The sequence below is a fragment of the Peromyscus eremicus genome, chromosome 15, assembly GCF_949786415.1.
Source record: "Peromyscus eremicus chromosome 15, PerEre_H2_v1, whole genome shotgun sequence".
NCBI classification, from domain to species: Eukaryota; Metazoa; Chordata; class Mammalia; order Rodentia; family Cricetidae; genus Peromyscus; species Peromyscus eremicus.
In genome coordinates, this window is record NC_081431.1 from 56,928,482 (window position 1) to 56,992,275 (window position 63,794).

General features: G+C 50.8%; 1 protein-coding gene and 1 long non-coding RNA gene across 3 annotated transcripts in view; both read left to right on the top strand.

The window, feature by feature from the left end:
- LOC131925283 (uncharacterized) overlaps positions 1 to 6,835 on the top strand; it is a 10,669-nt gene extending 3,834 nt beyond the window's left edge. For both annotated transcript variants that reach the window (XR_009383207.1, XR_009383208.1), the window contains 3 exons: positions 2,270 to 2,432; positions 2,646 to 2,758; positions 5,158 to 6,835. This is a non-coding gene — a long non-coding RNA (uncharacterized LOC131925283). The remainder of the gene's footprint in view (positions 1 to 2,269; positions 2,433 to 2,645; positions 2,759 to 5,157) is intronic.
- Positions 6,836 to 15,530: 8,695 nt separating this feature from the next.
- On the top strand, positions 15,531 to 59,015 carry Pkp1 (plakophilin 1). The gene is made up of 14 exons (XM_059280195.1): positions 15,531 to 15,732; positions 25,523 to 25,629; positions 43,694 to 44,091; positions 46,594 to 46,738; positions 48,331 to 48,538; positions 49,342 to 49,519; positions 50,844 to 50,958; positions 52,539 to 52,694; positions 53,421 to 53,597; positions 54,711 to 54,864; positions 55,174 to 55,360; positions 55,862 to 55,946; positions 57,367 to 57,473; positions 58,736 to 59,015. Exons 1-13 carry the CDS (start codon positions 15,531 to 15,533, stop codon positions 57,439 to 57,441), a joined length of 2,187 nt encoding a protein of 728 aa, XP_059136178.1. The 3' UTR covers positions 57,442 to 57,473; positions 58,736 to 59,015.
- Positions 59,016 to 63,794: the final 4,779 nt, after the last annotated feature.

Below are 63,794 nucleotides of genomic sequence, written 5' to 3' on the forward strand. Positions count from 1 at the left end.
GCCTCCCTAGTTTTCTCTGCTGTAGCCCTGTACCCCTTTCTCTGCACCCTCAGTTCTTTATTTACGGGGAGGTTTTCCTGAATTACACCTTGACTATATTTTCTGATTCATTTGCACACCTTTAGGGATATTAATTGTTTGTGTATTACCTGGTCTTCATTTGTTTTTTGTCTTCCAAGAGCCTACCATGTTTCGCCAGTTGCTTTTAGCCTCGGCCCCCTTTTCTCCACATCGATGATAATGGCCTCAAGCCTTTCTGTTACACCGTTCTATCCGAGGCCTCGTATGTCATTTCTAAGTCTTAGTGGACACAGAACTTATCTAATTATTAGAGGCGTATTTGTATTTGGTTCTCCATTTGCTTCCCTACACCTGTAACCTGCCTTTGTCTCCTCCAGTTTTACAGTGATCTAGTCTTTAAAGTCAGGCCCCGCTTTGAAACATGAGAAGCCGGTGAAGAACCAGTCCCGGCCTTTGCGTGGGTCCTCTTCCCTGGTGGGTTCTTCGCCTTGCTCTTCATGCTGTGGTCCTTCCTGGCTCCCTCCCCCGCCCCTCCGTGTGTTTTCACAGTTGACGCGCCATTTCTTTTCATATTGCTTATGCTAACATGAGCGGCTCTGTCCACACCCTCTGTTTGCTTTGATATAAAGCGGATGAATCACATCTGTCTTGTATTGTTCCCTGGATTGCCTCATGCCTGTAAATCTTGCCTCATGCCCGAGGCCTCCTCAGAAACAAGGCCGTGCTTCACTCTTGCCTAGCCTGAGTGCCTCTCCCTGGCACATGCCGGGCACAGGCACAGAAGACTGATGTCTGAGCTTGGATGGAGACGAGTGGAAATTGGAGTTGTGCTACCACCTTCTCAAGCCTAAAAGGCTTTCTTTTCTTCTTCTTTTTTTTAAAAAAATGTAAATACAGAGAACTCTGAATAGTTCTGAGAGTTTACAGAAGAAAAAATAAATCTATTCAGAAAACATAACTTTGTCAAGGATGGTGTCTAGCACAGAAGAGGCCTAACCCTGTGTGGTGGAATGGCTTGGAAAACATTCTCCTGCAGACAGTAGTAGTATGAGGTGCAGGGCTCTGCAGAGCAAGCTGCATCCAGAAAAGATGAATGATGCAGATTCCGATGTCCCCCCCCCCGCCCCCCATGGCAGCATTAGTCTTAGTGAACGGCAGGCAGACTCTTGCAATTTGCCAAGTCATCAGACTTAGAAAATAGAAATTGAGAAAGCCTTGCTGGTAACATAGGGGGAAGCGTGAAATTGCAGAGTGATGAGTGCCAAAGGGATAAGGGGATATGCCCAAAGGAGTGGGAATCAGGAACTTGACCAGGTATCTGTGTACCCAAGTTGACGCATAATTCTTAGGAATAGCCAGGAGATGGGAACAATTCAAGTGTCAGTGACAGATGAATGGATAGACACAATGTGGTATGTCCACACCGTGGAATATTACTCAGCTTCAAAATGGATGGAGATCCTGGTACATGATATAACATGAGTGGCGTTTGATAGCATTTATGGTAAATGAACTAAGCCACGCCAATAGGACAGATGCTCTGTGGGTCCACTTTCGCAGGTTCCCAAAGTATTCAAATAACAGTAGCAGAAAGTAGAGTGTATTGGGACCAGACAGATGGCTCAGCAGTTAAGAGCACTTACTGCTCTTGCAGAGGACTGGGGTTTGATTTTCAGCATCCACTTGGTGGCTCAAAACCACCTAAAACTCCAGTTCCAAGAGATTAGTGCCCTCTTCTGACTTCTGTGGGCTCCTGCACTCACACAGTGCATACACACACACACACACACACACACACACACACACACACACACAAACATAAAATAAATGAATGAATAAAATTTAAACTTAAAAAAAAGAGAATTTAGAATGTAGTTGCCAGGAGCTGAGGGAGGGGATATGGGTGTTCCGGGATGGGATGGTCCAACAGTTCTGGAGACATATCGTAGGGATGGCTCGTGCAGTTACGAAAGCATTAGTGGTACTCTTCAAAATGGCTTGGGTGGAATACTTTGCCAAGGCACGAAAATACACAAAACGCTAATTGGACTTAAAATTTATATTCTTGAGCCCCAGAGCAGACCTGGGCAGACTCCTGAATTGTGTCCCTGTTCAGGAGTGGGCTGTTGGGGATGGGATGTAGAGCCTTAAGCTTCTTCATTGAGTACTCTCGCCCTGAGCTGTAGCTGAGGCTCCTGAAATGTGCCTCTGGGAAAAGCCTTAAGAGATATTTTCTTATGCTATCTAGCCTGGAACCCATGGAGAGATAAAGACGCCTGCAAAGTTACAAGCAACTGGGCCAGAGGCATCTGTGTAAATGATGAGACTACACCCAAGAGCCTTCTGGAAACCTTTAGCATTACCATCTGTGTGCTGGTCCCGGCCATCAGCTCAGCAACTCGCCCTTTCTGGTAACTACATGGCTGCCCCAGCAGCAGACAAAGGGAGATGGGTAGATAAAGGGTCCCTCAGCTCACCTTGCCCCTCTCCAGAGCTGTTCCCAGGGTTAGACAATCTCACAGTGGGAAAGGCCAAGGCAGCCTCCGACTCCTCTCCACACTGTAAGAATCTGTCATGCCATGGGCCTCCCACGTCTGGGGCTCAACATGACTCATTGTCCACAGAGATTTCGACCACAAGGAAGTGTCCATGGGAGGCACTGGGAAGAGGGTGGACACTGGCTGGTGGCCAGGGGGACCATGCACCATCCTGAGAGCTAGGGAGATGGAGTCATCTGGTGAGTGGGGGTGCTGTCGTCATTGTTTTTATTCCTTGTGGACCAGGCTCCTCCTCTGCTAGAAAGAGTCCGCTTAGTTAACTACCGTGGGTCCTAAGCAGGAGGATGCTGCAAGGTCACCTGAGTGGCTGGCCCTGAATGGGACTAGAAGTCTGGGAAACTCATTTCATCTTTCTACTTACCTCTCTCTCTCCTTCTCTCTTTGCAATGGGTTCCTGCATCCTCCATGCACGTCAACATGGCGAATGGGCTGCCATGTATAGGTGAATTAGAAGGGGACATCCTCGTCCCCAAGAGCCAGGGGAGCTAGAAACCTACAGAGCTCAGGGCACTTTTGTGGCCTCGATACTAGTGCCCATGTTCCTCTGCACAGCCCCTTGCACACTCTGCCCACAAGTCACCTCAAATCGCCCCCGTATCTCTGCCCTTGCACCTACTCTTTCTGTCTAGAAAAGGCAGAACTAGAAATCAGCACTGTTGGGAACAAGAACTAGTTCTTCTGATTCCAAGTCCCAGCGTGCCTCTCCCCAAGCTCGCTTCTGAGTTTTCTGTGCAATACGTTTAATGGCTTTTAAATATCTGCTGTGTCATCCAGAACCTTTTCATTCCTTTTCCCAAAGCTCTTCCAGGATTAGACGAAGCAGGGAGGCTTGTGGTCCAGGAAAGGGTGCTGTAGAGGGAGAGGAAAGAGACTTCAAGCTGACGGAAAGAGTTAGCTATGCTGCGAGCATTCTGCAACCTAGAAACAAGCCAGGAAGGGTGGAGGGATGAAGCTCACCCTCCTTCACTGTCAGGTTCAAAACCAGGAGAGAATCTCCTTTAAAGGAGGCCAGAGAGATTTGGTGGGAGACCTCAGTATAAGAGCCCTGCTCTTCACCTCTCAGGGCACATATCCAGAAAAACAAAAACCCCTACAAAGGAGGGGAGGTGGTCACAGTCTCTGGGGACCACCATATCCGCCAGCAAAACACTCTGAAAATAGGGCAGAGGACAGAACGCCCTAATACCACTTCCCAATGAGTGTTCATTTGGGCAGGGGGTCTCTCAGCAGGGCAGGACCAGCCCTGAACTGACTCCTCACCCAGTGACTTTGAATGGTTCCAAACAAGACTATTTGTTACACATAATCCCTCACTTACTTTAAACAGGAAAGTTTAGTTTTCTTCCCAGCGTCATCGTCCACAGAACTATGAACAATATGGCAATTTGCCCTTCTCTGCACATTTAAGTATATTATATAAAATTTGCACATTAGCAAACCCAGACCTTCATATCTGGAAACTAAGGCATGCTAATCACTGCCAAAGGCCTGCTGTGGGGCATGGTGGATCTGGAGACTGTCTACACCGGGGTCTGCACTCTGCCTCTACCTCTCTGGAGGCTTGGGTCCTACAGCAGGCTGCTGTTCCACGGCCATGTGGGTGAGTAATGCCATCCTACTGTCTGACCAATGCTGACAGTATAATTAGCACAAACAGCAATTAGGGTAATTGTTCTGTTTAGACATAACCAGACTTCACTGCTGCAGGTTGGGAGAGAGGCAGAACCTGAGTCCTTTGCGCGGGGCTGTGCACTGCTGCTCTTGGCTGTCCTGGCAAACTGCTCAAGCTGGGGCGGACAGTTCAGAAGGGAGAAGCCACCGCTTGGAAAAGGAGGCCCCTCAGATGCACCTCCCAAGCCAACAGAGGTGGGAGGCCAGACCATGTGGGGAATCCCACAAGCTTATCATCACCATGGAAACTGCCTGTCATCTGTGCTAAGCCTCAAACACTTAAGACAGCACGTGGTTTCCCAGGGGAAAAGAAGAAGTGTAGATCCCCCTGACTCCTTGCCAGCCACATTCCCAACTAGGTGTTGTCGGCTGAGGCTACAGACACTCTAGCTGCAGTACAGTCAAGGGGGTCAGACAGAGGAGCCGGAGGTCTAGTCTCCAGGACAGTAGAAAGGTGGAGGATCCTGGAGCCCCAGGGGAGGTCTTAGGGGCCAAGGGGTTGTTATAGATGAAGTCCAGTTGGGAGAGCAAGGGAAGGTGCAGGTGGGAGCTCCAGGTTCCCACAACTGTTCCGTCCTACAGCGTGGATAGCAGTTATAGGGGGACCGATGACTGTCATCACACACGGGATCTTCTGTGTCTGGCTGTTCAATGGTCCTATCTCATTTTTACCAACCCCCCCAAAGCCTGTGAGGTTGATATTCTCCCCCTGCTCCACAAGCATGTGAAGTGTTTACTGAGGAGTCCTCAGCTGGTGAGGAGTCTTGATCTCGAGCCAAGTCTTTTGGTTTCGAGCATCAGGTCTTAATCATATTATTGGCGGTCTTTTGTGTTTGTACAGGGCTCTACAGCAAATAAAGTCCTCTTACACATACATCTTAGCCTATTTGTTTGGTTTGTTTTTCAGATAGCACCCTGGGGACGGTGGTGACAAGGAGCTGATGGCGCTTTACAGACTGTGACTAGCTGACTTGCTCTAAGCGCGCTACCTACAGCATGGCATTCACCTGGGAGCGTGCAGGAAATGCAGAGCCTCAGGCCCCGCCCCATGCCTGCTGCACCACAAACTGTGTTTTAACAAGATTCCTCAGTGATTAGATGCACCTGAAGATCCAAGAACTCCTGACTTAGAGCATCTGTTCCCACCTGCTCCTTTCATAAGCAAGCAAACCGAAACTCAGACAAGGCCAATGACTTGTCCAAAGTCACACAGCAAGTTGGCAGCCAAGCCAGGCCCAGAACTCTGCTTTGTTTGTATAAAGTCTAACAAAGAGCAAAGGACTTTTGCCGCTTCTGCTCACCAGCCCTTCATACCTCATTGAGCTGGACAGGCTATTTGCACTCTATTCTGGTCATCTCTTAAGAAGATATCAATCCAGAAAAAAAAAAAAAAAAGCTTCCTTCTATACCCTGGTAGGCCTTCAAAACCACGTGCACTGATGGGTAACTGGATCAGACCCTATGCTGGCTCTATTCTTGGACAAGACCTCAGTCTCCCCATTATTACAAAGTAACAAGTGGCCTCCGCAGAGCCTGACTGCTGTCTGAGCTCCCCGATGAAAGGCCCATAGAAAGACAAAGTCCTATTATGTTTCCTTGTGTTTAATTGTGGCTGCCTTGCTTTGCCTGCCTGCAGACATCCCATTAAGTAGGAAAGTATGAAAATGACGGGCCGCCAGGCTGAGAGACTGGCAGTTATTAGAGGCTGGGCTCCTCTGACTTCCTGGCAGAGAGGCGTAACTGGCTTCATAAATTCCTCCTGGCAGAGCGGTGACGTCTCTGTGGCCGCTGCTTCACTTTGCTGAGAGCGCCACTGGGGGCTTCGTCCTTCGCTCAGCTCGGAGTGGAAACCAAGTATCAACACAGGTGCAGGAGGGGAGGGCAGGGAGTAAGTGGTTGGCTCCCCGGTGCTGGGCGAGAGCTGGCCCCTACACTCTGCCATTGTGAGGGGATGGTGTCGTTCTGGCACCTTCCCTCCTGAGTCATGGGTCCCTATCCCCACCAAGATGCATGCCCAGTGACTCTGTTGCTGAGAAAGGCTAATAGCTCATGCTATCCACTGGGGAGTTGTAGGGCCAATATCAACATCACGTTCTTGTGCTCAAGCTCCCGTGATCTCGTATCTTAGAATAGTAAGAAATTATTCTCCCTCATTCCGGATGCCATAAACCCAGAATCGTTGGCCTGGTTGGCTCTATCTTTTCATACATATTTCTTACAGTTTTCACTGGCTTTCCGATCCCTTACATGGGGCAGCAGAGGTCTTATTATTACCTCCGTCTCCACGCAGTCTCTTCTGTGGCTCAGATCTCCATCCACCTTTCTCTTAGGAATATATTTGATGTGGGCTGTGGTTCAGGAAGACCTCTCTCCCAAATGCACCATACTCACAAACTCTAGTGGTAAGGATATTGATATTTGGCAGGGATACTACTCAACCCACTAAAAATGTCCCCCGAAGACTATGCCCTTTGGCAGCTTCTTCCTCCCAGAGATGTCTTAAGGCGTGTATGGTGTGGCCTGGAGGAAAGCCGTTTGTCTCAGGACCATAGCAAGCACCTCAAGATCCAGCCTTGCCACTAAGTGGTGGTCCTTTGGGTAAGTCATATTCCTTCTCCAAGACGTAATTTCTCGTCCCTCCAGTGGGAAGAGGTGTGATGAGGAGGTGACCATACTTCTCAAGGAATTGAAGGGCAGACCACAAGAGATATAGGACAAGAAACCTAGTCCATAAAACACTAGGCAGCTTTAAACGTTATCAAAATAGATGGATAGGCAAATTTACCTGAACCAGCAAGTGGTCCAGAAAACATTCATTCTTTGTGAGAAGGCAAATGATCACCCTTTGTAACAATAAAGACAAAACCTTTTGCCCTGAACTTCAAACCTCCTTTCCCTGTTTCTGTGGTCTCCAGAAGTCTCTGGATGCTATGGGCCCTCCAAATCCTGTTCCCACGTCCATTCCCAGCATTCTCCTTGCCCTTAGCCTGATTTCTCCAGCCATGGACCTGGGATATCTGCCTAAGCTGAGTTTCAGGAACGAACAGGAGAATCCTGGGGTCATACCTCATGCCAACTCGGCTCCATTTTATTGACCAGCTTCCAAGAGAGTAGGAGTGTGGATAAAAAATCCTCCGTGATAAAGGCTACTCGGTCTTTCTTGGCATAGCAAAGGCTCTCTCGGAGCATGCCAGCCAAGGACAGGGTAGTATTGTGGAGAGCACACCCAGATGCTGCTTTGGAAAGGAGTGAGACGTGCCTTCCTCAGATCTTCTGCCCCTCCTCCCTCCTCCCTTAGCAGCTGTGAGGACAGTGGAGTCCCAAGTTTGGGGATGATTAGAAGAACAAGCTATCAATGGATTCCCTCAAACCCTCGAGGGCTTTTTGTCCAAATAGGCCCAAGCCCTGCCCGTACCCCAGCAGTATCTAAAGTTAAGGCCACGTGGGTGTTTTTCGACACGAGATCTGGTGACAGGGATGTCATAACAAAACGTGAATGGAATGCTGGTTGCCCAGATAGGCAGTTATCAAGCATTTCAATATTCAGAGCATAGTAGTGGGTGTGCTGGTGAAGCAAAGAGCTTGGAGTGCACAGAGGGACAGCATGGTGCACCAAAGTGGGCACAGGGGTTGGCCATTTGCTGCAAGACGTGAGAGAGGGGGAGAGGGGCCGCTCCAAGGTGAAGGCATCTTGAAGGTTATTGGGGGAGCTTGAGATGGGTTCCAACGGACAGGCCTGATTCCGGTGGGCTCTGGTGCAATAGCAGCTTTGTCCGGCAGAGAGGACCAGAGTGACTAGGCATGGCTCCCACTCAGGACCAGTGGGTGGGAGACTCTAGACCCTTTGTTGCAGCCCACAGCTTGGGTTTTATTGAGCACAGGTGGGGGAGCTGCTGTGGCTTGTTCTTGGTGATGTTAACAAGAAGGTGCCTGGCTTTCCATGGGAGGCTCTGGCCGGACCGATGGGGCAATACAGATGGGAGGCATTGACACTCAGCAGATTCTTAGCCTGGCTGAAGGCCCTGGAGTGTCTTGGCTCCCACCGATGCCCATCCACGAGCTGGCAGGCTGCCTGCCCAGCAGCTCAGAGCAGAAGCAATGCAGGGTGCCAGCTGCGTTGGGTGTGGCTGCCGTCTGCAGGCAAGGGCAGGTGACTCACCACATCATCAGCAGGCTGTGCAGGCCTGGGGTTGGGACTGGGCAGGTGATGTGAGACGAAAAGGAAGAACACAGGGCCCTTCTGGGCTCTCAGGCACACACCCCAAGCAACTCCCACCAGATGCAACTCCCACCACGGCCTTTCCCTGGGCTGTGGCTCCACCTCCTGAATACTAGCAATTCTCGCAGCATAAGACATTACAAGAACATTATAAGAGCGGTACTTCCAAGTTCAGGTCTGTTCCAGGCACTTTGCTCTCTCCTCTGCCTCTAAAGCATCAAGCTTGTATCCCACACCCACCCCACCATCTACCCAACAGGGGGAAGACTGGTGCCCCTGAGGTGGGAGGAGGCAGGGCCAGACACCAAGGATGTCCATCACAAGCCTACCTCTCCAGGCCTCCCGCTATCAACTTACCAATTTCAATAAGTCAAGGGATTCACTAGGTCTCCGAGAGCCCCTCTACCTCCCAAGTATCCATGGGGAATGACAGGCCACCATTGAAACAAAAAGAATTAATTCAAAGAGGGGAGGGAGGGGCAGGAACAGAGAGGGGGTATTTAAGTTGACCCTGGAAGGGGTATGACCCTGCTCCAGAGAGGGAGGGAACATCTGAGGGACCTACCCCATTAAGAAGCCAGGGCCTGAGTAGAGTATATGGCCCTGGGTAGTGTGGAAGACTGGCAGCTAGACAGGAGGTGGATGCTGCTGGAGGAAGAAGCAAGTCCTCATGAAGCCCTTATCATGCTTCTTATTAAGCACCTACAGTATTCCATGTACTGTGCAGTGTGTGTGTGTGTGTGTGTGTGTGTGTGTGTGTGTGTGTGTATGTGTGGTGTCTATAATGTCTTATGGCTATAAGAATCCCATGAGTAAAGTTTTGATGTTACCAATGAAGAAACTGAGGTACGGAAAGGCTAAGTGGCTTACTGAAGGTCCCACAGCTAGCAGTGGCGAAGTCATGGTTGCACCCCTTGTTCTGTGGACTCTAGAACGCCATTCTTGTTTTCCCAGGGTCCTTCTTGGAGTCTATTCTTGAAGTGAACTTTGGTGTCTGGGTAAATTGGGGACTGACAGAACCCTGAGGTCCACCGGGGGATCACAGGGCAAGACTACTAGCTGTAGGCTGAGGCCAGAGGCAAGGCAGGGCCTCAGGAAGGCAGACCGTGCTAGGAGGGCAGAGTGAAATCTGGGTTGGCAGAAGGGCAGGGCACAGTGCAAGTCTGGTGCTGACAGCAGCTGTCAGCCAGCACTGGGCTGAATCCCTGCTACTATTCATCGCCCTCCCTCCCTGCTGGCAACCGCCCCACCCACCCCACCCAGAGAGACCAGAAGGGCAGCTCTGAAGACAGTCCTGGTGGCCCAGGAGCCTTCGGTGCACACCCAGGCCTCACCCCTCGGCTGGCTAGCCCAGCACGTCCTAGATTCACCCAGGACCTCCTACCCAGCCCCTTGATGTCCGTCTCCTCCCTCTGTCAGCCCTGCCCGCCCCCAGCTCTTCCAGGACAGAGCTGGGCTATGTCTCTGCCCACAGGTACACAGCCAGTTCCTAGCCTTGGCCAGATGCTCGAGACCTCCAATTGGAGTGCTTGCCAAAGGGATGTGAGCCTGGCCGCTGCTGTTTCTAGGCTTCTTCCATTCCCCCATCTCCTGGACCATGGCTGAGAGCTTCTGTATGCCCCCTGTAACTTCTAGGACCAGTGGTCTTGCAGCCTGGGGAAAGGGGGCATGTGGTCTCATCATGAGTCAAGGTGGAGTCTGGTCCGTTTCTGGTGTGGTACCCTGAGAGAAGGCAAGGTTCAGGATTTCTGAAAGGACTCACCATAGGGTCTCTGTGAGGTATCCTGGTCAACGCAGCGTTAAATAAATTCTGGGTTCCTGGAGTAAATTTACCCCGGGAACTGAGAGAGACCGGCTCCTTGCGTTCTCATGGACACCCAGGGATATGGGCTAGGAGGTGAGCGTGCGTTGCTGAGATCCCTGCTAGCAGGTGGAGCTCTTAGGAGAAAACAGGCTTTAGAGACTAAGGCTTGTGGTGACCTGAGCCCAGCTGACTCAAGAGTCTGGGAAGGGTCTGTATCCAGGCTTCTTTGTGCACAAGATGAAAAGTCAAACAAATGTTTATGAAGCCCATGGACACAGGAAGCTGCAATGAACGACAGCGTCTTCCCCTCACACTGCTCAGACTCACAGAGGCTCCCGGGTCTCATGAAGGAGGCAAGGGGTCCGGACAGGGGGCCACAATGGGCTCCAGGAGGGAGACTGAATCTGGCTTGGGGATTGTCCTTCAGGAATAACAGGGATGAACATGGACAGTTTGTCACCGCCTTTAGTAACGCCCTGGAATGGCTTCTCGTTACTCTTAGAAACTTCAACTAGACAGAAGTCACAGAGTGAGTCCTGCACTGCCCAGTGTAGTGGCCACGGCAACGTGTGGCTACCGGGTGCTTGACGTGTGGCAGGGTTTTAAACTGCGTGTGGTTTTAACTGAGTGAAGCAGCCATCACAGACATTTCCCTCACTGCAGGAAGCTGGTCAGAATGGTGCTGCCTGTCTACCCACCTGTGCCTACCGCCTCCTTGTCACTGACCTACGGGTTCCAAGGGTATGCCAGCCTCGCTCGGCAGACCGCCGCCTCAGTGGTCCAGGTCTCAGCCTGCTGGCATTCTCTGTCCCGGTGGCTCCAGTCGCCTCTCTGGATTCTCTCTCCCCACTCATGTTTCCCACACGGTACCTAATATAATTTGCAGTAATTTTGCTAGCTCATTTAATAGTTTGTCCTTGTGCATCCTTTAGGAGGCAAGCCCTGTGGGACACAGGTTGGGAGTTTCTTATTGTGTAAGTTCCAAGGACTGATGTGGCCTCGAGCTCACGTCGGACTCAATCCACTTAAGTGGCTGACTGAGGATGCTCTGTGCGGAGGGAACATGTGTAGGCATGGGAGCGGGCATCAGCACAGGGGTGGGGAAGCCACGGAGGGCTTAGAAGAGAAATGAGGGGTAAGGAAGGGCACACATGTAGACTGGGAGGAGGGGATGTGGATGTCTCAGGGAAGCTGAGTCCTGAGTCAGGCAGCCTTTGAGAAGCCGGCTATATGGCTGAAAAGGCTTGACAACAGAGCCAGCCCCATGTCCACTGTCCTGGAACATGGGACACATGCAGAGAGGTGGGCTAAATAAGGAGGGACCATCCTGACAAACACAGAAGCCAAGAAAGCAAGAGTATCCCATCTTTCATACCCCTGGGGATTCTATATCAGCTTGAAGTACAGGTGGAAATGGTCCACTCATCTAGTAGGGCTGAATCTAAGCAAGAAGAATCTGCAGCCCTATTGGAAGTAACAAGAGCCCAAGAGACCTCTGAGCCTTCTCTGGGCCTTCCTCCATTGCCGGGGCTTCCCCACCACGCAGTAAGTAGTTGCTCAGTAAATAATGGTTGAATAAACAAATCCACCTTCCACCAAGACCACAAGATATTCTCTTCTCATGAAGACTGGGAGGGAGTCTTGAGTGTTGAGTGAAATCTGGGTCAGTTAAACGCTGTAGGCAAGCGGCGGACAAAATTAGAGGTCCATTCTTACTCATTCCTTTCAGTGACTTTGAGGATGCGATGCTGCTTGCATTGTTTCATAATTAGGTCAAAATAAATTTCTTCTAGGAAGCTTTCCCCAGACCATTCCTTTAGCTTCCAAACTCAAACCAACCCATCAAAATTCTCCCCCTGTCTAATTGCATGTTCAACAGTCTCCGGAAAGTATGGCCATAGAGCTCTGCTTGGGCGGCAGCACCTCCGCCACATTCTGCACCTGAGAAGGACTCCCTTCTTTTCCGACTAATTTCTGAGATAGGATCCTCCATGGAGTGGGACAGGAGGGAGAGAGACGGTGGAAACACAGGATTAGTCCCCTTCATCTGGTCCTGTAGGGGTGACTTCACTGTTCCTTCTCTCCTTCTCATAGCTCACAGGTTCTTGGCTCTGCCATTGGCTTAGCTTCAAAGTGTGTTTTCTCACGTGAAGAATAACACCTCTCGGGATGGTTTGGGAGGTGGGGGGCCAGATAAAGAATACACACGATGTAGACCTTCTGCCATGCACAGCGGTGGCTGAGAGAGGCTAGTCAGCACTCCTGTGGGCCCTGACAGGTTCTGGTTCACTCTGGTGTCGGGAGCGTTGGGGACAAATGAAACACCATGCAGAGGACCTGACTCGAGAGTCTCCTTTTCTATAAACATCGCAATGATATCGCAAATGATACAGCGTTAGGATCAGGGTGAATACCAAGACCTGGCAGATACGTCCCGTCGACTTTACAGGTGTGGTGCAGGAGACAGAGGACATCACAGAAACGTTAAGGGACACCATGAGGGAAGTTAGGGATATAACCCAGCGTGCCTGACTTCCATGTGCTGGAAATCAATGTTTTTAAAATTGGAAGAGTTTGGAGCCTGACACTTGATAAAGAAACGACAAGAAGACAGCCGAGTGTTGCCACACTCTGGATCCAGCTGTTTGTGCTTGGCCTCACCTCTGCCAATTACTAACCAGATAACCTTACAGTGCCTCAGTTTCTTCATCCAAAAAAAGAGAAGTGATGGTGCGTGCACCAAGTTCACAGGACTGTTCTCAGGATGGCGAGGGCTTGATCGGTAGGCAGTGCCTGGAGCAGCATAGTAAATGCTGCCCATCGCTATCAGCATAGTAAAAATGATGTCAGGATCCAAATCATACCTCCGTAGCGAGACAAATTGAACTTTACACCTGGAAAAAAGTTTTAAAGATCGTCAGTTTGGACGTCCATGGACTTGATTTTCATAAGAATATTCCAATCACCCACTTCAAGGTCCTGTGCATTGTAGAAGATAGCAAAATTATCACTATTTAAAGTCTCAAGGTTTAGTATAGCTAACACATTTGGTCTCAGATAGTCGAATGGATGATATAATGGAGCTGCATTTTTATAAGCTGTCCCTGTGTACTTTGTTGTATACTTGGGCCCTTAGGTAACCAATGTGTGCAGCATTAAATGCCCATTTTATAGGGCTTTTCTAAGAGAGGCTGGTAGTGTGAAGGAACAAGCAATGGGCCAGAAGCCACCAGGCCTGGGTAGAAGAAAGGCTTTGTCGCTTACTCACTGGGCCACTAGGAGCAGGCTGCCTCTCTTCCTATCATTACAGTATGGAGGCCGTCGGGGTGATGTACACAGCTGTCTGTGCTGGATGGAAAATTAACCAAGGGAGTGATGGCGAAGGATTGAGATGTTTAACTTTAATATCTAATGATGGCATGTTTGGGGGCTCGTCTCTTAAGGTTTCTTTTCTTTTTTTTTTTTTTTTAAACACAACCCTCGTTGGGGAGTGGTGGTGCACACCTTTAATCCCAGCACTTGGGAGGCAGAGGCAGGCGGATCTCTGTGAGTTCAAGGGCAGCCTGGTCTACAGAGCGAGATCCAGGACAGGCACCAAAGCTACACAGAGGAACCCTGTCTTGAAAAACCAACCAACCAAACAAAAACAAAAACAGAAAACCCCACAACCCTCAAATAGAAAACTGTTTCCAGAGGAAGCCATAATCTGCTTCATAATAATCTTCTGTGCAGGTGGCTCCCATGAGTGCCCTCTGGGGAACAGCTGAGCCGCCTGTATATAACACCCACTTCTCTGGAAGAGAGGTGATGACCTGCACGGTCACAGTCAGCCTCCTTGGCCATTCCTTGCTGCCTAAGTAGCAAGCAGTCTTACTTTGTGATTGCCCCTTCCTCTGCAGATTAAAGGAGTGAACTACAAGGGACTTTTGTGGGCTAGGAGCCACAGCTACACTCGAAAGCAAGCCCCAAAGCAGTCACAGCTACGGAGACCCCTAAACCTAAGCTGACCAGATTGCACGGCTACATTCTTCAGCGGTGGATGTCCAGAACCAGAAACCTGAGTCATCAAGAAGAGCGTAAAATACTTCCAGTATCGCTTGCTTCCGTGGGGAAGGCTGGGTGTGAAGCCTTTTAGGAAGATTGTCATCAAAGGGCTTTTACGCGTACTCAGCTGCTGTTGCACACCAAAGTCACTGCCGTCGGCTCCCTCCATAGGATGCCGCCACATGCTTGAAACATCCCACGAACGTTCCAAGGTTGTTCGTACGCAGAGGAGAGCACACACAGTCCCTGGGTAGCAGGCACATAGTAGGGAGTTTTAGCGATGAGGCGGCTTCCAGTTTTTCAGTAAGGGTCTGAGTAGGCTTCAAGTTAGAGTTTATCTTTGCTTGAGTGCCTATTGGATGCCAGGCATTGCTGTAGGGGTGGTCTATGGCATTCCAGAGGAGATCCGCTGTCGACACGATTTCTCTGGTGGGTAGATCCACAAGTGACAGCAGTGATGCTTTGCGGGTTTTGTTTTGTTTGTTTTTTTTTCCCCCCCTAAGTCTCGCCTTCCTCCTGCCCAGACTTCACTCCCTTCCAAGCTGAAGGCTTCCTCAGTGTGGAAGGGGTTTGTTCCTGTAAGACTGAGCGGGCCAGGGGCTGTGTTTCTACCATCAGCCTGGGCGCCCCCATGAGGCAGGGCTGGTCTCTGCCTTGACCTCAGTGCTGGAGGCGCACGTCGCTTTAGGGGGCGAGAAGGGGAGCTGAGCCAAAGTTCCCTTTTCCTCGACAGAGGTCCCCCTGGGTCCTGAGCTGAGCACGCACTTTCTCCAGGAGCCAGCAGGAGCAGGGCCGAGGGGCGTCTCCCCTGGACCTCAAGGGAGGGGGAGAGGAAGGACGAGGCTGAGAGCTTTGCACACCGGGCACTCCCCCTCCCCGCACCCCCTCCCTCCAACACACACCCCAGCGCCCTCCCCGCAGAGGCAGTGCCCTGCAGCTTGCGTCTGAGCGGCGGGCCGGCGGAGTGGGTGGCGCAGGGCAGGGGTGGTATATCCTGTCTGACGGAGGGCGGGCCCCGCCAGTGCCTGCCGAGGGACGAGCCGGGGCGGAGGCGCCAGGAGCAGCAGCCGGGAGCCTCACGCGGACCAGCGCTCTATGGCCATAGGGAGCCGCTGAGAGGAGAACACGCGCCCGCACCCCGCTGCACCGCACCCCGCGCCTCTCAGTTCCCCAGGCCCGCGCCCCCCCCCCCCCGCCCCACCCCACTGCCACCATGAACCACTCGCCACTCAAGACCGCGCTGGCGTACGAATGCTTCCAGGACCAGGACAACTCCACGCTGGCTTTGCCCTCCGACCAAAAGATGAAGACCGGCACGTCGGGCAGGCAGCGTGTGCAGGAGCAGGTGATGATGACGGTCAAAAGGCAGAAGTCCAAGTCTTCGCAATCGTCCACCCTGAGCCACTCCAACCGAGGTAAAGGCGCGCGCGGCGGCGCCCGTGGGACGTGCGTCCCTCCCGACGACGCGCTCCTGTCTGCCGGTGGGGACTGAGCGTCAGTCCGCCCCGACGGGGTGTGCCAGGAGTGACCACAGCCCAGCTCTCAGGCCATCGCCACAGGGTGGACTCGCTCGCCTCGGGCTAGCCTGCGGCTGGAGGTCGAGTTCGCTGTGGGGTCAGGATGGGTAGCTCACTGGGGGACGCGGCTGGGGGTACTTTCGAGTGAGATCTGAATCCGGAGGGCTCTCTTTTCCTAATCCTGCTCCGGGGGTACCAGCCTCCCATTATCTTGAAGTGTCTGTCCTGAAGTCCCAGACCCAGCGCTCTCACCTACCTCGCGCCCACCTCCCCGCCCCCATCTACCTTTCCCCGGCTTTTTTAGCTTCCAGCTTGCACCCAGGCTCAGAGGGATAACATCCCTGGTGGAGGTGATCTGTGGAGCGGGGAAGAGAGTGACTGAATTATTGTGATCGAGTCTGGGTTCAGGAGAGGCATTGTGGGGTGGGGAGGTAGTCAGGAATCCATCTTCCCCCACCCCTAACTAGTCCCCGCCACTTTACCTGGAGTCTCAAACCAAACTGGGAAGATGCAATGTGACTAGAAGGCCATCAGGGAAGGAGGGCCAGGTGCCTGCCTTCACTCTCTAATAGCTAACACTGAGCCCCCTTCTCCTGACCCAGCTTAAGTAGAAAACAGTGTCAAAGCAGAGATGTGTGTGTGTGTGTGTGTGTGTGTTTGTGTGTGTGCGTTTGTGTGTGTGTGTGTGTGTGTGTGTGTGTGTGTGTTGTGTGTGTGTGGGGGGGGGGGTGAGTCCACTTCTCTAGTTTGGGCTTCCAGTCCTGTCCTCATCCCAGGGCCTGCAGGTGACAAGGCCCTAGATTGGGGAGGGGAGGGGGTCCCTGAAGCTGAAAGTGGAGACAAGTTGTTAAAGTAGAAATTTTAGAGTAAAATGTCCATGCGAAGGATTCCCAGTGAGAAATACACCAACCTTTGGTTATCAAACATCATCAGAAAAACTCGAACGTGTTGCTTTATTTTTATTATTTAGCCAAATTGAGCAAAATGCTAACGAGAGGGCACACTGTGAGCCAGTCCAGGTCAAGCAGGGCATGCTTATTAGAGACCGAGGAGACAGAGGTGGGGGGGGCGAGGGGAAGACTAAGGAAATAGACCTGCCAGCTCTCCAGAGTGCCCAAGGCCCATGCTCTCTGCCCGGGGCATGTGTTCTCCTTCCCCTCTGCTCCCCAGTGACCCCTGGGCAGCGCTAAGGGAGAGAAAATGGCTGTCGGCTGACTCTGCCACTTCCCACACCGAAAGGCTTTGCTGTTGGCTGTGCCCTTTGCCCTCGTCTGGGCTCCTGGCTCCTCTCCTACCAGAGGTGGCTCCTCGCCTTTTATGTAGTGTCTTTGTCACTGCTTACTAGCTTCATTTGAAAGCAGGTTTGGAAGGACAAAGGGCCTCGCCACAGCCCAGGGCACAGCTTAAGGCCACCCACTCTTCTCTGGTGCGCGCTTGACCTTGTCCCTTTCCACCCTTATCCTACCAGCCTCAGCTCCTGGCTCACAGGGCCAGAAAAATCTCAAACTGGGTCCATGGGCCCCCCTCGTCCCTTCTCCCTGCCTATCAGGATGTTTCCTGACATCCGTCATCTCAGAAGGCTGCTTCTATCTAGCTTGGTCTTTGTGGGTAACCATCTGAGGGTGTCTCTACCAAAGGTCCCCGAAGGGGATTCAGCCAGGTGAGGGCTTAGGGCTGACCCTGATGCCTCCTGCTGCATACTTGTCCAGAAACTCTCCTGAGACTGGCCCTGTAGGTGTGTCTCCCTAACCTCAGCCTCTGGGGAGGTTCCCAAAGGGGGCCAGTTTTCCCAGCTGGAATAGGCGGTCCGGGCACTCGGATCTGGTGTGTCTGGTTTATCTGGCTTTGTTTTCGTCAGATTTCTCCGTGCTCTTCATCCGAAAACGCCCAAGCATTCTGTATTCACTTCAAGGCCACGCTGCCCTCTCTTTCTCCTGGTGATTTCCATGCCAGGAGACTGCTTTGCATCCTGGCAGAGACCAGTTGGCAGCTATGGAAGTCATCTGCCCCTGGACACTTGACTTCTCACACGGTCTTCTCCTGGCACAAAGCCATTGGTTTCCGTGGGTCTTGAGCTCCTGGCCTCAAATCCAGGGCCTCTCTGGTTAGAACCCAGCTCTAAAGAAGGCTGGCCCCACCCAAAGGGTTGCTTGGCAGAATAGTCACTGCTCCTAGTGCCCCTGGTGAACAGTCAGAACATTCACCCATGACCCTGGCAGTTATAAAAGGCTTTTCCTTTTTCCTCAGTCCCTTGTCCACCAGGTCTATCCTTGTCACCTCGCTCTTTTTAGGATGGGGCATTGAGCTGTTGGGGGGCTGGAGAAGGGATCTGGCATCATTTAAAGGCACATCTCTACCTATTCCCTCCTTATTCACGGTAGACCAGATTCTTCAGCTTGGTCATGAAGTCCCCAAGAGGGTTGAAGACCATGCAGAGGAAGGTGGCTGTCTACCAGTTGGAACTGGCCATGAAGTTGCTCCCCTGTGTTCTCAGGGTGTCTCTTTGTGTGTCAGGGTGTTAGGTATTTTTCTTCCTGACTGTGTGGCACATGGTGGTGGGGGGTGGAGTTGTCAAATTTGCTCAGCAAGAGATCTTTGCTAGGGACTGTTGATGTCCCTAAGGATGGGGAAGGCCCTCTGGTTGTTGTTGATCTGTCCTATGAGGGTGAGGGGCTGACAATGAGTTACACCTTTCAGACTTGTACAACTCATTTGAAATCTTTTCCAATAGCTTATCCATGATCTCATTTGATTCAAACACAACACCCGCCACCAAGACATACAGGTCACACACAAAGTTCCATAAAAGGGGCTCCCTTCTTTCTACTGCTTCTTCCAAGGAATCCAGCATGACCAGCATTTGAACTGCACGATGTTGCCTACTTAACTACCTGTGATTCTAAATTCCCAACTCGGGCCAGAAGTTCTCCCTTCTCGAAAGTGGCGCTTCCCACTAAAACACACAGTCTTTATTCTCCTGTGCTCTGGAGTTTGCCTAGACTGGTGGAGGTGTCTGCTCACCTTCCAAGTTTCCCGCCTGTTGAGGCTCTGCAGCCTCATGCCAGCTCCTCCATGCTATGAAAGGGCAGCCTAGGGCGGCCCTGCCTTTGGTGACTTACGTGTTTGCATTTGTCTGTGTCTCGGCATGAACCCCTGCCGAGGAAGGTTCTTTTCATTCCACTCTTGAGAGTTGCCCTTTCCTGGCCACGGACCGTGGGTAGACAGCACTGTGGGGTTGTTTTCTTGGGCGCCAAGCAGAGATGAGCGATGGTAAAGGGCTTTTGTGTTTAAGCTTGTTCCAGAGGCAAAACATACTAATTAAACTTCAAATGAACTAATTCTGTTTCTTTACCATTCTTGGCTTGAAGTTGGGAGTTTTAGCCAGTATTTCTGTTGACCTGTTACAACACATGCAAAAATGTGGAGTATCCCGGGGTGTTTTGAAGCAAACACTGTTTGTTTTCCTGGATCCCATCCTCTGCTAAGCTGTCGAGAGAGTTTGTCAAAATGCATTGGAGGGTAGAATGGGAGAGCAGTGATCACAGTGCTGGGTAACCTGTGTGGTGGGCTGCCCTCCCAAATGGTAAATACTAGTATGTCATTCAGTCTAGGTTTAAAAATCTGAAAAGTGTTTCTGTGATGGGATATAACTTCTAGAAAGTATATGATGTTTGACCATAATAAAGTGGAAGGATGTCAGATATCCTTATTTGACATTTTTTGTAGGTTTGTGTTATATTCATATACATACATTCTTCACATGGATATACATGTTGTAGACATACAGTTACTCTATGCACATGGATATATACAATTACATATATACACATGCTCCAATATACATGAATGTACACACATATGCACACATATATGTACAGTGACACACATACACAATGCACATATACGTATGCATACACATACAAACAACACACATGGACATACATTTGCACACATACATTTAGTGCATGCATCTATGTATACATGGATAGATTTTATATCATGAATATATTCCCACACATGAACGCACACATTTACCATATACATCTATTCACAGAGGCACACACAACACATGTACAGATACACGCAGTGCACATAGCCTAGGCATGCACACACACCACACCTTGCAGCTTGTACTGTGGCAGGAATCCAGCTTGGCTATTACTAGTCTCTACCGAGCCCTCTTGGGCAAGTCACTGCCTTTCTCTGGGTCTCTGCAGCTGTTGGGAATTGGGTAAGATCATATCAAAAGTGCTTTGTGCCCTTTGGAACTAGATTTACAAGTCCCTCCCTCGGTCAAGGCTTTGCCCAAACTGTCTGCAGCCATGCTCTTCTCCGGGCTTCCCTCTTGGTGCATCTCTAAGTAAATACCCCAGCCAGCATACAAAAGTGAAGTTCCCATCAGCTCATCTCAAACTTGGCCGCAGGTTGGGATGACCTGGGAATTTTTAAAAACAAATCCTTAGGTCCTGCTGTCTGAGGCTCTGATTTAGTCCGTATAGAGGGTGGCATAGGAAGTGGTAACTCTAAAACGCTCAGCTGGTTCTACTATGTAGCGAAGTTCAGACCAGCACAAGGAGTCCCAGTACCTGACATACCACTCTCTCTCTCTTGTTCCCCTGGTGGAGTGGTTGCTAGTGATGGGTTTTACTCCCGACCACAGCTCAGTTCCCTTGCCTACTTTAACCCACCATTCTGCCCATGCCAGATCTGCTTCCATAGAAAGCTCCACGCTCCACCCATGCTGTGGGTTCTGTTGTCACCATACAGGTTCCATGAGAAAGAACAGGCTCTGTCAGAGCTGGCCTTAACCGTTGCTCAGCAGAGCCTGCCGGAACCTTACGAGGCTGAGGAGAGGGTGCCTAATGAAGGCAGCATAGTGTGTTTTGTCCTTTGTGTTGTGTGCATACACCCAGGAAAGGCCAAGAACCACAACGGAGTGCTGGATGAGGTTGCATTGAACTGTTTGCTCTTCCTAGGAGCCTCAGCACTCCAGAGAAGGAGAAGCAGTTGGCAGTGTTTCCCGTGGCCAGGCAGATGCTTAGGGAACAGGCTAGCCCAAGTCCTGCTGGGATACTTGACCATCCGTTCTCACAGTCCATTTCTCCCCGACTCTTAAACATCTTGTGAGGGGATAGTGTCACACTTATGCAGAGACATTATTGCCTCATTTAAATTCCTCTTGCTGTGGCCCTCGCTGTGGGCACCATAGTTGAAGAGAGTTCAGGGGTGGAGGGGTAAGGACTTTTTAAATCTGAAAGACTATGGGCTTCTTTTTCAAGATCTTTATATTGAGGAATAGGTGAGCTTGATTCAGGTATAGAAGAAACAAAATGCAAAAAAAAAAAAAACAAACAAACAAAAAACAAAACAAACAAAAAAACACATCAGCCTTATGGGAGAGAGATGTAAACTTCCAAAGAAGTTTCCCTCTGAAAAGTCCAGCTCATCAAAGTAGAGAGATTTAGGAGAGAAGGGAAGCAGAGGAGTTTCAGATGCTCTCTGCCCCCAAGGGCTGCCTGTTGTTCAAGAGGGATGTGTCCTGAGGTCCTTTTTGATGTAGAAGCTAGACCCGGGCTGGAGGTGAGGTGAGTCTGGTTCAGTACAAGGTCCCATCCTTAGGGACCTCTCAGTTTTCTAGAAGAAGGGTATGCATAGGTGCACGGACACACACACACACACACACACACACACACACACACACACACTCCAGGAAGCACACCAGCCAGCACAGCTAGAGTAAGGGCAGCCACTGGACCCAGGGCTAACGCAATTGTGATGACGGTCTGAAGTACCAAAAGATGGGTGAGATCACTGATAGCTGAGTTTCGAACAGGGAATTGATTGCAGAGAGGGGCGTTGCTTAAGAATGCTTCAAGCGCAGTGTGTGTAACCTGTTTGAAAGCTTGGAAGTGGAAAAGAATGATTTGCCCCTCCTATGTGAACCTGCCTTTCAAAGATTTTTGTAGCTGAGAAAGCTTGGGTTGCCCACACGACACAGGAATGCCAGCCAGTCTCATCTAAGGCACAGAAGAGAAGACGAACACAGTCTACTGTCCTCAGTACAGCAGACTGACATGGTTTCACACAGTGAAATTCTACATTGACGCAGGCTGAGACAAGCCACTCACACTGATTGTAGAACAGGGAAATTCATCGATGTTCTAAGGTGTTGGGGTTCTGTGTGGAGGCAGATGTGTGTCCCGATGGTGATGTCCAGGTTGAGATGGCTGCCAGCATCACTGAGAAGTCACCATCATTTTTGCTCATGGCAAATGCCCCTCCGTAGGGACCAGTGGGAAGGCAGAAACTCATCAGGAAGGGCAATAGGATTCTGAGGGGTGAGCTGGATGTTCAGATCGTCTCCCTTTACCCTCACTCCCAGGATGAAGAATCCTTCTCAAGGAGGTGGACTTGAGCCTCTGTAACTCCATACATCCCCCTCTCTTATTCCAATTAACACTACACTCCAAGAACCTTTGGGGTAGAGAAGGCCCTGGCTGATAGAATTCTAAGACTCTATTTGGCATTAAATGGAGGTGTTGAGCCCCTACGGACCAGAGTGCCTTCCCCACAGGACTGGACAGGAAGGAAAAGTGGTACCAAAATGTCCAGCTCAGGCCAATTAGGCTTCCTAGGAGTAAGTTTTGTAGAAGTGGAGAGACCAGGTGGAGAGTGAGCTCTCAGGGTTACACTTATTGAGAAGCTCATGTGCTTGCTGTTGAACTTAGTTTTTAGAGGACATGGCTAACCATCCGGACACCCTGGGGTCAGGAGAGAGGAAGTGGTTTCTGTGTGAGAACAGCTCACCTTCTCTCCCTGACTACGGCTAGGCGTGATTCGGAATGTGTCACACCTCTGGATTCCTCCCCACCTTCCCCATCCCTCCAGCCGTGCGTCCACCTTCTGCCAGAAAAGCTGTGCTGGCTGGCGTAATGGCCGCCCCACTCTCACAGGGAGCCAAGCGGCTCCCTAATTGCAGATAGGTTTTGGAGGATGCCTTCAGAAGTTGCCTGGAAGGAACCGACCCAGTGAGAATTACAGCTCGGTTTTCACCTGAGTCACCGTGAGACACGGGGACTAGCTCTGGGAATTACAGAGTATCTCATCCCCTGCTTCCATCTGTTCATATGTCCGTGTGTCTGTCCACGTCTGCCTCCATGGCACAGTTCCTACTTCACCTGGAGAATGTGTAGGAGAGCAGCCAGCGGACTGCGGTGGCACATGCCTTTAATCCCAGCACACGGGAGGCAGAGCCAGGCAGATCTCTGTGAGTTCGAGGCCAGCCTGGTCTACAGAAGGAGATCCAGGACAGACACCAAAACTACACAGAGAAACCCTGTCTCGGGGGGGGGGGGGAGAGAGAGAGAGAGAGAGAGAGAGAGCGAGCAGCCAGGCTGGTGAAGGGCATGGAAAGGGGAGATGCTTTATATGACCTGTGGGGTGTCAGGTCATGATGGTAGATTCCCTCTCACGGGGGTGGAGGCCTGAGTGGGAGCCTCCAGGAGATGATTCTTAAAGTAGGAGGCCTCCCTGGGGCTTTGTTGAAGTATCTGTCACCACCCCAGAGTTTCCATCTGGAAGTAGCTGGCTGACCCATACCTGCCCTTTGCTAAGAAATGCCTGCTCAAGAGATGTGAGCCAAGCAGACACTGGCCTGCCAAGCTTTGGAAGAGATGACGGACATGGGCAGGGTCAAGGTGGGTGAGACCTGGAGGACAGCTCCTGGGAGTCCCGATGGTGTCTGTGCCTGGCTGTGGCCCTTTCTCTGGTAACCGAGTCCACAGGATTCTCCCTGTTCCTTATGAAAACACAAGTCTGTCCAGAGGAGCAGCTGCAGTTTGGACAGACAGGAGCAAACTTACTGCACCTGCAGAGGGCTGGGAGTAAGTCAGAGGCTCTGTGGACCAGGCAGAATCCTAGGACTTCACTTTTAGGGGAAGGCCTGCACCTGGGCCCTATCGGGTGGGATTCTGGGGCTCTATGGATGGAAAAGCCCCTGGAACGACCCTGAGGCAGGAGGCAGAGAAGGTGGGGTCAGTCTCAGTTGTCTGCCCATCTTCCTTGAAAGCTGAACCTTATCTTAGAGAAGCTTCCCGGGATGCCATCAGGCACATGTCACTATAGCCACAGAGCTCTGGGAGTGTATGGACCATTTAGGATGCAGAGAAACTGCTTTTTACAGAAAAAGAATCTGAGTCCCAGGGAGAGCTTGTGGGCCAGGCCAAGACCAATTCCAACCCTTAGGCTTCTGGAGAAAACTACGACTGTCACAGCTAATATCCCGAAGTCCCACTCACCCTTCAGGATCAGGAATGGGAATCAAGGGAAATGCCCTTTGCCGTGGGTCTGGCGCTGGACAGAGGAGATGGCCCTAAGCAGGATGCCAGCCTGGTTCTGAAGTGCCAGTCTTGTTCCTGTTCCCAATTCAGACAATTTGGTTCCTAGGAAATGACCTAGAGCTGGTGGGTGTGGCAGAAGTGTAAGGGCTAATGGATTCAAGGGAGATCAAGGTCCAGCCCCCCTCCTCCTTAGACAGGATTTCTGATGGGGATTCCAAGCATCACTTTAGAGGAAAGGCGTGCACATCCCTTAGAGGACATGTTTGATGAGAGTAAGGAAGACTTGCTGTGGACATGCAGGCCAGAGAACCTTGGCTTATCTTTCACAGAGTTCTCAATGTAGCCGAGGAAATATGGACACCCGGTGGCACATGACTTGGGGTACAAGAGCAGGGTACAGCAGAGACTAGAGAGACTGCCTTGAGCGGGGGCTGGTTAGTAAGGGGTTCCTGAAGGAGATGAAGTCTTGAGCCTCGCTTTGAAAGATGGATGGAATGTGATGGCTATAGCCCGGGAGAGAACATGGATTCAGCGCGGGGGGACTAGGTCACGGAGAGCCATGTTTCCTGACATTAGGACCTCCAACAGACCAGCTTGCTCAAAGTTGGGGCTGTATGGAAGGCCTCCCGACTCCCTGCCATCCTGTGAAAGGAAGAAGGAAGCCCGTGGGTCCTGCCACGAACCTCAAATCCAGCCTGCTTTTTGTGATTCAAAGCCACTTTGCCGCTAATAACCCTAATGACACTGTGTCCTCCCCTATAGCCTGTCATTTGTGGGTCTCGAAGCACTGTGAAGGCATTAATTAATCCTCACTGGGCCTTTGAGGTTGGTTATTGCTCCCCCTTTACCAGCGGGAGGACCTCAGAGAAGGAAGGGGCAGGTTACCTGATCACCCGTAGGGGCTGGGCTCAGGCTGGCATTCACAGTCCGGGCAGAAGCGGACTCTAAGCAGTGTGCACTGCTGTGTGGCTCTGACTTTGAACCTCTGGACTTGGAATGTCGAGATCCTGCCTTCCTTCCCCATGCATCTTTGTAGAGCATGGACTCATGATTCCCTGTGTCGGAAGTGCCGTTCTCCAAGGCTCTCCAGGCCAGCTCCTGACCTGTAGGTGTCCATTTCTCCCAAGGGGTCTAAGAGCTGTCCTTGTGGCAGTCTGGTGGCCCTTTGCTGGGCCCTGGCTATGGAGGATGTGAGGATGGGCATGGCTGGTAGATGGCACCCTTCCTCAGGAACTCGGACTGCTTCCCTCCGTGGAGGTGGTGGACCTGGATGTGGATGATACAGCGGGAGCAGGGATGGGTGAAGATGATGGTCATCCCTGCCCTAACCTCCTTGCTCTTCCCTCCAGGTTCCATGTATGATGGGCTGGCCGACAATTACAATAACTACGGTACCACGAGCAGAAGCAGCTACTTCTCCAAGTTCCAGGCAGGGAACGGCTCCTGGGGCTATCCGGTAAGGAACTGCTTCCGTTCGGAAAGATCTAGAACGTCTGTGGACGTGGTCTGAGATTCCTGATGCAGAAAGTTTTCACTGGTTGCTCAGAAAGAGAGATGCAGACTTCAGCCAGTAAATGAGGACTTCAGGTCGATGAGGGCTGTTCGCTGGGCCATTGCCTTCCAGGGAACTCTGTGCAGTCTCCTTCAGTGCTGATTGGGGATTTCTGGGTCTCTCACGTGAGAACGTTTTAGAAAAAGCATTTTACAAGTCTGTTTCCCAATTTTTCTGATTTTGACCAAGGGAATGTGAGAAGTCTGAATTCTGGATGTCCTTTGTAGACAGGTTTTTAGGGAAGTCCTGAAGTAGTCTCTCTCTTCGTGTGTACTGTTGGTCAAAGAAGGACCCAGAAGGTACCTCTGAGACCAGGAGATCTTGTCCATTGCAGCAACGTCTGCAAAGGCTGTCTTGGCTTGGAGAAGAGCTTTGCTTGAGTTTACTAGTCAGAGAAGTATGAGTTCAGATTCAAGCCCTGCCACTCACTGAGCCTGTGTCTTTGGGTTTCAACTTCCGGGCCTCAAGTTCCTCACAAGTAAAGTGGCTATAACAAAGTCTTCTTGGGTTATTATCAAGAGTAAATGAACTAATACATATAAAAAGCAGATACAATTTGTAAGGTTTTAAAAAAAATGAATGTGGGTAGAGATAATTCTAGATCCTTCATTCCGGGTTCTGGCTCCGTCTTTCTCGAAGCCCTCTACCCACCTGCCCATTTCCTGAACAGAGACCTATGGAGCTGAGCTTTCTATGAAGCACCGTGGCGGGTGCTCTGGATAAATCATATGAATCGGTGCGTGTTTCGTCCTATTCTAGAACTGGGAATACTGGGCTACATGGCACTCAGGGTTTCCCAGATTCCTCAAATTCCATGAGTTCTGTTTATTTTTGCTAATTCCAGCATTAACCTGCATTGTTCTTGGAAATTCTTACATGAGGCTCAGGGATAAAAGATGTGCCTCCATGCAAAGCTGAGGCTGTGTCTTCTTGGGGTCCCAGGATCAGCAGCATTTTATTTTGAACAAATGATCACAGATGTCACTCCAAGTTGCTGAAGATCCTGGAGTCCTGTGTAAAGAAGAGTGGGGGCAGGTTTGTGAATTCAATGTTCCTTCACTGTGGCTTGATTTCCTTTCTCCATCAGTTTTGTTGGGGCTGACTTTGGAGGATGTATCTTCCACAGATGTTACACTCTGGAGACTAAAGAAAAGAAAGAACTCAGTCTGCTACAAATTCATTTCTCATTCCTTCTTTGTGTGGAGGGGGGCATTTATATCCGTTGTCACTCTCAGTACAACCTAAATTTAGTTGATCAAACCACATAAGCTTGCAGAGCACTCATAGATGTGAGATGGCTTTAATACAAAAGATGATGTCCACATAGATTCAGAAAACACTTTAGTAATGCAGAGTAAAGGGATTAGCTAAAAAAAAACCCAAAAAGCTAATAACTGGACCTACTGATCCAAGCTAATAATGCTGACATGGTCATGGTCATGCTAACAATATACATGTTCCGTGTTACCAGGCTGAGCTTAGAGTTTCTGAACTGTTTCTACTCTCCTCTGTGACTCTAGATAAACCACTCTGGGCATCAGTTTTCTCCTCCATAAAATGAGACTGATGGTACCAGTTTTTCTGCTTCGTTCACATGTTGCTATCATGCTACATTAACTATGTTATCAAATGGAGAGCGTAACCATAGAAATGTGGGAGGAGGTGTTTCTAAAATACCTCCTATGGCCTGTGCCTTTCTGACGTTTTCTTCTAGATAATTAATCCTTAGTTGTCTCATTTGCCTTTTAATGCTCCCAAACACCCCCCACACCTCCCTGTGCCCATTTTCTGACAACCACTGAAAATCCTTTTCCTTCCCCGCGCCCTAAGGCCCATCCCTCTTCACTCCTTTGCTGGCAACCCTGCAGACATGACTCATGACAGGGCAGCTGCCGAGGCTTGTCCCGTCTCCTCTCAGTTCAGGAGAGGCTATGGGAACAGGGAAGAGCTGAGCACACACGAGGATTTGGCGGAGGGAGGGAGGAAGGGAGGGGGGCTGAGGAGAGAGGAAGTAGAATAATGGATATTGAAGCCAGACATATAATCAGCTGAGCACTGAGAAAGACCAAGTGGGGTCCAGATTTGGAGAGGGAGAGAGTGGGAGAAACCGTAACAATGATCTGTGGTGTGAGATAACCCCACGCCTGTGGGATTTTCCCAGGGTTGGTACAACTAGCATGGAATGTTGTACTTCCCACCCTCCGGTGAAACCAATATGGCAGCCCAAGGCAGGGAATACAGGGAGGAGGGTGTGGTTCATCGGCACAGGCACCGTCAGGAGGTTTCTGAGAGCTGGTGAAGGACCATTTCCTACAGACACATTCTGTTCGTTCAATCAGTCAGCCGGCTGGCATTGAGCACATGCTGGGCTCAGCATCACGTGATGCACACTGTGGATGAAACTGCAAAGACTCCCTTTGTCCTCAGTGAACTGCTAGTCCAGTTGGGAGAAGCAATGATCAACAGAAACAGAATAGATAATCATTTCTGTCCTGGAGAACTACACCAATGCCCTGCTCAAATGTTTCTAGAACCTGTAAGCGTTTTTTAGAAGGAGCTATTTCCAGCGTGTTTTAGAAGCCAGGTAGGTACCAGTGACTTCTTTATTAAGATGATCTCCGTCAGATTAGAAGCAGTACAGCCTACTTGGAGCACTTCATTCCTCGGGTTTGGTTCCGATTCCAAATATCACACCATTCTCAAATTCCAAAGCTTTATCACTAGTGAGTAAACATTTTCTTTAAATGTAGAGGGATTCTATAGGCAATCCCTAAAAGAAAAAGCCTAACGATATTTTAAAATCAGTAGTGTTACTTCATATTCTGAATCATCGACAGCCTTCTAATTTAAAAAAATCTTTTGTATTTCATCTATGGCCAAATATATTACAAATTTTAGAAAACTGAATAAAAAGAGTCCTATAACGAAGCTTAAAATGAAGTGATTCTGACCTACGAGAAGCATCCTACAAGGGGCTTAAAGAAAAGACTGGTCCAAAGAAAACCATTTGCCTCAGCGTTCTCCTCATGACTGTGGGTCGCTGCAGTCTCCTTCTTTAGAGACAGGAATTTGCCCAAGAGTCCCCCAGGCCTCCGGAAGAGGGAGGAATCTGTGCGATGAGGCAGAGTGTCCCCACACTGGACACCTCAGGTGGGCTGATGCTGTCCCAGTTCTCAAGTCAGAGCAGTGGGCTTTGCATTTTACAGATGAGGAAATAACTCAGGCCCAGAGACAATAAATGACTCAGTGGAGGCCACACAGATGTTTACTAGTATGGCAGCCTAGATCCCTGACCTTCTACCTGCTAACCTGGGAGCTCCGCTTTCCCTATTCTGGGTGCTTACACTTTGTGTGGTGATCATTGTATCGGTCTCCATAAACCTCTGTGTGTCGACATGGCAGCTGCGTTTGAGGGACTCACTAGAGATCCACAAATCCAAATCTTCTCATTCCTCTCTTTCCCTGCCCTCCAGCCAAGCTGTCTCTCCTTGAGAGAGTCTAATGCTAACAGAAGAAGGAAGGGAATGGTCATATTTTCTCTTCCTAGACTCAAACTCTGTTCATTTAGCAATAATTATTAATAGGAGTGGTCATAGTAAACTTGTAGGGTAAAATACAACAAATAAATGGTTTGGTACATAATTATAATGAAACAAATTATATCAGAGATTCAAACACAGCTATGAGTGTCCTGTGTTCTCAGTTTGGTACACTAAGTCATTCCTGACATTAAAACAAGTGTCCATAAGAGCTCCTCTACTGGGCTATGGACCCAAGGAGAATGACGTCAGATGCAGCTGTTTCTAGTTGGGCAATGGAGGCCTTTTCGTCCCTTTTTGTTAGACAGCTAATATAATGGGTCACTTGAATACCCTTGTCTGGGTCAGGTAGACCAGGGTGAAGGGAACAGAGAACCGAGGCCATTTGGAAAGCATGGCTATTGTATTCAAAAGCTGTAAAAAGTCACTATCATATGGGTCTGTCCCAGATGCAGCTGGAGTTTCCCTATTTTTAAAGCAAGAAACACATCATGAGCATTGAGTCATTTTGAGAGTGTTCTTTAGATGTGGATTGAACTTGACCATCCTTCCCGGGATCTGATCTATAGAGGAGAGAAGTCATGTGGATAATACCAGCCAGGAGTTCTGTAAGCAAGGTGAACCATGGTGTCTGCCATATTGAACCACACACATCCAGCTTGGCAGTCCTGAGGTGAGAATCTCTAGGAACATAAGGAGAGAGAATCCTGTCTTTGTCCTGGATCTTTCTCTTGGCTGCTTACCTAATACATCAGTGTTTGATGTTCCCTTCATGACAGAATCTTGTGGATTATGCACTAGAGACCCTTTGCGCTGAAGAGAACCAAGCCTGTTCATTCTGGACCCAAAGCAACCTGTGGGAGCCCCTGGTACAGCTGGAAGGATGGCAGTTGTGTCCAGCTGCAGTGGGAAATAGAAAACCCCAGCACCGTGCTGTCTGGGTTGAGGGTTCATCTTCTGTCAGAGTTAGACTGTTGATTATGCAAAGGGCTGGGTTGTGGACCGCACACTGCAGAGAGGTTGCCAGAGACACGTGGCAAGGTCCTTTGTCCTGGGAGCAGTAAAAGGAGACTGCCCTTGCTAATCCATAGTTAACAGAGGCTGTGACCCAAGATAGCATGATGTAGGGGAACAAGCCCCAGGCTTGGCTCAGGACCTTCAGCCCACATTCTGGCTCTCCCCCTTCATTATTTGTGTGACTCCAGGCATGTCCTTAATCTACCCGAGCCTCAGTCTCTGAAATGGGGAAAATCTCTTTCTCAGTGTAGTAGGAGGACTGTGTACACAGCATACCTATATAGCAGTGTGATGCTTGGATTCTAGTCTCCAAGAGACTGCTACAAGGTGAGGGACCTGAAGTGGCATTTGTTTTTCAACACGGAATAAGAATCTGTGATTAGCTCTTTGCCAAGGGCTAACATGGGGCTCCATGGGGCTCCATTGGGCTCCATGGGGCTTGAGAGCTCACTAGTGACTCCTGAGCTACAGGGCTGAAGCCAAATCTGGGTGGCCCCTGGTTGGAGTTGGTGCAGATCCTCTAGCCCAGGGGCCCTGCTTCAACCCTCCAGCTGACTGAAGGCTCTGTACTTCCTGCTCTCATGTGACCATCTCTTCCCACCAGGAAAACGGACGTTAGTGAGCTCTTGCAATAGCTACATGAGTAACTACTCTACCTTAAAGTTCAGACTCTCCCCCCTCCCCCCCCCTCTCCCCAGCCCTGAGTACCACTTTCCAGGTGTGCAAGCTGGGACCTTTGGCAGTGCCTGCTGGCTGGCCTCTGCCTTTTCCTGCAAAGTCCAGGTGAGGGAAGATAGAGTAGACTCCGGCTCTTGCTCCCAAGGAGGCATGGGTCCTGCTCTGTGAGGGAGCGATTGATGTGTCTGCCAACTCAGTGTCCCTGCTGCCAGCTCGTGACTCACTCCCACCCAGCCTTGCGAGATAGGAGGGTCCCACAAAGGCCCCAGGCTATCACCCAACAAGAAGAGGCAATGATCCTGCTTGCCAAAGGACAGAATGTGCCTCAGAGAGAAAAAGGAGGTAAATGAGAGAGTCGGCGGGCGACTTGGGAGGTGACCCTTCCCTGTAAATGTGGCATGTCTCTGCCAACTAATTGCTGCTTCGGGGATGCTCCTGGCACTTCAGCTGTGGGACTTCACCTGTGACGAATGTCCACATCCAAAGAGTCCCTGCACGGGCACTCCTTGACAAGCCATAGTCCATCAGAGTGGCTCTCCTTGTACCTGAGACATTTCCAGGTTGGGTAGCTTCCTTTTTATGCTTCTCCCTTCATAGCTGACTTAGCTTTCCTGAGTAGCTTGAGGCTATACTTCCCAGCTAAGGACCTCTGAAGTCTAACATCCATAGCCTGAATCCTTCTTTGGGGAGGAGAAGTGGAGGATGCTCGCTATGCAGGCCCCATGGTCCTACAGAGGTAGGAGGACATGGTCATGGTATATAAATGTGAATGGCATCCCTGAGTACGAGCTTCAGGTGGGGGACCCGAGAGGCCTCTAGGAGATGTGAAATGTTGAATTGTGTGAAAAGAGAGGAGAGAGGGTGGAGAACACCGCAAGGCCCTGGGGCTAGGTAGGACTGGGGAATGAGATTACTGCTCTGGCTATCCCAAAAGAATGGACATCACCACACCAGGTAGCAGCTTGTGTGTGGCCAGCCCCAGAGGTCTTACAAACCGCCCCCTCGCCCCGCCCCCCTCCCCGCTTTCTGTAGCCAATCCCCGAGGACCAGAACTCACACTGCCTCTCAAAGTGAATTGAACATGTCAACCTACCTCCTCCTGGATCCTCTGGTCCCCATGAGGGGCTGCAGGAGAGGTGAGTGATGCGTTATTAGGGACCGAGAGGGAAGGCTGGGTGTAGAGCTAGCCCAGGACATGGCCAGCAGCAGGCCCTTCTTAGAAAGTCCCCAGAAGAGAATGTTACTGTCTCCTGGGACAGCAAAGCCAGGTTCAGCTTGAAGGATCTGCTGTAGCTTCCACACAGTTCACGCAGAGCTCCAAGGCTAGTGGCCAAACGCTAAGAACCAAGGCTTAGACTGATTCACCAGGCTCGAGTCCTTCCTTCCTGACTAGGGATTAGGAGGCACTTCAGAAAGCTCTAGTCCCTGAGGATGGGATAAGGAGGAAGCTTCCAGAAGAGGTAGCCTTTGCCCTCTTCCCCACCCTCACATCTTCTAAGTACAGTCTCTGAAACTTTAGAGGGAAGACGTGAAGACTCCAGAGGAATTGGAAATATCTCTAGTTTTCTCCAGCAGTGACTAAAGGAGCTGTGTTTGGGACCCTTTGGGGAGGGGGAGGGGAGCTGACAAAAAGCCATCTACTTAACCAGTGAGTCTTAAAGTCCTTACACTGTGGTTAAAGACAAAGAACAGACGAAAGAACAGCCTGAGAAGGGACATAATTAAAAGCTAAATTCTACAGCACACGCTGACTTCAACCTCCCTAGGCCTCAGTTTCCTGGTCTGTAAAGGAAAGCTGGGAGGGGTGGGGGGACTGGGCAGGGCAGGTGATTGCCAAGCCTTCTCAGCTGGAGTCATAGGGTTTGGGGATGTGGTCCTCAGGTTCTGGATTAAAACAAGCAGGAACATGTAGGGCTACCTCTCCCCTCCACATTCTCCGTCAACTCAGATCATGTGATAATCCCTGGGATTAGGGCTGGGGTTTTTTTTTTTTGTTGTTTTTTTTTTTTTTGAATTCACACAGAACATTCGTTCATGTTTTCATTCCCTGACTTGATTCCTTGGGTGTCCGTGAGATGGGCGGATACTCAAGCACTTTTATTCTGATTTGATTTACAGGGGAATTAAGTTGCAGAAAGGTGCAGGGGCTTGCTCATGACCTCACAGGTGGAGTTGGCAGAACTGAGTCTGGAGCCCAGTGGCCATGAAGGGGTGTGAAGAGTGAGGAGAGAGAGGAGCCAGGAGGGGCAGGAAAAGATGGGTGGGTATATCTCCCCTGCCAGGCAGCCCTAAGCCGGGAAGTGGGGACCAGAAGAAGGGCCATAGACGTGTGAAGTGGTAGAGGCATTTTCTGGTGCCTCTATTGGTGAGAATTTTCCTTTTGTCACTGAGCCCAGAGAGACAAATGCAGTAGCCTTTCCCAGGTGGGTGGAAGAGCTATCCCCACCCTTCGCTAGGGTGAGGCTCAGCTTTCTCCCCCAGGGCCCTGGCAAGTCTCTGCGAGGCCTGCCTGCCTACCTACCTGCCCCAAGAGCGCAAACTCAGCTGAAAAACAAAATCAAATCTGGTTGTGGAGGGGCAGGGCGGGGAGGGGATGAGAAGAGACACAGGTGGGGAAAGAAGCAGCTTGGGGGCCCGCCCCTAAACCCCCACCCTATGTCCCGGGGAGTGGCCTTGAAGGGGAGGAAGACTGGGCTGAGCCAGGTTGGCCAGAAGGCTACGACTTCAGCAAGGGCTGACTCGTCTGCCGAACACCAAGAGCCTTCTGGAGCGGTCTGTGATTGGAGAAACTGAGGCTGAGGAAAGGAAGCTGATTGCCCAAGCCTGCACACCTAGGCAGGGGTGGGAGTGGGGGGTGGGGGTGAGGGTGGGGGAGTGGGTTAGGACTGAATCCAGGTCTCCCGATCTTGTGCTCAGAGTTCTCGGCCCCTGGGTGTCTTAAGCTTCTTTTTAGCCACTGTAACATTCCCAAAACCTAGGTCATGAGCACTTGAGTATCACAGTTTTACAAAATCATCATACCAACTGTTACTTACTGTTCAAGGAATAACTTTTCAATTTCAGTGCATTTCCTTCGCAAAGAAACCACATATCACTAAGTCAGATGACACAAACAGTATTCTTTGCTACTAAAGGAGGGCCCGCCATGACCTCGATAACCCAAATCAACAATGTGAAACAGAACAGTGCTTAATACTTGTGAGGTCCATTTGTTCCCCTGGAAAGGTTGAGCTGTTTTGCATTGAAAGAAGTGTTGGTGAGTAATGAAGACGCACAGGGAGCCATACTTGGGCTCAGGGCCATCAGACTGGAAATACAAGCGTTTCTATGTGCTTCAATGATGGCCACTGCCTGTGACCTAAAGTCCTCTCACAGCCACCAATGGTGCATGGCAAAAATATGTGAGGATTCTGAGTCATAAGACAGTCATGTGGGATGGTTGTCCCACGCTGACTCCCACCCAGGTCATGCAGAGAGCTCTGTGGGACAAGGAGAAAAGCACCTTGTGGAGCTCCTGCCCCTCAATAAGGCCAGCAGCCCCATGCCTAGCCAAACACTTTTTGCGAGTGGAGTATGTATGTAAAGAAGAAGTCTCTGACTTTAGTGTCTGCCAAGGGCCAGGCTCTGTGGAATGGAACCCCCCTTTGGGGTTCAGGGACAACCCCCAACTTCTTCCACCTTCACCCTCAAATTCTAATCACCTTTTTGGAGGTCCCACAGTGCTGGAGATATAGTGGGAGTACTCAGGGAGAAGCCAATGACCCATACTTTCCTCTTAACCATCCTAGAGTCTTGGAGCAGGGTGGCCCAAGCCACTCAAATCCAAAGAAGTCCAGCAATAGTTGGTTAACTCCAAAGGACTCCCACTGCCAACCTTAGCACAAGCTCCTGTGTCCCCCACACAACTTATGTGACCCAGAAGTGCATTGGGAGCAAGATATGGCTTGAGGGAACCAGCTCCTCCCCTCCATCATTCCACTTATGTCCCTATACAGAACATACCAGCTCTAACAATCACAAGGTTTCCGTTGTCCTGGTGTCCTTTGGCCCAGAGGGTCTTTTCAGCCCTGGCTTTGGGCAGTAGACTTGTGTGACACCAATGATCAGCTAAGTCCCTTGCTTCTTTCCCTTTTCTCCCCCACCCCACAGCGCTGAAGATAGAATCCAAGGCCATGCACGTGCCAGGCAAGCATTCTACCCCTGAGTTTGCCGCTCCACAAGCTCTATTCTCTTCTTAAATATATTCATGATCTCTCAGGACCCATAAAAAGAGAAGAGGCAGGTACCTTCTAGGCCTGGGCTCTCTCAGAACCAGGCTCACCCATAGCTAGAGAAACCTTTGACGTTTCGGCAGGGGGCCACCTAGGATAGAAGCGCTTTGCCTTTAGCTCTTGTTGTTTCGTTTTGTTTTGTTGAGATAGATTCTCACTAGGAAGCCTAGAATGGCCTGGAATTCATGGTTCTCTTGGTTCAGCATCTGGAGTGCTAGGATTATAGGCATGTGCCACCATATCCAGTACTCTTAGCCCCTTATGCCTTGTTCCGTCATTACCAGACTCTGTTAGTTGGTGGCTGGTGGCTGGAGGACAAACTTTGAGAGGAGACCAAAGATCTGGTTCACTATCTACCACATCTTAGCCAATGACCTCAGACAAGATCAAGGAACTTCTCAAAGATTTTCCTTACATAAGACTACCTCTGGAAAAATGTGTGTTCCTCAAGTGAGTAGGTAGGACGTGTATAGGATGGGTATGTGCTTGGGCACATGTGGATATAAATAAATATGTGTGCACACATACGTAGATGCTTGCATGTACATATGTGCATATACATACATATGTTCGTCTTCCAAAGAGGTGATCTTCTACCCAAACATCAGGGAGGGGATAAGGGGTGGCCACATGCATTCATATGAGGTTCTTGATCCTCTAATCAGCAGGAATGGATTCGGGTCTTCCAGGAGCTCCTTAGGGCCAGGAAGGAGGTGCCCTGTGGTATGCATCTTCCAAAAGTCTTTGGCTCTCTTCTAACACTGAGAAGTACACACAGGCTCAGGGCTCACAGGGGTTCTGGGGCTATTCAGCCTCCCGGCTGATGTTCCAGGACAGGGTGGGGACATTGGGTATGAGAGATCTTGACTTAAACTATCCTGCTGGGAAGTAGTCCACACTTCAGTGCCCCCTTACTCCTCCCTCCCTGGATTGACCCATCCCGGGGACAGCTGAGTCGGCCTCCGAGTTCAAAATCCAGAACCCACGACACTGCAATGTAGAATAACTTAGACTCCAACTTATCTGAGTTCGTGGGAAAGAGACAGCCAAGGGCCCAGGCTCTATTGCCACTTGCATATGAGAGGGCCGTGTGTCAAACACCAGCTCAGACTTCCCTTCTAGAAGGAAACATGGGGGACTTTGCAGTTAAGAGCACTGGCTGCTCTTCCAGAGGACTGACACTTGATTGCCAGCCCTCATGGCACACGGCTCCTAACCCTCTGTAACTCTAGTTCCAGGGGATCGATCACCTCTGTCCTCAGTGGGCACCTGTACTAACAGGCACCTATCCACGGGCAGACACACACTCCTGTACACAGTGAACAATCATTTTCTTTTCATCTTTAAAAAGAAGCAGGCATATGAAACCTGGTGTCCTTGTGGCCAAGTTCGTGCCAGCAGCCGAAGGAGCTCAAACAACTCTGCTTCTGGAGTAGTACTCTGGAGGGGGGCCGGAGAGGTGCTGGGTGAGCGATAAAGCAGGGAGCAAGGTACAGAGACAGTTGGCGCTGGCATGGCATGGCAGCCATGTTGTTATCAAGTGTGGCTCACTTGGATGCCTCCCACTGTATGTGAGGAGCCCCTGTGGGCTTCGTATGGAAGACTTGGAGCCTGTTACAGCCAAAGAGGCCAACTAACAGGGACGTTGGGTGTCCCCAGAGAGAAAGTCCCCTCCTGAAAGCCTCCCGGGCTACTGGCTGGAGTTCTGTAGCGTCCTCACACCTGGGCTTCAGTCATCTTGATGCCCTGGGAGATCTGTCTTCAGTTATTGCAAATGTTTCTTAATACTGACCGATGGGTAAGTGACCGCAGCTTCTACTTTTCAGCGGTCATGAGAGACGCTGACAACTCTTGACCGGCTTATCGTAACATCTACATAGGCTTCCGAGGTGGGCACTAAAACGTTACTTTTTCAAGTTTTTTAGGTGACAGCCCATGTGCAGTGGCTCATCCCTGTAATCCTAACACTCGGGAGGCTGAGGCAGGATAATCATGACTTGGCTATGTGTTAAGACTCTATTCCAAACAAACAAACCAAATCAGTTAACAGAACGTATCTGAGCCCTGGGACTGGACTGTGTTGGACTTGTCTGGTGTCCCTCTTCTCAATAAATAAGCACTAGCTGTCAACCAGACACTACCCTTTAGTTCACAGGCATCTCGCATGCTTCTGGGGTGTCTCTGGGAAGACACTGTGGGTTTCAGGGTGTTGGTGATGGAATTGTGGGTGCGTCTCCTCCCTGCCTTTGAGGACTTCACAAAGAGGCACTCCTTCAAGGCCAAGGGCACCACTCTCTGCCTGGACGGACATCAGGGATTCTGACCAGTGGGGTTGTTCTCACAACTGTGTGCCAGGAAATCAGAAACCCAGCCCAGGGTGGGACCTCTGCTTCTCAAGAGGAAGGTATACCCAGAGAAATCAGGGACTGGCGCTCTTCCTGATGAAGTCCGGGCTTTGGTGACTCAGGCCTCAGGGGCTTCCTCTCTGATGCAGACTGCTAAGAAAGCAGCATCCGGTGCCTTTAGGAGAACTCTCCACGCCTTGGGTCCTACATGCCCCTCTTGGGTGCCTTGTTGGTAGAGGACCCGAGTCGGCCAGCACCTAGGAAAGCTCAGCCGAGTAATCGGCCAATCAGGTGTCCCTTGTTACTCAGGAGTGAACGCAACCTTAGAAAGTTGCAAGAGGGCTGTTGTCATTACTGTTGAGGGTCCTCAGTGAGCACAGGCAGGCAGTGGTAGGTGCAAGATAAGCGACCATGGAGCCTGTCCTGGAGGGGCTTCTGTCTCTAGAACGCTCTCTCCAAGCCCAAGAGGGATGAGGACTCTGTGAAGTTGTATGTGTGCTGGCTTTCATGAGAAGGGCGTGGGGAGATTGCCTTGCTGAACATGGCCCTGTCGGACACTCCACTGGGTGTGTGACTTGCCAGGCAGAGAAGGGTGTGTCCTGTGGCAGGGCCGGTTTGGCCAGCCCCACCTTGTTGGCAGAAGCGTGCTTTCAAAATGGTCTAATAGCCGGGGACATGGACAGTCTTTTCATCTTGGCCTGCCTGGCATGGCATACATACACTGCTTCCAAGGAGGTAGGCAGTTTCAGTCTGGTTATCCAGAGCTGAGGTAGAACTTTCTGGGCTCAGTCAGGTATCAGCTGTATCCCAGGTCAGCCTAAAGGAAAGTGTCCTAGACCTCAGGTTGTGAGTTCAGGCTGTGTTGCCCTGCTCAGAGCCCTCCTACCCTCCACCAGCTCATTTTGTCTGTGGTGGACCCCGGGCCAAGGAGGCCATGGGGAACCCAGTGCTCCTCAGCAAGCAGAGTCTCCATTCCCAGAAGAAATTCTCCACATCAGTGGTAGCTCTCCTTTCCCCCTGCTAGGCACAGCTTTTTGGTTTGAAAAGCTTGGAGGACTAACAGCCCTATGGTAGTCACCAGGGAACAGACAAGGCCAGGGGAGACTGGGTATGCAGCTGAAGGATTCCAGCTGTGAGCACCCCGGGCCAAGATGGGGCAGAGACAAGTTCATGGAGATGACAGGTTTGAGCAGAAGCTTGGGAGGAGGGTGGGGTTCCAAAGTAGGTGGGCAGAAAGCAGGCGAGGCAGGGGGCAGCATGTGTCTGCTGCTATAGGACAGTGTGAGAGGGTGTGTTTGCGAGGGACAAGATGGCTGGGTAGAAGGACTAGAGTTAAGTTGATGTGCTTGCCTGGTATATAGCAGGGACACATCAAGTTCTCCAGCACTAATGGAAGCTTTGCCTGAGAAAGCAGAGAGCGATGGTGTGGAAAGGCCGGGATCAGAGCAATGGTTCTCAACCTGTGTGTCGCGACCCCCTTGGGGGTCGCATATCAGATATCCTGTAAATCAGATATATTTGCGCCAGGGGTAAACCGAGGAAATACAGGCCCACAGTCGAAGCAGTGGCAAATCAAAAGGAGGAGGCAGACGAAATGCTCAGGTAGACACCACCTCTTCCAGGACGGCTGCTTCCTGTCCTCTCCAGTGACTCTGACAAACAGGAGTTTCTTAGGCCTTTGGAGCCTAAGAAAGGCATTGGTTTACTTTGCTCCGGCTCACTCTAGAACTCACGTTCCTTACCTACACAGTGAGTAGTGGGCTCCCGAGAGCTTCCTACTTAACTGAAAGAAGAACAGGGATACAGAGACCATCAACGTGAGTTGAAATGCCACACTCCTTCAGGAAAAGGGGGGAGAAGGGAGAAAAAGCATTTAGGGGCCGGACAGCCTTAAAGGCAGGGCCACTGAACAACCTGGGTGCCTCATTAGCATAATGAAGACGTGTCTTCCTCGGATGCAGGAAGAGCCATGTAAGGAAACAAATGCCTTCAGGCACAAAGCCTGGCTTCACTCTTAGAGTAGGTGAGTAACTAGTCTTAAGTCAGTAGAAGGGAGGGCAGAACACAGGCTGGCTAGGGGAGGCTTTTGGCCAATGCAGTCTGTCTGGCTTGCCTTGGACTGTGGTTGACTTTCAAGAGCCCCACTAGTGTTCCAGGTGGAGAAGCATGTCTCTGAGTCCACACTCTGGGCTTCAGTTGTAGCCACCTAATCCAGCCTGTTGACTACATGGTCAGTTCTGCTCCTAGGAAGCTGAGTGTCTAGTCTGGAACGCTTTGATTCAGTCTGTTCTCCCTGAGGTTTGAGATTCCCAAGAAAGCATGGGATAGTCCGACACACTGTGTGTGTGTGTGTGTGTGTGTGTGTGTGTGTGTGTGTGTGTGTGTGTGTACCCCCTTTGTATTCAAAGAAGAGGAGGCTGCCAGCAGATTCCTATCTGAGGGTGGGGGTGTGGCTGGAGAGGGATTGGCGGTGAAGTTCTCCCACCTGCTGTGGGCACAGGTGTCCGTGAATTCTCTTCTGGCTGCAGCTGTTTGCTGAGGACTTAGAAGACAGTGTTTGGAAATGGGGGTGGGAGTAGGATTGCTATCTTTTGGAGCCTGGGGGCGGGGCCACCACAAACATCCTGTGGTGCTTGGGCATCCAGACAATGGAGAAGTCTCCTGCCCCAGATGCCAGGAACACCTATGTAAGGACTACACCACCTGGGCAGAAAGCCTGCCTCGTTCTCCATGTACCATCTGGGCAGAATAGGTACCTCTATTTTTCTCAAACATACTTAGACCTGTTCTGTGCTATGTAATGAGCTCAGCATGGGACTCTGAATCCTGGGTGTCCCCTTCCTGGACTCACCCCCTTATGGATTATCTAGAAACGTCTTTAGAAATGGTGTGGGTTATTAAAAATGCCTGCTATACAACAAGAATGAGGACCTGAGTGTCGATTCTAGCACCCACTTAAAAGCCAGGCACGGCAGTTCACATCTGTAACCCCAGTGCTGGGGGAATGGACACAAGCAGATCACTGAAGAACGTTGGCCAGCTAGACCAACTGAATCCAGGAGCTCTGGGTTCGGTGAGAGAATTTGTCTTAACAAATTAAGACAGGGATGGAAGCAGAGGGGATGGGGAAGTGGCTCAGTCAGTAGGTTTATTGCCATGCCAGTATGAGGACCTGCGTTTGAATCCCCAGAATCCGTGTGAAAAGCTTGGCATGATGGCATGTGCGTGTAATCCCAGCATTAGGGAGGGAGAGCCGGGGGATCCCTGGAGTCCATGTACATGTGTGTGCACCCTCAGCCAGCTCCTAAAGGCAGCCAGTGTGAGAGTCAGAGGGATGCAGATGGTCTAAGTACTCCTGTCCTGTCCAGTTCTAATTTACAGACATTAGTCTAATGATTCTAATGACCCTCTATGTCATGAACAATTAGGATCTCGGTTAGACAGCTGGAGAAACTCAGACATCCCCGTTTAAGGTTATACCTCAGGTTATACCCAAGGAGGCCGCTGAGACAACCAAGGCAGTGTGACTCCAGTCTGAGCTCTCGACGACCACATCTCCTTCTCATGCCTAAGTCCTAACCTGGTCATGCATGAGGAGAGTATTTGGATTCCCAAGACGCCACTGCCAATTCAGCCTTAGAGGCTGCAGCTACAGCTGGGTCATGGGCTAGAGGCAGTATGCTTTACCTGACCCTCGGCGGTGAGCACTCAGGCATGTGTAGCACCAGGAGAGGGCAGGGTCCAGCTAAGTTTATCTCCTGCTTATCGAAGTGACAGCGAAAGGCAGTGGAGATGGGAGAATCACCTCTAGCTGTCATACTCACACAATCCAGCACTGTGACTTTAAAGGCTGGGGTGGGGCTCCCAGAAATGGATGACACTACTGGGGTGTGGCTGATGGGGGGGGGGGTAGGCTGGTACTACAATCTCACAGGGGCGTCCTCGCCCATTCCCTGGGGGCAGCCCACCTCGCTGAGACTTGCCAGGGCCGCCTGCTGCTCCTTTTCCCAGCACGGGTTGCTGAGCCCAGAACCTCTCTCAGGCTTAATCAGCAGGATGGCGTCTTCGCTGGGTTTGGGCCAGGAGAGCATCTGCGCTCCTCATCAGGTGTCTGAGATGACGTCCAGGTGTGTCACTTACTGAGAACAAGGGAACTCCTTGTTGTCTTTCCCTCCGAAGCGCAGCCTGCCTTGGGGAGTGTACAGCTTTCCCCTCCTTCCCTGGAGAAGAAGGCAGAGTGTGGCCATTGCCTGGAGCAGCGGAGGCCTCTTGACATTTTTGTATGTAATTGTCAAGGAGTCCGGTTCACCTCCAAACGACCAGAAAACTGCCGGCTCCTCTCACCTCTGCCTTACCATTGTTTATGTCTCCCCAACTCCCACAGACCGGCTCACTGTGTGGCAGGGTGGTTTGACCCAGTTGGGGGAAGAAAATTGTGCCTGCTTGGCATGGGGAACAGAGTGTACCTGCCACCACCAAGGTTAACAGTCTGTGGCTTCTGGGTTTTGGATGCCGTTTCCAATGGGTAGCTTGATACCCATTCTTTTCGGGGAACTGGAACGATGGGCCTCTCCTTAGGTCTGTGTGGCTAGATCCAATGTAGAGGGGAAGGGAACAGCCTCCCCTGCAGACACACGGTTTGCGCCCATTTTCCCTTTTCTCGCCTTTCTACCCCATCCCTTGATGAGGGTTGGGTGGGCAGCCTCTGGGCTGGACTTGGCCCTCGCTCATCCCAGCAGAGGTGAGTCCCAAGTCAGCACCTGTATGGAGAGGTTTTATCAGGCTCAGTGTTGATCCTGTAGTCTGAGAACAAGTTCCGGCAGGCAAGACCCGCCAGCTTTCGGGTCTGGGAAAGTCTTCTGTGGAGAGTTCAGTACCAGAGCTGATTCCCACCAAGTCTCCGGCTTGGCAGGCTCCTCCCAAAGAAGTAAATTCCCGGTTGGGCTGTTGCTCATGGTGCGTGTTTCCCTTTGGATGAGTTTCTGCCCTGCCTCTTCTTCAGCCAGCCTGACGACACAGCCCAGGGGTCTCCCTGTGCTCCATCCTGCAGCCCTGTACCCCCTCTGTGTGCACCATGGCTTCCTAGTTAGCAGCTCTTTGTACATGAATAGAATAGACATTTCCAAACGTGCGCAAGTGCTGATGCAGGGCTGGCTGTGTCAGAAGCTGCTCCTGTTTGGGATGGGCCTGCAGGGACAAGGCAAGGACTCGAGACAAAAGCCCCTTCCCGGGTGACTATTGAAAGACTCCCCCTGCCCCTGCTCTGGCTTGCAGCCCCCATCCTAGACTTGGCCCATGTGGCCAGATCAGTGGTATAAAAACCTTCCTTTTGCAGGTTTCCACAATAAGAAGTACATTTTGGGTGCTGAAAGATAGCTCAACAGTTAAGAGCACTGTTTGCTCTTCTAGAGGACCTGGGTTCGATCCCCAGGAACCACATGGTGACTCACAACCATCTGTAACTGCAGTTCCAGGGAATCTGACATCCTCTTCTGGTGTCTTTTTGGGCACTAAACATACGTGGTGTGTAGACATATATGTGGTGTGTAGACATATATGCAGGCAGAATACCCATGTACACAAAATAAATTATTGTTATTATTTGTTTGTTTTTTGAGACAGGGTTTCTCTGTGTAATTTTGGTGCCTGTCCTGGATCTCACTCTGTCGACCAGGCTGGCCTCGAACTCACAGAGATCCACCTGGCTCTGCCTCCCAAGTGCTGGGATTAAAGGCGTGTGCCACCACCGCTCAGTCTATTTTTTTTTTAATTTTAAAAAAGAAGTACATTCTACATTGCAATTCAGAATCTACTCACTGTAGCACAAAGCAGGCTATGTTACACTCTGTATTGTATAGTTTCTAATATATTTCTTTATTCTATACTTTTGATAAGGGTGGGCATAGCTGCTAATATGATCTCATATTCCACAGTGATTCACAACCTGCATCGGAAAAGTAATATAGCAAGCAGATAATGCCCAAGGTTCCTTTCTCTGCAAATATTTCCAGATCCCTTGAACACTGTAATGGGACCAGGAAGGGCTGCCTTCGTGGACAGCCAGATCCAGGATCCCAGTCAGGAGCCTGACCAAACCTCTCGCCCCTTTCCTGTCCAGATCTACAATGGGACCCTCAAGCGGGAGCCGGACAACAGACGCTTCAGCTCCTACAGCCAGATGGAGAACTGGAGCCGGCACTATCCGCGGGGCAGCTGCGCCACCACTGGCGCCGGCAGCGACATCTGCTTCATGCAGAAAATCAAGGCGAGCCGCAGTGAGCCTGACCTCTACTGTGACCCGAGGGGCACGCTGCGCAAGGGCACGCTGAGCAGCAGCAAGGGCCACAAGACCACCCAGAACCGCTACAGCTTTTACAGCACTTGCAGCGGTCAGAAGGCGGTCAAGAAGTGCCCGGTGCGACCACCCTCCTGCATCTCCAAGCAGGACCCGGTGTACGTGCCCCCTATCTCCTGCAACAAGGACCTGTCCTTTGGCCACTCGAGGGCCAGTTCCAAGTGAGTGCTGCGGGGCTGTGGTGGGGCCCGGTGGGAGGCAATCTGCTAGCCTGGCCCGTGCAGCAAGGGGCTTCCAAGGAAGGGGGCTGGGAGGGCGGGGCTCAGTCTGTGTTCTGGCTTCACTGGATTCCTTGAGGAATCTCTGGTATGAGGGACCGCTGACTAGGGAGTCCTCAGAGTGAAAAGGTCACAGAACCCAGACATTGCGTACACAGGTTGTAAGGATCACAAGTTATGAACAAAGGAGAGAAAATTATCGGGCTAATGTCTGCCACGGGCTATAATGGCTGTCACGCCGAGTCTCTCTGATCAGCGACATCAGCAGCACCCGGGAATGTGTTAGAAATACTTGTTCTCAGGGCTGGAGGGATGGTCTGCCGTTAAGAGCACTGGCTGCTCTTCCAGAGGACCCAAGTTTGATTCCCAGCACCCACATGGTGGCTGACAACCATCTGCGACTCCAGTTCCAGAACAGCCAACACCCTTTTCTGACCTCTGGTTATGCATGTGGTGCATAGACATTCATTCAGGCAGAGTACCCATGCACATAAAATAAAATAAATTCAAAAAAATATTCATTCCTGGGCCCCACACAGTCCTACAGACACTTGGAGGTCCTAGCAATATGTGTTCCAACGAGTCTTCTAGGCAATAGACACACACACATGCACACACACACACACACACACGCACGCACGCACGCACGCACACACGCACACACGCACACACGCACGCACGCACGCACGCACGCACGCACGCACGCACACACGCACACACGCACGCACGCACACCCCACACTGTGAAGGAGACCTGATGAACTGTCCCATAGAGAGCCATAGGCAGAGGGTACTTTGGGGCCACAGTAACATTGAACCTGTCTTTCCAGGCTCAGAGTGCCATGAGCTTTCCAATTGTCCCTCATCACCTATGACAGCTACTCACTTATTTGGCAAACGTTTAGGGAGCATCTGCTCCGTGCAGGCTCTGTGGTGAGCACAGCAGGCACAGCCCTGGTGATACAGCCACCGCACCTCTGGAGCACACTCTCAGTGACCGAGGAGCTCTGTGTTCTTCCTATGCAGCCCCTTTCCAGGCAGACCCTGGTGAGGGCCACAGACTGTGGGCTGGTTCTGTAGGCTGTACTCCTTCCTACCAGCCCCACACTGTTCTGAAAGAAAGCAGGATCTGTTTAAAGCGGACCTCTAACACTTGAAGTACACAAGGTGTATTTAGAATAACTTGTGAAAGGACTCAGAAGTCCTTCTCTTTGGGACTCTAACCATGGCGCCATCTGCCCCCAACTGGAGGTCTAGGATTGAGTGGCAAGCCACACAGAAGGGGCAGTTGACTGATAAAGGTAAGGTGATGCCTTCTCAATAGAGGTCAGGTGTGCAACTAGCCCATAGCCAGAGAGTTCTGCTCCTTGGATGATACTTTTTTCAGAAATGAAGTTGGATTGCTTTAGCTATAACTGTGGCTATTTACTGAGCACCAACTATGGCAAAGTATCAGTTCTGTACAAATGGGGAGAGGGTTCCCACTGTAGATGCTGAAGACATCTGTGGGGTAGGGCTGGGGTAGACCTTTTCTCTCTGTTCAGAAGCAAAGCACACTTGAGCGGAAAGGCTGCCTGTGGCTGTATACCACGGGAGCCGTGGGAGTTCCCAGACGAGGATTCCCTTCCTTGGAAAGGCTTCTTGGAAGGGAGACTCCAGCCGGCCTAGGCTAGGCCTTCGTGCCTGGAACCGAGGATGTTTTGCTACAACCAAGACTCTTGCCAGAGGCTAGGGAACGTGCCAGAGGTTGCAGTGGAGCCAGCCATCCGTTAAAACAGTGAACTAATAGCCATTTGCTGTAGTTCAACCTAATGCATGCCCTTCAGTGTCTGTCCAAGCAGTGTGAACTTGAACCTGCTGTATGGAGAAGCTGCAGCTGTTTTCTGAGCTGGAGAACAAGCTCACGGACAGGCTTTTAGGACCTAGTTAAAGGCTGTAGTATGCTGGGTGGAGCAGCCCTCTAGCCTCTAGCCCCATGAAGGCTATCCTAACACAGACGAATATGGTGGGTGTGAGGACAAGAAAGACTGAACATAAGAGTTTGTTTGTGTGTGTAAGAAGCTAGCTGGACTTGGGGGTAGCGGGTGGAGATGGACTAGACAGGCCATTCGCTTTCACTTTCCCAGGACACGGCACAGACAGAATGGTAGGATAGATGGGAAGCTTCATCTCAGGAAACAGGGCCAAGTCTCTGCACAGTGTAAAGATAACTGTCCTGCTTCAGCCTTAACCCACCACAAGGGCTTTATTCCAAGAGAGAGAAACTCCAACCGAACACAGTCTTTTTCCTTCCTCGTTCACAAGATGTTCTCCAAGAGAGCCTGGCTGCCTTGTTCTGTTTCCCTGGGGGAAAGGCTGTGGTGGCTGAGTGTACAAGGAAGAATTTAGAGCCTGCTCGCCAGGGCTCCCAGCTCACCCTGTAATACGCTGTACCCCATTCTTCCAGGATCTGCAGTGAGGACATTGAGTGCAGTGGGCTGACCATCCCCAAGGCTGTGCAGTACCTAAGCTCCCAGGATGAGAAGTACCAGGCCATTGGGGCCTATTACATCCAGCACACCTGCTTCCAGGATGAATCTGCCAAGCAACAGGTAAAAGGCCGTACACCTTCCCAGCTACTAGGTCCTGAGTGTGTCAGCCTGGCCCCACATTTGGAGATGAGTGGAAGCATGTGTAGTTGGTTCCCTTTCATGGCACCCAGCCACCAGGAGAAGGAGAACTCCTGGCAAGATCAGAGCTGCATCTTAACCTGCTGAGTAATGCCCTCCTTAGTGGACCTTAGACAGGTGTATTTACCCCACTGCCCATTGCTATGTGAACCTTTCCTACAGAGATATAAACAAACAGCTATTCACCCGAGACAGTGTACCAATGACAGACCAGAGTACTAATCCCACCAAGATACACCCTGGCATATCAATGACTTTCTTGGGTTAATTTACAAAGCACGGATGATAAGTAACCTACAAGAGCATTAGTAACCCCAAGCAAGTCTCATCCCAGCACAGATGTAAAGACAGAATGCCCTCTTCTCTTCATCTAATCTTTCATATTCTATATACTCTATCACCTCCAAGACCTGAGCCCACAGGAACTTACATAACTTGGGCACAATTACATATCTCTGGGAGGGAGGTGTGGGAAGGGGTGGCTGAAATCTCAGGTAAAAATCTAATGATTCTCTCCATCCCCTCCTAATAACAGGCCCAATCTTTTTCTTTTACTCTGCGTATGTGTGTGTGTGTGTGTGTGTGTGTGTGTGTGTGTGTGTGTGTGTATGTGTGAGCACATGTGCACATGTGTGTATATGCAGTAATCAGAAGACAACTATCAGGATTCAGTTCTCTCCCACTGTGCGAGTCCTGGAGATCACCAGGATTTGAACTCAGATCATCAGGATTTGCGGCAAGCTCTTCCAACCACTGAGCCATCACCCTAGCCCTCAGCAAACGCCATCTTGAGGGTCTCTTAGAAGCAGTTGCAGCTGCTGTAATGAAGATTGTAAGAGCTGTTACACTAGGAGGCTTGTGTTTACAACAGCCATGGAAGAGGCCCATGGCTAAGTGACAGCCATGAGTTCCCCAGAAATCCCCTTCCTCAGATTCCACTCAAGGATATGACTATCCCCCCTCCGCCCACCCCCTGTCTCAACTCCCTCCCTCCCAGCTCTTTCCCTCAGTCAAAAACAAGGTTCATTTCTGCCTCCCACGCTTGGCTGTTGGCCAGCTAGGAAAACACCTACAGAACACAGTACAGCCATGTGTGCCACAAGGGGCTCCCTAGAAGCCCGGGTAGTTTTCATCAAAATTTCGACCGTAGGAGAGTTTCTGTCTCTCCGGTGTGTCTACGTCCCCTTAGGATTCTGAAGCATGGCGGTACATCTTCTCATCTGGTCTTTAGCGTGCTTCAGAAGAGGAAAACAGGGCTCCAGACAGAGGAGAGACTTGCTAAGGGCCTCGAGCAGGCTATGAGGGAGCTAGGCTCTGAATTCGGGTCTTTGGCTTTCTTGTCTGGGTCAGTTACCATTAACTCATTGCTGTTTATTTGTTGTGGTTGGCTTGTGTGCTTCTGAACTGATTTTTTTTGGGGGGGGGGCCTGAGAAACAGCTGCTTTGAGTAGAGAATAATTGTCTCAGCCTCCCTCCCTTTGAACAAGCAATAATGTGGGCGACTCTCTCGGCAGGTCTATCAGCTGGGGGGCATCTGCAAGCTGGTGGACCTCCTCCGCAGCCCCAATCAGAATGTCCAGCAGGCTGCTGCTGGGGCCCTGCGCAATCTGGTGTTCAGGAGCACCACCAATAAGCTGGAGACCAGGAGGCAGAATGGGATCCGTGAGGCTGTCAGCCTCCTGCGGAGAAGCGGGAGCACGGAGATCCAGAAACAGTTGACCGGTAGGCTGTTACAGTAGAGAAACCAGGGTGGGGACTGGGCAAGGCGGCAGGGTATGTCTGTGACCAATCCTTCTAGGCTAGGCCAAGGCACGGCTGTATAGGTCTCAGTGGGCTACAATTCGGGAGCTCAGTGGCACTAGCTCCAACTGGAGTGGTGGCATCCAGATGACGGCCTGAGATGGTGTACACTCTGCACACGACATCTTCAAGACTGGGGTGCAAGGGAAGGAGCCTTATGTAGACGGCACTGAAATTTGCGGGTGATGGAAGGGAAGCAAAGCCAGTGGGGGAGGGGCTAGCGGGTCTTAAAGGTTGGCCTGGCCCTGTATTCACAAAGTACATGAAGTATTCAAGGTGGGGTACAGGACAGAGAAGTCACCGTCAAGACCTTGAGTCGGACTGGGAAGACAAGAACGTTCAGAGTAACAATGGATAAGAATTTCTAGACCGACTTCCATGGTCGATACTTTCCATGTATTGTTTCAGATGGAAAACAGAGAATGTTAATCACTTCCAAGTTCCAAGATATATGCTTAAAACCACTGATCGACCAACTGTATTTTAGGAAGCTTTCATGTGCATAATTTTTACCTAGACAGGGGACGCTGAGATATTCCCAGACCTCAAAGAACCTGCAGTCCCCAAGGGCACTGAGAATGGGATCACCAGGGAGTCAGACAATGCGTCTGATGGGCCAAGCCCACTTGGAAGGTAGCCATTGGCTAGAGCCCAGGCTAGGGGCCGCACCATCAGTCCCTAGGTTTCAGAGCTCACCATATTGAGCTGACCATGTCTATGTCCAGGGCTGCTCTGGAACCTGTCTTCCACTGATGAGCTGAAGGAGGAGCTGGTGGCCGATGCTCTACCTGTTCTGACTGACCGGGTCATCATTCCTTTCTCTGGCTGGTGTGACGGCAACAGCAACATGTCCCGGGAGATGGTGGACCCTGAGGTCTTCTTCAACGCCACGGGTTGCTTGAGGTGCGAGAAGAGGGCATATAAAGTCTTTTTGCCCGGGGCCCTTCCACAGTCAGCCTCCATGTCAGCCAACATTCAGCCCGAGTAGAGAACATAATGCTCATCCCGGGCCCTGCTTTTTGTGGGCTGGTTCCAGGACAAAGGGTCAGGTATTACCACTGTCTCTGAATCTGGCTGTGCTGTGCAACCACCTCAGAGGATCTAGACAGCATCATTGGGAATCTAAAAGTGGAAAAGCCTGCATTTGAATATCCAAACTGATTCAACTAAATCCCCTCCTCCGCCCTCAGGGGGGGAAAATGTATTTCTTGTACTATCTTGAAGAGCATTCTTTTATACAAAAGTCTGCTGACTGGCTGCTCATGAGTCACCTCCTGCCAGAGTGCTGAAACCATTTGCCGTGTTCATTGGCATAAAGACGGTGCTGCCTTGCCCAAAGTTGTTTGAGATCCACTGCAGGGTGTGGCAGAGCCCTGGTGGGATCTGGGTGTGCTGCGGGGTGGGTGCTGGCATGGAGTAGGGAACCATGGAACAAGTTCCCTCGTCGGGTCTCATTTGCTATAATGGAGTTTGTCCCCCCAGGAACTCCAAAGAATTGGCAGAATAGGGGTGAAGTTGATATGTGCTGCTGTGTCTCAGCTTGCACATCTCCCAGCCAGCCTCCAGCCACCGCTTCCGGAGGGCAAAGAGGCTGGGTAGATGAAAAGCCTGAGTAACTAAGGACTTTATGGGGCCACACGGATTCTGGGTGTGACAATATACACACACGCACATCTTGTATATGTACCATACGCACCACCTAGGGCGGGAGGACCCACAGTGCTTGGGAATGAACACAACCTTTATAAGAGGTAACTACATCGGAACCCCAGGTTAACACCCCACCCACACACACCCCTGCTAGTTCTGGTCCAGCACCCCTCAGCTCTGCTTTCCTCAGGCAAAAAGAGCATGCTAGCATGCTGCCCCTTCCAATTCCTGTCCCTCAAGTGGCCACTAGAGGGCAGGAGTGGGGCTGTCAGATGTAGTGGCGCCATTGAGTCTTGTGTCGGGACTAAATGACAAGCTATGAAAACTGAGTTCAGAGGAGACCCCCTGCAGCCAGGGCCAGGCAGGCAGATATGGCTAAATGATTTCTTCTCCTTCTCTCCTTTTTCTTTATTTTCCTCTCTCCTTTCCTCTTCTCCCTTACTCCTGTGACAACTTCCAAATTCTGCTCCGTGCTCTCTGCTGGTCCCCACTACATGTCCCCACTGCACTTGGCCCTCCTGCCCTGCCCTCCCGTCACCCCGCCTGCATCCTCCTCCTCCCTGGTTCTCTCCTGCAGGAACCTGAGCTCAGCTGATGCTGGCCGCCAGACTATGCGGAACTACTCAGGGCTCATTGACTCCCTCATGGCCTATGTCCAGAACTGTGTGGCTGCCAGCCGCTGTGATGACAAGGTGAGGGTACGGGCCCCTGGTGACACCTCTGTCTCCCACCCTGTTGTCTCTGACCGTGGCTGCAAAGCCCAGGGCCACACACTTAAGTCGGGGACTCTCCTGGTCCTGATGTTTCTCTCTCTGAGAACCCATGAGTCAGGGTCACACTTTCTGGATGCTTGTGGAATCTGCCCCAGGGACAGGCAGGAGCAGAGGGAGGAAAAGTGGAGGGGACATTTAGAACATGTAAGTGCTCCCTGCTTGAGCTCAGGGGCCACCCTGTTGTTGTGGTGCTGGGCCCATAAAAGTGCTCCCAGGACCCCCATGTCCTTTCCAAGATATAACGCCTTCCAGCATCCCCAGAAAAGCCATTGGCAAGCCCCCCTCCTGCCTCCTCTAGACTTCTGGATGCGGCAGCATGAGCAAATTGAAGGAACAGTTCATGGAGAAAAGATGAACTGGAGGCTAGGACACATCCTCAACAGCCGGACAGTGGCTTAGGACACAGTCCCCACATCCAGGTCACCAGGAAGGTCAATGGTGGGAAATTTTTATCTCTTGCTTCCTTCACTGGAAGGGATAACAAGGCCTCTAAGAACAGCCTTATCATTAAGCTGCAGGAAAAGTGCTTTTTTTTTTTCTTTTTCCTGCTCTGTGTACATCTCCTGTACCCAGACAACCCTAAGCGATAGAAGTCAGACTGACCCTGACCCCAAAAGGGACCATGCCCTTAGCCTGGAGGCTCACCACAAGCAAATGCAGCTGTGGACCCCCATGCTTCTGTGAAGTCCCGGGTCCCAGCTCTCGTTATTGGTATGCACATAGCATCTTTGATGTTGGGGGCTGAGGGATGACCATGGGAAGAGGGGACAGGAAAGACAGCGGTGACTAGATGCTTTTAAAGCCGGAAGGAACTGGGACTGCTTCTAAAGGAAGTCGCTTTAGAAGGGGAGACACTTTTAGTCTTCAGGCCCACACGTGGTCTGTAGCAATGGGAATGGTCACCTCTGTTTGCTGTGTGTGCTACGTGCAAGGCCCCAGGGTTGGTTTTTCTTTCTGTACAATCATCCCTCAGTAACCATAGACATTGGTCCAGATTCCCATGCACACTCAAGCCCTTCTATAAAATTAATGGTATTTGAATATAACCTATACGCACTCCTTTGTACACTTTAAATCATCCATATGTTATTTATGAATCCTAATACAATATAAACGCCAAATGAATAGTTATTAATAATGCCAAGAAAGAAATCTATGCTCAGGAATACCTTGTGTGGTTTTTTTTTAAATAATTTCAGTTTGGGGTTGGTTCATTCTGTGGGTGTATAATGGGGGCCTAGTACCTACTCTCCCCCACTAGACAAATGAGGTGAGAATAGTCCATTTTACACCTGAGGAAGCTGAGGTCCATCATAGAGGTAAAAGCAGCCAGGAGGTGACTGACAGAGGCAGGACTCCTGACTAGTTCCCAGGGTGTGCCTGAGAGATCTTTCCCGACTTACAATGGCGCAGGCCACTGTGAATACTCCGGGTGGGTGGCAGGCCCAGAAGTCTGTTGGGACTGGGACGGAACTCAAGCCTTCTCTGCTTGCCCGCAGTCTGTGGAGAACTGCATGTGTATCCTGCATAACCTCTCCTACCGTCTGGATGCCGAGGTGCCCACCCGCTACCGCCAGCTGGAGTACAACGCCCGCAACACCTACACTGAGAAGTCCTCTACAGGCTGCTTCAGCAACAGGGGTGACAAGATGATGGTGAGCAGTGGCCACTGCAGAGGCGGGGCCCACTCCCCAAGCACCCACCAGGTCCACCTCCCCGCAGCCCTCTTCTCTAGGAGCCAAAAAATGCCCTAGAGGACAAGCCCTAGGCAAAGCCTTCTTCTTGGAAGCACACCACAGTCCTGCCGCCTCCTAGAGTGCACAGAGGACCCTTGGAGGCTGTAGGAGTCCAAACCACCCAAGAGCAAAAGCTGGAGGCCCCTTTCTGTGGGCCTCCATTCCTCCCATTACATAATGGGGAAATCGTCCTTGTCTTCCCCTAACCTCTGAGGCTGAGGAAACAATAGAACTCTTACCATCTTGGGCAAGGGATCCCACCACCTCCTGAGCCTCCCAAGAAAGATGCTGTAGATGATAGTCGGGATGTAGAAGCCAAGCTCCAGGCCAGCCTGGAGATCCCAAGGTAGCTAAAATTCTCAGCATCTTGCTGCCAAACCTAGCGTGGCCTTATGTAATTGGGGGCTCAGGGATGAAGCTACCCTGGAGCACACTTCCTGAGATGCTTGTCCAGAGACCATCTAGAGAACAGTGGACCAGTCCCTCATTTGGGGGAGCTCTGGAATGTGCAGAGGAAAGGGGGTTCAGGGAACAGTCTTCTCCCATCCTTCCCCGCAGAATCCACAACCTGGGATTGGGGCAGAGGTAGAATGCTTGGGTATGCTACATCACCAGATCCCTCACTGCCCTGCTGTCTGTCTGCAGAACAATAACTATGACTGCCCCCTTCCTGAGGAGGAGACCAACCCCAAGGGCAGCAGCTGGCTGTACCACTCCGATGCCATCCGCACCTACCTGAACCTCATGGGCAAGAGCAAGAAAGATGCCACCCTGGAGGCCTGTGCCGGGGCCCTGCAGAACCTGACAGCCAGCAAGGGGCTGGTGAGGAGGCTCCCTCTCCATTTCTCCAGCCCGCTCCCTGCATTTCCCACCAAGCCTATCCTTTCCCTGCCAGCCTATCCTTTCTCTCAAACACATCTAGCTCTGAGTAAGCCTCGAGCTGCAGATGTGAGCATGTTGGACCCTGGGCTGGTCACCAGAGCAGTGATGGGAGCAGACATACCTCTGCCCTCTGAGAACTCCTGGGTAATGCCCACACTATAATCTCGTGTCCTATGACACTGAACCACTTGGGCTACACGTGTAGTCAGGGACAGGGATGAGGAGTTTGTTTAGCAAGAGAAATCCCTGTGTGATGAACTGATAGAAAAATAGGCATGAGCAGATTCAGAGAAAGCTGTGACTGAATCAGTCTTGGAGTTCAAGGTCGTGATGATGCAGGGAAAGCCATAGAATACTGGGGGATGACCAGCTGTTGTTACCCAGATACACTCAGGACAGAAGAGACTTGGGGAGCAGTACACATGGGCATCCAGAGGGTCAAGATCACCTCCGGGTCTTAGAGGAGGAGCCTGGGGTTCTCAAGGACACCAAACTGGCCTAGATTAGGTCACACCAGGATGTGGGTTTGCAGCCCAGAGAAGCTGGCTTACCTGCAAGGGATCCCCATTCTATCTCCATATTGACCCAGACCTTCTGAGCCATCTTGGTCTTGGGCAAGGCCACAGTAAATGTGCATTGGATTCTGTAGAGGTTGAGGAGTTTGAAGATAATCAGACTTTTTAAAATTGTCACATTCCCTTGGCCCTGGGGTTTCATGGAAATAGATAACTGCCCGAGAGAGGCATCTCACTGTGAGTGAGAATGGGACACCACCAGTCTAGACACTAATCCTGGGTCACCATGAGTGAGAAAAATGACGCGTCCCCTGCCTACCCACCAGAGCTTCCGGTTGACCAGGCATGGGGACCGGCGAGGGGCAGGTGAAGCCCGCCTGTTCCATAGTCACTCGGGTCTGAGCAATTTTGTTTCCTCCCAACTTTAAGGGTGAAAGAGAAAAGGCTTGGGGTTTCTTTACTTGGGGTTATCTGCCTCTCTACTAACCATGGTGCCTGGAGGCCACAGGTCAGCTCCTCCCTGGGTCTTTTCCCTCAGATGTCCAGTGGTATGAGCCAGTTGATTGGGCTAAAGGAAAAGGGTTTGCCACAAATCGCCCGCCTCCTGCAATCCGGCAATTCAGACGTGGTGCGGTCCGGGGCCTCTCTGCTGAGCAACATGTCCCGCCACCCTGTGCTGCACAGAATGATGGGTAAGATGCCTGTCTTCCACCTAGGACACACAGGCCTGAATTTTCTAGAGCCTTCTAGGAGGTCATCCTCAATGTATTCCATAGTGTGAGTATTCTGAGGGGAATTTGGTCTAAGAGAGTTATGGGAGTAAGAGGGAATTGTCGCTTGATGGGTGAGTCTACAGGAATCCATGGGTCCTGTAGGTCTTTGAGGGACTACCTTGCTTGCTGTCTGGCAGAGAGCTATGAGTACTGAGGCCCTTGAGGGAACCCCTCTGCCAATCCAAGGCAATCCTGACCCCATTCCCTAACTCCTTTTTTTATCTCTAGGAAACCAGGTGTTCCCAGAGGTAACCAGACTCCTCACTAGCCACACTGGCAACACCAGCAACTCTGAAGATATCTTGTCCTCAGCCTGCTACACTGTGAGGAACCTGATGACCTCTCAGCCTCAGATGGCCAAGCAGTACTTCTCCAACAGCATGCTCAACAATGTCTTCAACCTGTGCCGCAACAGGTGGGTAGAGGAGGGGCCCACTTCCCCTCCCCACACAGTAGCTCCCAGAGAGCAGAGAATGTGCCCAGGGGAGGCAGGGGCAGGCTGAGGAAGACATTCTAGAAGCTGATGCTGAAGGGCTGTTGCTTCAGACTCCAATGGAGGGAACAGAGTAGTACACTTCTTAGCTGGAGGATATGTGGGGCACTAGGCTGTCCGAGGTTCAGCAGGAAGCATAGAAGAGTGAGATCTAATTGTATGAGAACTTTTTCCTGCTTCATGGGCTCTCTCTTCACCCAGGGCTAGGGAACTAACCTCTAGGGTGCCTCTAGATGGGCCATGGTGTGAGATGTGCCCATTGTATAATGGCTCAGGCTCACTGCCCCCATTAGGGTTCCTCTTTCATGCACTCAGAGCCTCCCCACATCTCTGGACCCTAAAGGCGGGGTGGGGGTGGCCAGAGAAGGGGTGTTCCCATGTCATAGGGACTTAGATCTCACAACCCACTTCCCACCTGTACAGCGCCTCACCTAAGGCTGCAGAAGCTGCCCGGCTACTCCTGTCTGACATGTGGGCCAGCAGGGAGCTGCAAGGCATCCTCAGGCAGGTAAGAGCATACGCCAGTGACCCTCCTGACTAGACTCTTCCCACACTTGCCCTGTACTAAAGTCCCAGCAGATTGGGAAGGGAGGGAAAGGTTTGTGCACTCCAAAAAGCACCGAGAGACTGACTCCAGAGGAGAGTCAGGAGCAGATGTGAGCAGCAGTGAGTGTGAGCAGGACTCTGACCAGAAGATCTACCACAGGTGCCATGCAGCTGGGGGGGCAGAGGAAATGTGAGAAAAGCCCAGTGTAAGAGCACTTAGAGCAGTGGTTCTCAACGCCTGAGTTGTGACCCCTTTGGGGGTCAAAGGACCCTGTCACAGGGGTCACCTAAGACCATCCAGCACAGCAGATATTTACATTATGATTCATAACAGTTGCAAAATTATAGTTGTGAAATAGCAACAAAAATAATGTTATGGTTGAGGGTCACCACAACGTAAGGGAATGAATTAAAGGGTCACAGCATTAGGAAGATTGAAAACCACTGGTTTAAATCAAGGTGGCAAGAAGGCCGGACAAAGGGCATACCAGCCATTTGGGAATGTAGTATGTTCTGGAAAGGCTCAGGGCTCAGTAACAGGACCCCTTCAGTCTCCACTCAAGAGTTTGCTCTTGTGCCTTTGGCACTGGAGAGCCACTAGGCCTCTCCTCACTGTCTGAGACCTAGAAAAGCCAGGTGTGGTGGCACACACCTGTAATCCTTGCTCTCGGGAGGCAAAGGCAGGAGATTCAAGAATTCAAAGCCATCCTTGGTGTCTTAGGGTTCCTACTGCTGCGATGAAATACCATGACCAAAAAGCAGGTTGGAGGGGAATCAGTCTCACGCAGGGCAGGGACCTGGAGGCAGGAGCTGATGCAGAGGCCATGGAGGGGTGCTGCTTACTGGCTTGTTTCCCGTGCTTGCTCAGCCTGCTTTCTTATAGAACCCAGGACCACCAGCCCAGGGATGGCACACCCATAATGGACCCATAATCCCCCACTGATTACTAATTTAAACAATGCCGTACAGCGGATCTTATGGAGGCATTTTCTCAATTGAGGTTCCTTCCTTTCAGATAACTCCAGCTTGTGTCAAGTTGACATACAACTAGCCAGGACACTTGGCTATGTAAAGAGGGCTACATGAGACCCATTCTCAAAAATAAAGAACTCTAATTCTTTGCTCGATTTCTGCAAACACAAACTCAAATGTGCAAGAGGAATTCCAAATGCAATTCACCAACGGCACTGATGTTCACGGCATTAGGTTTTTTTTAATCAGGTCCCTTGTGGCCCAGGTATACGTACACACTGGTCAGAGCACACTGGTGTGTCCAGAGTCTAGATGAACCCACAGATGTTAAGTAGCTCCTGACCAGGCATCAAGCCCCACCCTGCTTCTCCCATGATGCATCATGTGTTTGTTTCTCCTCTTACTTACAGCAAGGTTTCGATAGGAACATGCTGGGAACCATAGCTGGGGCCAACAGCCTCAGAAACTTCACCTCCCGGTTCTAAGAAGAGACTGTCCAAGCAAGTTCAGCTTGCAGGTGAGAACTGGCCTGCCCCATGGCAAGGGACATCTCCAGGCCCACCATCGCAGCTGCTCAGAGAGGCTAGGCCTGTGCGCTCTAGGGAGGTACATCATTCGTCTTGGCAAGCAGTTGGACTCTGACTAGCAGGGCAGGAAGGACAGCCATGTAGACTCCTAGCTGAAGACATGGCTGTCCCATCACAGGAAGTTAAGGATATGTGATGTTTTAGTAACACTGGAAGGGCCAGAGCTCTGTGAAGGACTACTAAGTACAACTGTGTAGGTTGCTCACTGTACAACCCAGGTGGTGCCACTCACGAGTGGGTTATATAATAGGGGGAGGGGTCACACCGTGTCATTCTAGGTTCGGTCAACTATAGCTTACTTTCCATCCTTATTTTTTTATTCTTCTATTATTATTTTTTATGTGTATGAGCATCTTGCCTACATGTATGTCTGTGCACTTTATGTGTGCCAGGTTTCCAAGGAAGCCAGAATAGGACATCGGATCCTCTGGAAACTGGAGTTACAGACCATTGTGAGCCACCACATGGGTGCTGGGAATCAAACCCTAGTCCTCTGAAAGAGCAGCCAATGCACTTAACCACTGAGCCATCTCTCCAGCCCCTCCATCCTTCTAAAACCCATTTTCATCCTGCACACACTTCGTGTGGACAAGCTTTGTTTCCAGTTAATGATTCTAGAGACCAGAAGCCCAAATCTAACACTCTGTCAAAGCTTTGTAAGCTGAACATTCTCTGTAATCAACTGGAATGCTTGCTACTCACGCTCTGGCCTTCCATCTTGTCAATTCTGACTTGAGAGCCCTTAAGTGGGATGTAGGAAAATGTATTTTTAAATGGGTATCCGAAGGGTTTCTCATGCAGAGAAGTCAAGAACCACGATAAACATCGAAGCAGACACCTTTGGGAGGGTGTAAATGAGAAGCAGTGTACAGCATGGGCCAGACTTTCTGGTGTAGCAAGGTCTCACTACATGTAACTCTGCATGTTGTGGTTGTTGGGGATTTAACCGAGGACCTCACACATACTAGGCAAACACTCTACCACTAGCTTCTAACCTCAATCCTCTTTTGCTTATATTTTATCTTGAGATAGGGTCTTCCTAAGTCTCCCAGGCTAGCCTTGGACTTGCTCTGTAGCCTAGGTTGGCCTTAAACATGTGATCCTGCTGCCTTAGCCCAATAACTGATATTGCAGGCACACACCACCATGTCCGCCTTTCGATATACCCTAACCTGACAGTTTCTCTTTCTAGAAAGACATGACCCAGCTCAGAAGACCTCAGGCCTTGAGGATGGGTTACCTGCTTCATCCTGTGCAGTATTTGGAGACGTCCAGACGCAACCGAGAGCAACCTGAAAACTGTGGATGATGGAAATAATTTTTGATTCTTTTTTTTTTCCTTAGGGGATCTGGGAGGCAAGAGGGTTTGGGAGGTTGGGTGGGGGAACTTTCTTGAGTTAAAGGGGCTTATATCTGATGTCAATACTTTCTTCTCTGAGAAACAGTATATATATATAATGTGTATAATGTAAGTATGTGCGTGTGTGTGTGTGTGTGTGTGTGTGTGTATGCCTAACAACATAACCAACAACTGCAACAGGCTAGGTACGCTGATTCTTTGCAGTTCACAGACAGCACAGAGGACTCTCCATGTCTCCCTTAAAGACAAGAGCCACATGTGTTGGGCTAACTAGAAGTATCGTGTGTCCAGACAGGGGCCCTTGCCAGTCAAGCCACAAAGAGTTCAGCAGCCTTTCTCTGCCACTTCCCAGATGGCATGAGAAGGGGCAGTAGCCAGGGCCGAGGCTAATGTTCCCTCTTAGGAGGCAGATGGGAGCTCCAGAAGATGCAGGATGGTTGTCACTTGCTTAGCTAGGGAACAGGAGCCGAGAGAGAGGCTCATCATTCTTTGGGGTTCTGCAGCCACATGAAGCCTTTAGCCAGCAGAGCCCCAGATTTCAGAGAGCCTGCAAGCAGCTATTCCAGGAGAAAGCAAGCGAGAGCAGTGCCTGAAGTCAAAGAGCTACGGGAACAGGTAGCTGCTCCCATCTTCCGGGGGGATTAGGGCGGCAACAGTTGGGGACCAGGCAGCTGCCCGCTCAGGCTTCTCACAGAACAAGGAAATTATCTGCAATGTGCCTCAGACCCAGCCTAATTGTCCTGTCTGTATTCTGTCCCTGTGAAACAAAGAGGCCTATCGGGGGGAGGCAGCCAACGCCCCCCAAACTTTGCGCTGCAGACAGTAGTAGCCAAAGAGCGCCTGAGAGAACCCCGAGAGTGGACCTGTCTGTGTCAAGGTCCCTAGGACAGATGGTGGGTTGGGGCAGAGCTGAGCCTCCCCAGGGCCTCTCATGTCTAGGCGAGCACCTCTCAACTAGCATGGTTAGCACTGGGTAGACAAGAGTGATCAGGGCCACACCTCTCTCAAGGAGGATGTAGGGTGCTTCCTGGCCCACTCCACTTCTTACCCCAGCAGTAAGACTGTAAAAATCTCTATGGCTCAGGATAGCTTAGTAAAAGCTCTGTCCTCTGAGGATGGAGGTCAGATAGATGAGGACGTTGTCCCTAAGAGGGGTCCTAAACTATCTAAGCCAGTGTGCTCTGGCACTCTGAGTCTGCAACACCCTTCCCAGTTTGGCTCATGTCAGAATCTGCCTCCTGCCTTCTCCAGTATCACTGTGGGATGCTACCCCATTACACTGTCCTTGAATAGGTTTTTTTGGGATCTCCCTTGCCAGTCATTGGGATCCAAAACAATCCATTTCTTAAAACATGCCATTGGCACACTACTCCGTGCCAGGCAGTGTTCTAAGGAGGCACTTAAGGTACATCAGTAAATGAAACCTCCCACACCCCAGTCCCATAGAGTGTGTGTGCTCCCAGGGAGAAAGGATACCCAAGTCCTGGGCTTTAGGAACCATCCCCTTCTTAAGTAAGTTGGAGAGAAACATGTAGAACATCCAAGTCAGCCAGTGGAACTGTTATAGACCCCGAGCAACGCCCTCCCTTCAGCACGGTGCTCACTTCCTGCAGTCCAGGGGTTTAGTCTTCCTTTCCCTAGGAGGAAGGTTAGGTAGGCCCACCTTTTGCTTTGGGGATGAAATGGGTGCCCAGACACCCAGGAGCCAGGCCTGATGATGGTAACTTCCTCCATGATTTCAAGCTGGCCAGGTGGGCTGGGCCCAACTCACGCCTGTCACTCAAGAAGGGCAAAATTAACGGGGCTTACGGATACATTCCTAGAAGCAGGAAATAAGAGGCTGGCTGGACTTTATGTATCCCAGACCTACCTTAGTGTTTTAATTCGAATTTGCTTCCTATTTCCGTGCCTAAAACAAGTTACAGTTGAGGACCAATAAGAAAGGCCTTCCCTGACTTTGGGATTTCCTATGAGAGATCCAACTATGGGCCACTAGCAGCCACCCAGTGGGGGATGGACCAGCCACCCAGATCCCACACCTCTTCTAAGGACCCAAGAGGACAAGGATGGCCTGTGCATGTCCACTCAGCTCCCAGCTGGAGCTCTGGGCTTGTGGTGTCTGGGAATCTCCCTCCAGCCCTTACTCTCCTGGCTCTGTCTTGTATGAGAACCTTGTGCCGGCCAGGCCCTGTTTCCTTGTATGATACACCATGTATTTGCTTTGTTGAAATATAGGAAATCAATAAATTGATAGTGTTTCTTTGAACATCTTTCAAGCTTTGTATTATTTGGGTTACTATTAAGGGGTGAAGGGCCTTCTCTCCAATGTCTCCTCTTACTGACTACACATCAGGCAAGGTCTGAAAATGTCACCCAAGGGCATGCATAGATACCTGCTCCACTGCAGTTCATGTGAACACCGGGTTGCTGGGGCTGCAGTCCTCATCTACAGATAGATAGGTTCCTTAGGAGGGAACAAATCTGACTGATGTCACCCAGGTTACAAGTGGGAAAGTCATTCTGAGCACAACCCCATCCATCTGGGCAGAATTCTGTAGGGAAGAAAATTTCAAGGGGGAAGACTCAGGGATTCATGTTTTCAGAATGCCCATGCTGCATGGGTTCCATGTTAGCCCGCTGGAGAGCTGTGAACACAGGGATATGGAAGTCCCCCAGCATGGTGTGGGCTGAGGGCCATCATCATCTGTGAGAACCAGGGATGTCTGGGTTGAGAAGGGGAGATGCTAATCCATGGAGGGGAGCTTTTCCCATCCTGGAAGGATGATGACTAACAAGGCCTCCATTAGAGCATCCTGGGATATCATGGTGTTTGGTAATGGCACCACTCAGGAGATGACTGTGGCTCTCTGTGACCCACACCATTAGATGTACTAGGCTGGAGTTTCTGGAAATGCTTTGGGACCTACAGACTTATACTGGCTGCAAAAAGCAGGTCAGATTACAAAATCAGTAAATGCCATCTTTATGCATGCTTTAAAATACAACTTGGATGCTGGGTGGCAAGTGGTGCGCGCCTTTAATCCCAGCACTTGGGAGGCAGAGTCAGGAGGATCTCTGTAAGTTCGAGGCCAGCCTGGTCTACAGAGCAAGAGCCAGGACAGGAACCAAAACTACACAGAGAAACCCTGTCTCAAGGAACAAACAAAAAAACAAACAAACAAAAAATACAACTTGGAGATCAAAATCACACAATTTAAAGTGTACACAGTTCTGACCCTCTTCAAACTAAACAACACCCAGACCAAGAAATGGTACAGGACCAGCCCTCAAGCCTTCCTCATGGCTCTCCTCTTTCTATCCTGTGGGGCATTTACCCACCAACCCCACAGCTCCCCAGAGTTTTCTTGAGTGTGAGCAGCAGGAAATATTAGATAGAAGGATTTATATTGTGGAGAATTTTGCGGAGATAAACAGATAGAAAATAAAGGATAGCCTCGAGAGGGCCTGGAACCTATTCCAACGGGCCCTGTCTCTGCCCCAGGGTTTTTATAGAGACACCAAGGGGTGGAACAAAAGACCTCCCTCCAGCACAGCCAAGTGCAGACCATCCCAGACACCTGCACTCAGGCCCGTGGTCCTAATCATCCTCTATGCAGACCTGCTGGGTAAAGCCACGAGGAACCTGAAAATGGGTTCCCACACTATCCCACCCTCAAGGACAGCATGGCACTACCCTGACTTCTAACACCTTATTTTAATTTTGTCCTTTTGAACTTCCTATAAAGGGTGCCAGTGCTAAAGCCTGTTTTTCGTTCTAGCTTTAGCTCAGTAACATGTGGGTAAGATTTATCCATTCCTGATGCATGCCTGATTGCTGCTGTCCTGCTGCGACTGTGCCACAAGGCAAAATGCCACACGGCATTGCCGTCATCCTGACATCTTTATGTACACATGCTCGGAAGCGAATTATAGATTCATTGTCTCACTTTCCCAGAACTACTTACTACATACGATTATTGGGAAATCATAACGGTGTAGAAATTCAGTGTTACCCTGGAGGTGGGTACAGGCGTGCCAAACAACTACAACTCTAAAGTCCCAATTCAGCTGTCCTTGACCAAAAAGGTGACGGGCCTTTCCGGGGGCAGGCTGATGGGTGTAGGAGGGTCTTGGCTCCAGGATTGGATGGACAAGAACAAAGGGACACCAAGGACACAGGCTATCTGAAAGGTGAGAAGGAAAAGGCTTCAAAGACCTGGAAGCCGAGTGTCTCAGAGCCCGTGTCCACACATGTCCACGTGCCTGACCTCAAAGCCACTTCCTCTGGTTCCTTTTGCAGCTTACCTGGTGGGGGGCTGGACGCCCCAGGAACCAGGGAACTAAAGCATCCGTCTTTAAAAACAGTTCATTCTGCTGCCAGCACAGCTGGAGAAGGGTGGTGAACAGATGTTGGGCAACAGTCTTCTTCTTTGAAGAGCCTCACAATGACCCTTTCACTTTCAGAGCCCCGAGGCACTGTTTTCTGTCTGGATCTGCACTTCTCTTTAGTAACTCGGGCAGAGCACAGGGTATCAAATTCCAATCAATAGATGAGCGGAAACTGAGAGCTGGTAACCAGCTCAGAGTCACGCAGGGAGGTCACAGAAGTACCAAGCCTGGATCAGACCCAGGACTCCTGGGTCCTGAGTATCAGAACATGCGGAGGAGGCAGCCAGACTGCACACTATCAAATCTCCAGTGAATCAGGGTTCACAGAGCCTTGAGACGGCGTAGGCTTGCACATCCTATGAGGGGTGGTTGCTGTGCAGACATGCAGGAGAATAAGAGTTCTGATTCACAGACTGTCTGTCGGATGCCAGGAACTGCTACAAGCATCATCCAGTCTAGAGCTGGCAGGTTTGGTTGGTTAGAACATGGAGCTAATGAGCCA

Excerpts from the sequence above, each read along its gene's own strand:
- Pkp1 (XM_059280195.1), top strand. The coding sequence starts at position 15,531 with ATGAACCACTCGCCACTCAAGACCGCGCTGGCGTACGAATGCTTCCAG. Across the intron at positions 48,539-49,341 it reads GATCCAGAAACAGTTGACCG|GGCTGCTCTGGAACCTGTCT; the intron begins GTAGGCTGTTAC and ends GTCTATGTCCAG. Across the intron at positions 52,695-53,420 it reads ACAGGGGTGACAAGATGATG|AACAATAACTATGACTGCCC; the intron begins GTGAGCAGTGGC and ends GTCTGTCTGCAG.